A 71,796-nucleotide genomic window follows, 5' to 3' on the forward strand; every position below is an offset into this window, starting at 1 on the left:
CAGGATGATGACCAGTACTATCTTTCCAACGTTTACCTCACTGAGAATGTACAACACACCTAAAAGCCTAGCACACCAATACAGGATCAAACAGTCCAGGTGCCACAGGACTTGATTTTTAACTTGCAAGCAATGCTGCAGGATTACTATAAACGCTTTCCCGAACCTGCACAATCTGCACCTCCATCGCAGCTTCAAACACCAGCAAGATCACCTCTACAAATGCCGCCTACTCACCCTTCTTCGCTGTCCTTTTCAGGGATTCCGCTGTCTACAATGCCATTAGCGGATCCACTGTCAGACAATCAACATACATTGCAGGACAAATGGGAAGAAGAAGGGGAAATAAGGGATCAAGCCTCCATGTCTTCAGAATGGGACAACTACGTCATACAACCACCATCACCACCACAGCTGCCTCCAGTTGACTCTCCACCGGACGACATTGGTGGTTTTCATAGTATAATGGAGCGTGCAGTAAATAGGTTTCAGTTACCTCTAAACAGATTGTTTTTTGTACGATTTTAAGGAACCCAGAGAGAAGTCAATGTAAGCAATAACCATAAAAGATTTAGGGGGTCATTCTGACCCCGGCGGTCCGAGACCGCCGGGGCCAGGGTCGGCGGGAGCACCGCCGACAGACCGGCGGTGCCCCGCAGGGCATTCTGACCGCGGCGGTTCAGCCGCGGTCAGATGCGGGAAACCGGCGGTCTCCCGCCGGTTTCCCGCTGCCCTGCAGAATCCTCCATGGCGGCGGAACGCGCTCCGCCGCCATGGGGATTCTGACACCCCCTACCGCCATCCAGTTCCTGGCGGGTCTCCCGCCAGGAACAGGATGGCGGTAGGGGGTGCCGCGGGGCCCCTGGGGGCCCCTGCAGTGCCCATGCCTATGGCATGGGCACTGCAGGGGCCCCCGTAAGTGGGCCCCACAAAGTATTTCAGTGTCTGCTATGCAGACACTGAAATACGCGACGGGTGCCACTGCACCCGTCGCACCTTCCCACTACGCCGGCTCAATTCTGAGCCGGCGTCCTCGTGGGAAGGTAGATTTGCCCTGGGCTGGCGGGCGGCCTTTTGGCGGCCGCCCGCCAGCCCAGGGCAAATCCCAAAATACCCTCAGTGGTCTTTCGACCGCAGAGCGGTATTTTGGTGGGGGAACTTCGGCGGGCGGCCTCCGCCGCCCGCCGAAGTTAGAATGACCCCCTTAATCTGGCAAGAGGGTATTCATACTATAAAGAATCCAGCCACTATTGCAGCAGTCATGCCAAGACTGGTTAAAAAATAGAAATTTCCAAACAATGCACTAGCATGTTTATTAGGACATCCGAAACCAGACTCTGCGATAAGTCAAGCTGCCCAGTGGTGTTCCAAAACCCATCAGCACCCATTACAACACCACCTGATAGAGATGGGCGCCGGTTCGATTCTATCGGAAAACAATTCTCGAGTATGGCAGGGCTGACACAGTTCGTGCAGCTAATTCTCTTGTGATTCTGGCAAGGTTCGACAGGCAAATGTGGTTGGATATGTCGCAATACATAGATCTCCTTCCAGAGGATCCTAGAGAAGAAGCCAGAAAAATTCTTCTTGAGGATGAGAAGGCGTCTTCAGAAATCATAGACTGCGCTATTGATATCTCTGCAACAGGTTTTCGGCAACTAGCAGGAGCAGCTGTGCTCAGAAGACAAGCATGGTTAGAGGCCACATTCTTTAAAATGTTGGACATGCCTTATGATGGCGAATCACTATTCGGAAAACACATAGACGAAGCATTACAGACTATTAAGACTGATACTGACACTGCCAGATTATTGGGTACGTTGAGGTCGAAAAGGCAACCCTTTTGGGGAGCCAGAGGCAGGAGTACTTTTACCTTTCGTGGAGGTTTTCAACCTTATAGACAGCAATATCAACCCTTCCAAGGACAGTACCATTCTCAATACACTCAGCAGTATAGACAACTGCCTACGGCAGCCTACAAGCAGCCAGCTAGGGGAAAACAACCCACCAGAGGTAGAGACTCATCAAGGAAGCAATGACCTAACATCTGCGCAGGCTGCCCTACATTCCCAGTTAGTACACAAATTAGGAGGTTGTTTCTCCCAATTTTTCCACCAATGGGCTACTATAACAACAGACAAATGGGTCATAGATGTCATATCTAGAAGACACACCCGCAAATTTATCAACAAACCTCCAAATTGCCCTCCCAAGGGTCCACCTCCTCCACGTCTAAAGCAGCTACTAAAGGAAATTTCCCTCATGATATCAAAAGTAGCATTAGAAAGAGTACCATTTACTCAAAAGGGAATGGGTTTTATTCCTGTTTCTTTCTCATCAAGAAATAAATCAGGAGATTGGCGTCCGATATAAGATCTTCGTAAACTAAACAAATATCTGAAAAAACTATCTTTTCGGATGGTCACCTTACAGGACATTCTACAACTTCTAAACCACGGCAACTATATGACATCTATAGACCTCAAAGATCCGTATTTCCACACACCCATTCATCTAAATCATCAAAAATACCTATGATTCCAGGTAGCCGGCGCTCATTTTCAGTTCAAAGAGCTCCCCTTCGGTTTAAAATCAGCCCCTCGAATATTTACAACGATGCTAGCCCCAGTAGCATCACTTCTGAGGCAAAAAAGAGTTCAAGTAGTCCCATACATGGACGATTGGTTGATCAAATCTCCTTCACTGCAAGCAAACACAGCCCACACAAACATGTGTCTACAACTGTTCAAAACCTTGGGTCTCACAGCAGATCTTCAGAAGTCTTCTCTCACTCCAAAACCAAAAATTGCATTCCTCTGTGCATTTATCAACACCATCACTGACAAAGCTATGGCATCTTTGGACAGACAGATAAGAATACAACAATTAGCTCGCAATCTAATCAAAAGAAGGTCTGTTTCAGTTTGGATTTACAAATCATTCCTAGGAATGCTTTCTTCTTGCATTTCTTTAATTCCGAACTGCAGACTTCACATGAGGCCACTGCAAGAGGAGCTAGACAAGTAGTGGAAACAATCTCAAGGCTCTTTCGACAACACCTTACAAATAACCCACGTAATGAGATCCTCCGTGCAGTGGTGGATGCAGAAAAATAATTTGGCAGAGGGATTAACTTTTCTGTCCCCAGTGACAGATTCTGTAATAACGACAGATGCGTCACTACAATGTTGGGGCGCGAACTTGCAAGATCTTTCCATCAGTGGGAAATGGACCAATCTCGACAAGAAAATGCACATCAACTATCTCAAACTCAAAGCCATAGCTCTTGCGCTCCAATTGATCCTTCCCAAAATCAAAAAATGATCCACACTCATCATGCATACAGTACCCAAACAAGCAGGGGGGAACAAGGTCTGAAGCCTTGTCGCATGAAGCGCAGGAAAACTGGAACTGGACAATACAGAACAAAATATCTCTGAGAGCGGAACATTTGCCAGGAGCATCAAATGTGCTGACAGACACTCTGAGCAGATCGACTTCAACCTGCCATGAATGGGAGTTAGACCAGCAGAACATATTCATCGGATGGGGCATGCCAAAACTAGACCTCTGTGCCACCAGGAACAACAGGAAATGCCAGTACAACAGAAGTTGGCATCACCAAAAAGTGTCATTGGAAAATGCATTTTTCGATAAGATGGTCGAAAATATTTGCCTAAGCTTTTCCCCTGATTCCTCTAATCCCACGGATACTTCGCAAAATGAAGACAGAACCATGCAGGATCATTCTCATAGCTCCCAAATGGCCCAGGAAGTTCTGGTACACAGACCTTCTGCTGCTATCGGAAAAGCTGCATGTACAGTTACTGCCCAGTCAGGCAATGCTAACAATGAACAAAGGCCAGATCTTGCATCCCAATCCGAAGCATGGCTCCTGAACACCATGAATTTAAAGACCTAGACATTCCACCTGATTGTACAGAGATTCTAGCCAAGGCTAGAGCAGAGTCCACCAATAAATCATATTAGCTAAAATGGAAACGTTTTTGTATCTGATGCTATCAATGAAACTTGCACCCATTTTCTTCGAATCCTGAACACATTTTACCATATTGTTTGCAACTAGGAAAATCCGGGCTCGCACACTCATCCATAAGAGTTCACTTGGTAGCAATATCTCGATATAGACGAGAGGACAAAACACCCTCCCTATGGTCGTCAAGAGTTATCAAGCAATTTATGAAAGGCCTCTTCAGAGTTTTTCCCCCAGTAACAAAACCACTTCCTACATGGCTTCCTAATATTGTCTTAAGCCAGCTAATGAGGGCCCCATTTGAGCCTATACACAAAGCAGACCTCAAATATCTTACAGGGAAAACTGCCTGTTTGTAGCACTAACATCTGCTAGAAGACTGGGTGAGATACACGCCTTTACCATTAAAGAGCCCTTCATGCAGTTCAAGAAGGACTGTATCCTCCTTAGAACGAACCCTAAGATTCCATCGGATTTCCATCTAAAAGAACCCATCATTCTAAAAACATTTTTTCCAAATCCCCAGTCGACTGCTGAACATACGCTTCACACTTTAGATGTTAGAAGGTGCATTAGATTCTATTTGCATAGAACACAACAATTTCACACATCAAGTCAGTTATTTGTCTCATATGGAAACTTCAGGAAAGGCTTTCCAGCAACCAAAGCCACAGTGGGAGGATGGATTACTGAAACCATTCAACTCTGCCATGCAAAGACAGGTAAACCATTGACTCGTATGTTTAACAGGGCCCCGGCCGGCTTTTCACTGTCTGCCTAGCAGACAGTGAAAAGCGTGACGGGTGCAACTGCACCCGTCGCACGGCCGCAACACCGCCGGCTCCATTCGGAGCCGGCTTCTGTGTTGCAGCCCTCCTTCCGGCTGGGCCGGCGGGGGCTAATATTATTTAAAGGCAGCCCCCATGTTAACCTAAGAGAGAGATAGGCCTTGCAACAGCGATAACCGAATTTGGCAGTATTTCACTGTTAGGACATGTAAAACACATCAGTACATGTCCGACCTTCTAAATACACTGTACCCTGCCCATGGTGCTACTTATGGCCTACCTTAGGGGTGCCTTCATGTATTAAAAGGGAAGGTTTGGCCTGGCAAGTGGGTACACTTGCCCGGTCGAATTGGCAGTTTAAAACTGCACACACAGACACTGCAGTGGCAGGTCTGAGACATGTTTACAGGGCTACTCATATGGGTGGTACAACCAATGCTGTAGGCCCACTAGTAGCATTTGACTTACAGGCCCTGGGCACCTCTGGTGCACATTACTAGGGACTTATCAGTAAATCACATATGCCAATCATGGGTAACCAATCACCAGTACAATTTACATAGGGAGCACTTTCACTTTAGCACTGATCAGCATTGGTAAAGTGCGCAGACAATAAACCAGCCAAAACAGAGTCCAGCATACCAAACAAAACAGGAGGTCAGAAGGCAAAAAGACAGGGGAAACACGCCAAAAGATGGCAGGTCTAACATGCACCAAGCACACTGTCATATTGACAGCAACTATAGTCCTTGTCGCATTTTTTGCATACCGTATTAAAGAATTATAGTGATAGGTTTTTTTACACAGGAGACATGAATGCGGGCCAACTGGCACATTCATCTAAAACATTTTGCTTCTCATGATGAAACTAGAGCATGGAATGTGACACCCACATGCTGTATGTGTGCTAGGGTTAATAATATGATGTGCCCAAAAGACACAGGCTTGTGTGTTCTATTTTGGAAGCCCACAGCCTGGACCAGAGAACAAGAGGGAGCAGAGGAGGCATCTCCTACATGGAAGGGGGAGCACCAGATGCTATGGTAAGGAAAAAGAAGACAGGTTTTCCTTAGTTGTGCCAGGACCCTTCCTACTACATGAAGCTGTTAATGGCTGATTGCAGCTGTGATTAGGTAGACGGCAGGGGGTACAAGCTTAGGCCAGCAGAATCTGTTGTTATGGAAAGGAGACCACTGAAAGGGCACAGATTCTTGTCTATTTTCCTGATCTCTGTAAGGAGGCATCATAAAAATCTGGGTGCAGCCTGCTCTCATCTTCTTGTACTTCTGTAGTGGGCATTCAACCTAGAGACCATCCAACTGGACAGAACACACTTGCAGACAAGGGAGAGGCCTGGAAGGTGGACTGGTCAAGTCAGATGAAAGGTGAACTGACCCAGACTGGCTCCAAGGAAGCAGTCATGGAATACATATCCACTGTCTTTGAAATTTGTATAAAGATGGTGGCTGAAGACCCATTGTTGTTCATTGCAGTGGTCTATTCCACGGAAGAGGGGGTACTCTGGAAAGTATTCAGGGAATGCTACGCAGCCAAGGGTTTGTGCTTCACTGACAGTCACTGCCCCAAGAAGCGAAGGAACATTACCTGGAGTACAAGCTGAATGAGGAATTACAGGAATGTCCTGGGTGCCAAGATATCCTGCTTTGGAGCAAAGGAAGGAAGTGCCAATGTTGCAGGAGAAGCAGATCATGGGAGAGACTGCTGTAATTGACCTTGGTGTATGGTCTGTCTGACAGAGACTCTGTAAGTGCACCAAATGAATCATTGTACTGCCAAGTCAGGCATTGTGGCATTCCTGGAAGAGCCCCATTAATGCTGCTAAGCCCTTGGAGTGGTATGCCCATGCGGGCGATGTAGGAAAGTAGCCTCTTTTTAGTATGGTTAACCCCACTTTTTGCCTTTTTGCCAGTGTATTTGACTGTGTTCACTGGGATCCTGCTAACCAGGACCTCATTGGCTATGCTCTCTCCCTTTAAACTTGGTTACTTGAACCACATACACCCCACATTTGGCATATTGGTGCCCCCATATACATCCCTAGTATATGGTACCCAGGGCATTGGGGTACCAGGGGATCCCTATGGGCTGCAGCATGTATTATGTCACCCATGGGGAGCCTATGCAAAGTGTATCTGCAGGCCTGCCATTGCAGCCTGCGTGGAAGGGTGCATGCACCCTTTTCACTTCAGGTCAATACACCAGGTCACTAAGTCACCCATATGACAGGCCCTCAAGTACCTGTGTGTGAGGGCACCCCTGCACTAGCAGAGGTGCCCCCACGAACTCCAGTTCCATTTTTCTGGACTTTGTGAGTGCGGGGACGCCATTTTATGCGTGTACTGGACATAGGTCACTACCTCTGTCCAGCTACATAATGTTAACTCCGTACCTGGGCATGTTTGGTATCAAAGTTGTCTGAATCATACCCCAATACTGTTGCCAGTACTGGAAGTAGATTACGTGCACTCAGTGGGCTCCTTACGGGACCGCCAGCATTGCTCCTACCAGCCTTCTGGGGTTTTCTAGGCAGCCCAAGCTGCTGCCACCCCTCAGACATATTTCTGTCCTCCTGCTGCTTGAACAGCTCAAGCCCAGACAGACAGAATAAATGATTTCCTGTGGGAGAGGGGGGTAACACTCTCTTCCTTTGGAAATAGGTTTTCCATGGCTTGGGAAGGGTAGCCACCCCAAGACAGTGGTATGCTTTGCAGGGCACATTTGGTGCCCTCCGTGCATAAACCAGTCTACATTAGTTCAGGGACCCCCAGTCCCTACTCTGGCGTGAAACTGCACAATGGAAAGAAAGTGATCACTCCCCCGTCCACCACCGCCCCAGGGGTGGTGCCCAGAACTCCTCCAGAGGGTCCCTGGGACCTGCCATCTTGAATCCAAGGTGGGCAGGGACCTCTGGGAGCATCAGAGTGCAGAGTGGCCAGGTCAGGCAGGTGACGTCAGAGCCCCCTCCTGATAGGTGGTCACCTGGCTAGGTGACCAATCCCCCTTTCAGGGCTATTTAGGGTCTCCCTCTTGGGTGGGTCCTCAGATTCGGCTAGCAAGATTCCAGCAGGACTCTTCTGCAACCTCTACGTGGACTTCTAGCCACTGGAACCGCGACTGGACCCCCCAGGAACCGACAATCTGCATCCACGACGAAGACTCTGCTTGCAACTTTGTTTCAACAGTTTCTTCCAGCTTCTGTAACTTTTCCCCAGCTGTGCATCCTCTGAGGACAGCAAGTCTTCAGTCTGCACGAGAAGGAAGAAGGAATCTCCCTTGGAGTGAAGGAGTCACTCCCCTGCATCCGCAGGAACCAACTGCAAAGACGATGGGCTGCGTGGATCTCTTCTCATCCTGAGCTGTGTGGATCCTGCATCATGGGTGGTGGTCCTGAGTAGTACTCTTGCTCCTCTCTGCCAGCTGTCCAACTTTGGTTGAGCCCTTGCAGGACAGTACCCCCATGCACCATGTCTCTTGCAGCTACAAAGGCGTGTTGGCATCTACCCCAAGGGATCTTCAGGTTCTGTGTAGCCCTAGACCCCAGAACTCTTTCCTGCGACACAAAGCCCTCTGCGTGCTTCTCCTGCGGCGTGGGACCCTTCTCCAGTTGTGCTGCGTGGGCTCCTCTGCGACTCCTGGTTCCTCTTCCAGCGGGTCTCTTTCTTTTGGGGGCTGCCTCTTCTTCTGTGGATTCTCTGCCTTGCTGAGGGTCCCTCTAGGACTCCCCCCTTGGGTTGAGTCCTCCTGTACCTTGCTGGTCCCCGGCAGCTCCACTTTTGCTTCATCGCGACTTCTGCCTTTGCCAAGGCTTGTTGGTGGTTTTTGCACGCCACTGACCACCTGCAATCATCCATCTTGCGTGGGACCCTGACTGCATCCTCCAGGAACTCTTCACCTGCTCCAGGGCTCGGTTCTTGACTCTCTTGGTCCTACCGCCGACCAACTCCTGCAACCACAGTTGGGTGGGTAGTGGCTCCTGCCCCCACTGGACTCTTCTGTGACTTCTGGACTTGGTCCCCTTGTTCCACAGGTCTTCCTCTTCAGGAATCCACCGCTGGTTTCTTGCAGTCTTGTCTGGGTGTTGCATTTTCTTTCCTTTTGGGTGGTTTGGGGAAAATCCAGTTACTTACTCCTTTCTTCCTGGTTGCTGGGGCCACTGTGGTACTTACCTTTGGGTTTCGTAGTTTCCCCCAGCTCCCCTCTACACATTCCACTTACCTAGGTGGGAGTCCTTCATTCGCATTCCATTTTATTTTAGTATATGTTTGGGCTCCCCCTAGGGTCACTATTGACCATTTACATTTGCACTGTTTTCTATTACTTTGTATGCCTATTGCTGATTACTAGTGTACATACCTGGTGTATTACTTACCTCCTATTGGAGGGTTGCCTCTCTAGTACTTTATGGTAATTGTGTCACTAAAATAAAGTACCTTTATTTTTGGAACACTGAGTGTTTTCTTTCATGTGCGTTAGTGCTGTGTGACTACAGTGGTATGCATGAGCTTTGCATTTCTCCTAGGTAAGCCTTGGCTGCTCATCCACAGCTACCTCTAGAGAGCCTGGCTTCCAAACTGCCTACAATACACTAATAGGGGATTCCTGGACCTGCTATAAGGTGTAAGTACCACACACCAGGCCAGCTTCCTACAGTGGACATGACTGAAGCTCGTATAAGCACCTGCTGGTTCCCCATGTGTCCTGTAAGTGCACTTGTGACCGCAGCACTGCCAATTGCGCCATTGTATCGGCACTGTTCAAACACGTTTTTTACCAGGGCTTCACAGAACATCAGAATCATAGCTTCAATGTCCAGAGCTCTTCATTCCCGGGGAAAGGCACGAAGCTCCACGATATATAGAAAAGCTATGATAAATGACAGCATCTGCAAAGGGCTTGAGTAGGACAACCGCATCTTGATAATGAACCCCAAGCATGTGAGAAGGTTTGCAGTCATCTGGCGGTGTTTGATGACTGTCTGGGGCCATCTTGCCTTAACCAGCTAGTCATTGAGGCTGGGAAGACTGGTACCCTTAACCTCTGAAGGTGTGCTGAAACCACAGCCATCACTATAGGGCACTGGTGAGGCCTAAGGGGAACACTGCACACTGAAAATGCTCCTGGCCTACCATGAACCGCAGGTGGTGTCTGTGGGCCCGCAGAACGAGGATGTGAAAATTAAAGTCCTGCAGGTCCAAGAGCCACCATCCAGCCTCCAGGGTATAGGGTAGACAGGACCTGGGCTAGGGTAAGCATCTTGATTTGTTCTTCCACAGGGATGAATTGTGAGGGTGAAGATCTAAAACAGGACAATGGACTCTGTCTTTCTTTGGCACAATTAATTAGCAAAAGTAACTTTCTACTTCTGAGGCTGGAACCCTCTCTATGGTCACTTTGGCCAAAAGGGCCTGCTTTCCTGTCATAAGATGGACATATATTCCTCAGTCAGCCGCTTTGAAGATGGTAGAAGGCATGGCTGGGAAGAAAAGAATAGCACCAACGGACAGTTGGAGAAACCACTTGCCTGCCGTATGGCCTGCATATCGGGTCCTCCCTCCAACATGGTTGCTTTGTGCTGGCAAGAACATACTAAAGAGGTTTTGGGGTTGGGGCTTCTGGGTGCGTGATTAACGCATTGTCCTTGCTGTACCTGTTGTCCTTGAGAGCGTCTTCCATGGAAGAATTGAAAAGACTGTTGGTCTGGAGGAGGAGTCAAGCGTTAACAGATGAAGAATAGTTTACTGTAGCCACGGAATTAACTAGTGGGAGAAGAAAGGCCCACACAACTTGCCATGGCTCTACTCTCCATGAAACGCTGCAAGACCAAGTCTGCTCTGTCACCAAAAAGGTTAGCGGCCTCAAAGGGCATACCCATTAGAGTTGCCTGGACGCCCCCGCAGAAGTCCACAGACCTCATTCAGGGATGGTACTGAATGGGCCTCACTGGCACCCATGACACATTACAATCAGTCACATCCACTCCTCAGCATATCACAGATTTTGCCATATCGCAACTGCCTCAATCACATGTGTAAGAGACACCCGAAGATCATATGGAACAGCTGGTAAAACTTGAGCCACTGTATCCCAAAGGGCATCAGCGTAATGGCCAAGGAGACAGTTGCCATATATGGATCTCAGCACGAATTTCGTGGAGAAAAAAAATTCTCATGTAAATGTCTCTATTCGTTGGTACTAATAATTGGGAGGAGCGGTAGGGAGGGCATTAGTGTTGACCCTGCTGGTGGACGCTTGTATCACCAGACTTTCTGGAGTTGGAGGCCTTCTTAGGAAAGCAGGATCACCAGGTGCAGGGCGATGGCGACATGCATTCTGTTCATTTAACCAGTGGCCCTGAACAGGGCTTAGCGTATGGGCCCAAAAGGATGTCAGTAATTGCCTTATTAAATGTTAACAATGGCTCAGTGAGAACCTGCCCAAGTTGAAATACTTCAGTCAATACACTAGTTTTCACTTCCATGGTTGGCAATTGTAGGTCAGCCTGAGAGCGATGTTGGTTGAGGTCATGGCCAATTCATTTCAGCTAGCACAAGAGGGTGTATATCCTCATCCGGTGTCAGTAGTGTTGATGCGAGTAGGACTGGAGCAGCAGATGGCACCTGAGCCAAAGCAGGCACCAGAGCCAGTGCTGATTTGGAAACTGGTCCAAAGGGCACAGATGGCACCGAGGGCAGGTCCTCCAGTGCAAGTCCGACTGAAGGTCCATGTGGATCCTTGAAACCTGAAGGTATGCCAGAAGGAGCGAATAAAGTCTTGAGAAAACACAGTTTAGCCTCCCTGAAAACTACTTGTTGCGATGTCCCCGACAGACCTAGAAACACATGATGACCATCCTAGGAATCGCTCCAATGTAGATCAGGAGCAAGACCTGGAGGCATAGTGACACCCTTGCACCCTCTCTGGAGTTTGAGAGTGGCAGAAAGAGGCCGATTCTGGGATTTTTTTGTTTTACTTACCTGAAGCCTTCGACCAAGACAACAATCTGCCACAGGAATGACTTACGGAGCTAGAATAGGATCTTCCTTTTGAATTCAACAGGGCACTGTGCAGATCCTTATTGTGTTTGACATTATAGAGTTTGGCTGCACATTTTTGTATGGCTTTCCGGTTCATCTGGAAGCATTAGCTATAGACTTTGGAGTCGTGGTCCGACCCCAGACACTACAAACACACACACTTCATGGGGGTCTGCCAGATACATCTGACAGTCTCTGCACGGTTTAAACCCTGTGGTTTTAGGTTGTGACATTTTTCTTGCCCACTGGATGAAATTTCTTTGATTAATCTGTTCAAATACCAGGGAGAAACTCCAGATCAGTGTCTGACCATGCAGAAAGGCACAGAAAGTAAGGAACAGACATGAGTGTGCATGGGTGGTTCTTATATGCAGCTCAGCTCACTTCTGGAGTGGAATGACATTGGTGTGAAGCCAGACACCTCCGTCTAACGATGTGCAGGGGAACTGCTCTACAAGTTTCAAATACAGTGTGATGCATGGGGATTATTCACAAGGTGAGAAATCTACGATGAGAAGTATACATCAGAACTGAAGACTTAGGGGGTCATTACGACCCTGGCGGAAGCCGGAGAACCGGCAGTAAGACCGCCAACAGGCTGGCGGTCTTTTTTTCCGTATTATGACAATGGCGGTTACCGCCATGGTCATCCGCCAGTTTTCCGTTTCGCCCGCCGGGCTGGAGACCTGGGTCTCCAGCCCGGCGTCCGTCACTATACCGCCGGCGGTATTTGGACCCGGCTTACCGCTGCTGTTTTCCAGTGGTCTGAACCGCCATGAAAACCATGGCGGTAAGCACTATCAGTGTCAGGGAATTCCTTCCCTGGCACTGATAGGGGTCTCCCCCACCCCAACCCCGACTCCTTCCCCTACACCCCCACCACCCCTGCCACCCCCCAGAGGTGGCAGGGCCCCCCTCCCCACTCTGACCCCCAACATCACTGCACCCATACCCACACGACACGCACGCAGGCACCACCTACATACTTACACGCCGACATCCACACACACAGTGATACACGCACACCCACATTCACACATACACGCATACATCCATACAGACATACCCGCAGGCATACATGCACTCACACACCCCCTCTACATACACAGACGCACACCCCCATGCACCCACACAACACCCCCCGCCCCCCTCCCCTCACTGACGATCGTCTTACCTGGTCCGACGATCCTCCGGGTGGGGACGGGAGCCATGGGGGCAGCTCCGCCGACACCACACCGCCAACAGAACACCGCCACGGTGACTCACAGGTCGTGATTCGCTGGGCGGTGTTCTGTTGGCGTGGCGGTGGAGGTGGAGCAACCTCCACTTCCCCGCCTCCCGCCAGTATGGCTGTTGGCAGCTCTCTGTCGGAACAAGGACGGAGAGTAGCCAACGGTCATAATACGCCGAGCGGAAGACCGCCACCACTGGCGGTCTTCAGCACGGCGGTACCTCGGCGGTCTTGCAAAAAGACCGCCGAGGTCGTAATGACCCCCTTAGTATTCAGCGAGGTATCCTGAGAGTGCAGCCGCCCAGAAGAGGGCCACCAACAGATGCCTCAGCACCTGCCTCTACCCTCTGTGACCGATGTGCTGAGCTGTAGCTGACACGTACTCCTGGGATGATTGTTGTGTACTGTGTGGAGGCTCCTGCTTGCCTGCTGAAGATCCTGCTGCCGCAGGTGGGCTGAGCTTCGCCAACACTGCTGCTGGACTACCATGTGCTGCTTGAAGTCTCACACCTGCTGCTAGTGAGATTCTGCTGCTGCAGGACACCTGAAAGCAGGTCCACCATGCAACCACAAATTAGTTGAGAAATGAAAGGGGCCTAGACCTGAGGGAATACTACTGGAGTGCTGCTAATAACAAAGAGGACATGGGCTGTGCCCATATAGCTGACCGTTAGATTCCAAACCTACAACAGGGAGGATCCCAGTGTGAGGGGAGGGTCCCAATAGAGCCAGATAAAGGCCTACTCAGCAGACAGAGAGCACAAAGACTTGTATCCGTGAATCGGGTATTCATGCATGATTAAACGTGTAGAGGAATTCTGTTTTTTTTAAATAATAAAGTACTTTCAACAAAGAGAAGCCCTGGGCTGCGCATTGACTTCACTGCGCTGCTGGGTGGGTAATATTGATGTCTGAGTCTGAGTACTCCCACACTAACATCCCTGAGAAGTCTGCGACTGCTCGCCTACGCTACTACAGAGTCAGTTGCTGAAACCGTTGTGCTGCGCCCAGTTTGCAGAGCCACAGTAGGGCTCACCAGAGGACAGCAGTGGTAAAAGGCCTAAACTCCCCTGGCTGTGGCTCAGAAGCCCCTGCTAGCCCTGAAGCCTTCTGAATGGGACCTGACACTGCTTTGAAAGCTTTGGGAGGCAAAATAGCTGGTTGTCCTTCCGACCTTTGAAAAAGTATAATCCTTAGTTTGTTGCTGTAGAAAACATTTAGTACACACTCAAATAAGGATGAACAAATTATTCCTGGCCAGAATCAAGGCAGGTGACTTATTTTGTTTCATTAATTGAGCTATTAGCACTCACTGTAGCGGTTCGTAATATTCACTGAGAAAACGAAACCACTTTAAACTTTCCTGATATGTTGTCAGGGTACAAATGCAAACCCTATGTTCAGTATGCTTGTTTTAATTTTGCTAGAAGCTGTCAATACGAAAGAACTAGTGAGGACGCTGCAAACCTTTTTTTCAGGCATTTCTTTTTGTTGTCATAAACATAAAATAGGGGGACTGGAAGTAATTAAAGTCCAGCACACACTCTCCAAACATATAATATAAAAAAACAGTGTGCTGTTCCTAAAAATGATTCAGGTTAACACCATTTCTGGAGGAAAAGCCCTCACCCACGCCAAGCGGTGGCATGCTTTATCACTGGGCTAGCTCCACGTTGGGCCGGCACTGCAAGGCCCCGCAGGGCCCTCTACAGGGGCTTTTTGCCTTAAAGCTTTTCTTTCTGTGTGTGCCATCAAGAGTCTGAGGTATCCATCAGAAAGTCAATATTGACTGAATCCATTGATTGGTAAACAAGAGGATAAAATTACCTGGGGTATCCCTCTGAGGATACTTTACTGGGAGGGTCCCTGTTAAAAATAAAAGACAAAGCGAGAATATGTTGGGAAATATTGTCCCCCTATGTTCACCTAAAAGGTCGACATGTTTCTTGTCTGATTAGCCTTAAAAGATCTATGACAATTCTTCAGGGATTGATCAACCTAATCTACAAGTAGTGGGGTGCTATGCTAAATCCATAAAGTGTCCCCACACAGAGAGCACTCAGTTATAAAATTATACCTCTTACATGTTGTAGGAAGATTTCTCACCCTAAACCCGGCCTAAAATATAAATATTTAGACAAAATGTCTGTAGAAATATCCTTGATACATCTCAAGGTCATAATTCTGTCATTCCAAATAAAGACCCTGATCCAAAGATCAGTGTCAACACCAATGTAAAAACCAGTAAACAGGTAGGACATACTTACATAGACAAAACACTTTGGGCCTGATTACAAAGGTTTGCGGTGGTGGTGGGATTGCTGCCAATGCGACGGTCCACCGCCACATTACGACCACGGCAGTTGTACCACGGTCGGACTGCCAGGATTTGTCATCCCGGCAGTCTGGTGGTCCAAGCAGTCTTAATCTGCCAGGGCAGCGCTGCCCAGGGGATTACGACTTTGTTCTCCACCAGCGATTTCTTGGGGGTAGCACCGCCATGAAAAGGCTGGCGGAGAATGGGTGCAGGGAGCCCCTCTGGCCAGCAACATCACAGTGTTCACTGTCCGCTTTGCAGACAGTGAACATTGCAAGGATGCTGGTGCACACTGCACACTGCAGCATTTTTCCAATCTGCTCCATTTCTTTTTGATGGATGGGGAGGTCATGAAGTGGATGTTTATCTCAAAGGATGGATACAATTGTACATAGTTTGTAGATTGATTGGCTCTTTTCTTGTGACCTTTTGAAGTAAAGCTCACCCTTCTGCTGGTTCGGTTGTATAAGTGTTTAGACTCTCTACCAGTGAAAAATCCTGTATTCTAGATATTTAAGAAACAAAGGGCCTGATTTAGACATTGGCGGATAAGTTACTCTGTCACAACGGTGACTCATATCCAGTCCACCCAAATCTAAACCCCTTTAAATCCTATGGGATTTAGATTTAGGCGGAGGGATATCCATCACCGTTGTGAAGGAGCAACTCGTCCACCAATATCTCAATAAGGCCCACAGTTTTTCACTTTTCTTTGAGTTGCTCCACCCCACACACTTGTGTTATTTATTACTATTGTGGGTGGAAATGTCCAAGTAAATGGCATAAAGAGGTATAACCATTAATTAGGAAGTAGCAACCTTGCCTTCAAAGGGAACAGCGACAGAGGGGGGTGTCTGAGTCCTTAGTGTGCTCGTTACCTTAGGCATTGACAAAGGAGACAGATCTATGGTACCGCAACAGAGATAATAATCTCTCTACTGCGGGGTCATTAGTATTTTGCAATACAAAGAGCTTTCTTAGAAGGGTAGCTTACTGCTCCTTAGGGCATGTTTGGTGGGAAGGGTGTAGGATATTGTGTGGACTATAAAAGGAGAGTTTTGGTGTCATGAGTAATGACCCGAGGGATGCTGTTACCTTCATAGATGTAAAGTATGGATTGAGTGTAGTGATCAGGAGAGAGATATGGCTATCTTCACATAGCATCTTTGCGTGTTGTATGAGAAATGTGAGTTTAAGGTGTTATTTATGTCGATTACGAGTCTGAGACAATGCTGTAGGCCCTTTCCTGCTGACCCAGTTGGAAACTCGTAATGGGCCCGGCGGGAGGCAGCCACAATGGTGGCAACCTCCCGGTCAGGATTTAGGCGGACAGGTTTTTCCATCTGCCAAAATCGTAATAAGGCCCTTTGTGAGCCAGAAAAACTACAGGAACACTCTGTGGATTTTCGAGTGAAAAACAAGTGATTGGATGAGCGCGTCACCGCTGCCTACCCAATCCTTACTGGGATCAGCTCCCTTGGGAATCATGGGATCGTCAGCCATTTGTAGATATTTCTAAATACATATTGGTGGTCATTCCGACCCTGGCGGTTTGAAACCGCCAGGGCCGGGGACCACGGAAGCACTGCCAACAGGCTGGCGGTGCTTCCAGGGCCATTCTGACAGCGGCGGTAAAGCCGCGGTCAGAAAAGGGGATCCGGCAGTTTCCCGCCGGATTTCCCCTGGCCCAGAGAATCCTCCATGGCGGCGCTGCTTGCAGCACCGCCATGGGGATTCCGACCCCCTTCCCGCCAGCCTGTTCCTCGCGGTAAAACCTGCCAGGGAAAGGGTGTTGTGGGGCCCCTGGGGGCCCCTGCACTGCCCATGCCACTGGCATGGGCAGTGCAGGGGCCCCCTAACAGGGCCCCACCATGATTTTCACTGTCTGCTATGCAGACAGTGAAAATCGCGACGGGTGCTACTGCACCCGTCGCACCCCTGCAACTCCGCCGGCTCCATTCGGAGCCGGCTTCCTCGTTGCAGGGGCTTTCCCGCTGGGCCGGCGGGCGATCTTCTGGCGATCGGCCGCCTTCCCAGCGGGAAAGTCAAAATGACCCCCGCGGTCTATTGACCGCGGTGCGGTCTTTCGGCGGTTTCCGCCCGGCGGGAGGCACCCGCCGCCCGCCGGGCTCAGAATGAGCCTCATAGACTATCTGTGCCATATCCACCATTTCCACCAGTGGAAATTCAATAACTGTTTCCACTTACATCAACTCTTTGTGGGATTTGCCCAAGATCCACCCCAGTACAAGGCAATATGTGACCATTTGTTGATGCCCTGCATCACTAATGCAAAGTAAATTTGACAAATTGCAGGTTTTCTGGATGTCGAGTTGACACACCTAAAAATGCTTCTGTAGAGCTTGTGGCATTTACAGAAAAAAATCAACTATCATTGTTCTTTCCAAAAATGCCATTCTCTGCAGCGCCCAAAATTAATTTTTCTTGGTGTGATCTCCGTCCTTTTAAGTGTTTCTCCCTGCGACAAGTATTTGGAATTGTATTTACTAAACTGCATTAGATGGCTCCTGTGTCATCACGCAATGCATTGTAGATCCATCTTCTAGTTCCTCCAATAATTGCTACTACCTAATCATTGCCCAATGAAGTACTTGGTCATATACACAGGTTGGTCTTCCATTTGTGTGCACTTGCCACAGTCTTCTCTGCTGACCCATTTAGATGTTTTTCCACCATACTTAGAGACACTCTTCACCAAATTGTAGGGATGAGGTAAGGCGGTGAGTAGACAAGGAACACACAGTGATGCTACCCAAGCTTTATTAATGCCAAACAAGGAATATTATTAGCTAGTGGCGGTGAGAAGGCAACTGACCAAATGCTTTTAGGCAACCATAGTTGCACCCTCAACATCCTGAAATATAAAGATCCCATTCTAATCTAGGCAGTGCTGGAACAATCCAACAGAGGATATCACTATAGAAATCAAGGCCCATAAAGATGCATAGAAACCTGTACGGAACACCTAGAAACTTAAAAAACAAAAGGTGATCAGAAAATTCTGAGACAGAAACAAAACTCCTCTCACAACTGAGGGGCCCAGCTCATAGGTAATATGTTATAGGTGGAAACAGGGTCTCTAGGCTTAACTTACAAAAGTATTTTGTAGTCAAGAAGTCTGAGATCTGCAAAAACACAGTATTTGTGAATACAAAACACCTTAATATAATGCACTAAAGCCTGTTTGCAAATCGAATTATGACTCACAAAAGTGTTTTTATGACCCTTTCCAATTGCAAATGGGAGAGGGCATTTAAGCATTTAAGAGACGTTGCCCTTCTCTTTATGAGTCAACTGTGGTCACAAACCATTCTGTTACCTGCCTCTGAGTTGGGGTGATAACTGGTTAGCAAAGGGAAAGCCATCCCCTTGGGATCCCTGCACCTCTAGAAACCATGACTAGAACCGCTTGAAATACAGAACTGCTGCTGCTTGCAGACCTTCATTCCAGCATTCACAAGCATTCATCCGGTGCCACAAGTGCCTGCTGTCTCCAACTTATTAAGTAGGAGGCTTTTCGACCTCTGGGATTCCATATTTTGAGATGATGCTGATCAGGACATGATATGCATTGCAAATGAAGGCCATATTGCAGTTCAGTCAGAGCGCAGAAACGCCAACTCCATTGCGCCCTGACCAGTAATGCACAAGTCCCTCAGTTCTGTGTCATTAATGTATTCCTAAGATCACATCATATACTTGGGCTTAATGATTTCTAGTTTCTTTTATTGTTACAATTTGAATATTTCTTTCAAGCCTTTTAGTCTATTGCCTTTTTTGTATTACATCCAGCTGGGTTATACATTGTGCCTTGCAGATACGGCCTTCTTGGCCCTAGATGTGTCTCAGCTACTGATAGGTCTAGAGTTATGTTGGAAATTATTCCTGCAAAGGACACTTGAGGCAAAGGAGAAGCAATTGACGCTAGAAATATATTTACAGTTACGTTCTTGTATAACTGGGATGGCCAGATTGAGGTATCACGCTAAGGGATTACTTCTCTGCATTTTGCATAAATGACTGTGGCCGTGTCCGACAGCTCAGCTTGTAGGGATGGGGGGCACACACAAGGCCGCTTGTGTAAGAGAAATCAGGACGGTGCTCTTTGTCATCAAGAAAGATGTCCAGATTCTGGAGTAGGCTGGTGAAGAACATGAAGAGTTCCATCCGGACGAGCTCCTCCCCTGGGCACACCCGCTGACCTACAACAAGAAACTGGGCATGAGAAGAATTCCAGATACAAAATCTCATCACACAACAGAACCCAAGAAACAAGGACACCAGGAGCAGGGCATGAGTAGGGAAAACAGAACAAGATGTCTATAAGGAATAACACTGAGCAAAAAGAAACAAGAAATAGCATATTATTTGTTTCTTTGTGTTTCTTTTTACAGAGCTAGGTGGCTGTGGTCTGCACTTGAATTCTAAGCACATGCATCACTGGCAGAGACAAAATTTTGAATTTGTGAGGAAGAGAGTAATTGCATAGCAGGCAGCCATGTACTGACGTGTAGGCAAATTTGCTGGACCCCTCTCCAGATAACACAGGTCCCAATGAGCGGTGATGCAGGAACTTGCCAAACATCTCGCAGAAGATTATAGGAGAAGGGGGAAGAAACAGTGCCGAGGGCAAGGACATCTCGGACACTGCGAGCACAGCTTCTTGAGGCATTAATACCAGTGACATACTCAGGTGATACACCTGGTTCCTGAATCTCTGGGTTCAAACCTGAAATCCAGCACCATCTCCTCAACATCTCATATGACAGCGAGCATCCCTTTGGTCCCAACGTTGATGAGAAGCTTGGAAAGATAAATAAGGACAGACACATTTCAAAATCGATGGATGTCCCAAAAAATCCTCCGCTTAAGGGCTCCCTTTGGAAGCAACAGCTCAGGGGCAGAGCTAAATCCACCTGACCTAACAAGCAGTAATCCTATCAAAGACAGCAAGAGGCTTTCTACCTGCAGGCTGGTATGGGCTACACCAGGGTTGTCTATAGGATCAACATCAAAGGTGAGGGCAGAGGTGGCTCCAGTAAATATCTTCCACTGCAGTGAGTTGCCTTATTTCCTCTTCCTGATCACACATCATGTGTTGGAGGCATAAAAGTTTTCCTCCCAAGTTGGGAGGAGATCAGATCACATAGAGGGTTCCAGCTACAGCCTAGTAGCTGTCACTACCCCTCCCAAAATAATAGCCCCACACGTCTTCAGCATGTCCTCCCAGAGGAAGAGCTACGAGCGCTGCAGAGACCGTGCCCCCACCTATACTTCCTTATTCCCAAAAAGGAGTGCTCCTTTGGGCTTATTCTAGACCTCAGGCCTCTAAACAAACACATCCTTTGGCAACACTTGCGTATGACAACTCCCTAGGATGTCTCTCCATTGATCCAACTGGATAACTATATGACAGTGCTTGACCACAAAGATGCCTACTTTCACATAGCCATTCACACTGTCATCGGTGATATCTTCACTTTCAGTTAAGTAGACATCATTTCCAATTCAAAGTGCTCCATTTTGGGGTCACTGCAGTGCTATGGGTATTTCAAAGTGCCTGGCAGTGGTGGCTGCACATCTACAAAATGGGGCCACTCACATCCTCCCATATCTAAATGACTGGCTGATCAAGAGCGGCAGCACTGCCAAGGCTGCCCTCCGGCAGCAATTTCCCTGCTTGCAGTTTATCATAAATGCCACCAAGTTCCACCTACAACCTCAACAGATTCAACACTTCTAGGGATCTGTTAACCACAGTTACAGGGGAAAGTCCACCCCAACCAACAAAGATTCTTGGCATTTCAGAAGCTGCTGACTCTTCTGCAGCTCAATCATCAATGCGCAGTCTGAACTATGATGTACCTCCGAGGGATGATGGCCTTATGTATTGTTATTGTACCCCATATTCAAGGCTCTCTCAGTGCCTCCTACAAGACTGCTTTGCGGCTCAGTGGTCACAAGCAGAGGGTCACTGGGGAAATCTGGTGCTAATAAAGGCCAACACTCACAATGTGCTGCAATGGGGAACAATAACAAATTGTTGCTGGGCAGACCTTGGCTCATACATCATTTCACCTGTGACCATCACCACAGACACATCTCTCAAAACCTTGGGAACACATCTTGAGGACATGACTACAGGGAATGTGGCTTCCTCGACAATACAGCTACCACATCAATTAGCTATAAGTGCTAACCATACAAATAGCCCTCAATGACTTCTTCTATGTCATTAGATGGAAGGTAGTCCTCATCAAGGCGAACAACATGACAGACATGTTCTACCAACAGAAGAAGGGTGGCACACACCCTTCCCCGTTCTCATCACTAGCACAGAGGATGTGGCTTTGTGCGATCTGCCAAGACATATTCCTAGAAGAGGACAACAACTTTTGCAGACCCGCTCAGCAGGATGTATCAACATGTCCACTAGAGAGAACTCTGCCCTCAAGTTCTGCAAAGGTATACTTCCAGTGGTGGGGAAACCCGTAAACAGACACCCCCAAAAACACAAAATGATCAAACTTTGCCTCTGGGTGCTCACACCAAGAGTCCATGTGCAATGTACAATGAATAAATTGGTCAGAGATCTTTGCCTGCAGTTTTCAGCCTCTCCCACTCCTCTCATATGTGGTCAAAAAATGCTACAAACATCTCTGACACTCATCCTAGTGGCCTCAGGAGGGCCTGACAATCCTGGTACTCCATGTTTCTGGAGATGTTCATCATCCCCCACAAGCACATTTATTCTCAGAACGGATCTTCTCACACAGATTCAAGGCCACACGAGATACCCAGACCCAAGGCAGTTCAACCTATCACTCTGGCACACAATGTCTTAGAATATGGCTATATGTGGACTTCAAAACCTTGTTCAGTTGTGAAGCAAAGGTGGCATCTTTCATCTGCCTGGGTGCCTAAATCAGGCAATATTTTGTGGAGCAAAATGTACTATATTCTTTGTCACTGAAGATATTTCTGAGATCTTAAAAACCTTACAGACAAATGTGGGCAGCAGGCTACAGGATGCAGATCCCCAGAGAAAGAGATGCAGACAGGTAAAAATAATTCAGAACTTCAGACATTACACAAGGGAAAGCAAATACAGAGGCAGTGGATGAGCATAACAATAAATTCAATCACAGAAATAAAAAGGGCACAGGTGAAACGTAGAAAATCTCAGCTGCTTTAACAAAGAGAAACGCCAAAAATCCTAAGATGATCTGCTGCAAGTGTGTAGCACTTGAAGCAGGTAAAGTTATCAATGTGGACGTATGAGGATCTTGTTACCTCGTAAGGCACCTCTAAATTTGTACAGAATGCCCCACATCTTATAGGTAGACTGTCCATGCTCCCATTCAACATCAACCAGTTAGGTTCCCTAGTCACCTAAAGCACATAGGGGGTCATTCTGACCCCGGCGGGCGGCGTTTGCCGCCTGCCTGGCTGGAACCGCCATTTGGCCGCCCCGCGGTCAAAAGACCGCTGGGGCCATTCCGACTTTCCCGCTGGGCCGGCCCAGCGGGAAAGGGGCCTGCAACACTGAAGCCGGCTCCGAATGGAGCCGGCGGTGTTCCAGGTGTGCGACGGGTGCAGTTGCACCCGTCGCGAAAAGCAGGCTGGGGCCCTGTTAGGGGGCCCCTGCACTGCCCATGCCAGTGGCATGGGCAGTGCAGGGGCCCCAGGACACCCATTCCCGCCAGCCTGTTCCTGGCGATGAAAACCGCCAGAAACAGGCTGGCGGGAAGGGGGTCAGAATCCCCATGGTGGCGCTGCTTGCAGCGCCGCCATGGAGGATTCGCCCAGCCGGGGGAAATCTGGCGGGAAACCGCCGGACCCGGTTTTCCGACTGCGGCTTTACCGCCGCGGTCGGAATGGGCTTTGAAGCACCGCCAGCCTGTTGGCGGTGCTTCAGTCATTCTGCGCCCTGGCGGTCAGAGACCGCCAGGGTCAGAGTGACCCCCATAATGTCTGAGGCTGGAAGCCTACAAAATAAAATTCCCACCCAAAAACTTCCAGAGTTGACTCACCTGCAGAAAAAGGGATCATAGATTCTGGATTCTCAGATTGTCCTTGCTCGTTTAGGAAGTTCTGGGGGTTGAAGTGATTGGGGTCTTTCCACACCAAAGGGTCGAAGAAAAGGGAGGTCATGTTAGAGATCACAGAGGTGCCCTGAACGAAGATGAAATGAAAGGCATTAAACAAAATCTCAGGTGTAGAGGATGCAACCTTAAGAAAACTGTGGAACAAACCTGGGATGACATACAAAAAGAACCAGGGGATTGGAGAGAATCAGTGCAACTGAAGAACATCCAAGAGACAGCATGCACACTTGTGGGATTAAATCATTACCTGTGGAGCATTATGTGAAATACCTCATCTTTACAGCATCACCCAATTTTTTATTTTACATTATGACTCTAGTGACAATGTCACTTTCAACCTATTACACTTTCTCTATCACTTTGACTCAGATGATAAAACAATTGCAAGGAAGCATTGTTGGCCTAAGCTATAACTAATGTGCCAATACTCACTTCATAGTTTAAGGCACGTCTACAGGTATGTTTACAGAGCACAAGTGGGAAAACAGGTGTTGTTGATTTGGTTACAATGGCATGCAGGGACCCAGAGGTTTGCTTAAATGTAAATGATCTAGCTTGTAAATCTTCATGTAGTGGCACGTATTTGGGAATTCAGTGTATCTTTCTTAGGGTACCAAATCTAATTCACTTCCTTTTTAGCTTTACCTACTTAGTTCTCTTGAACTGGAGATTGGCTTCAGTCATTTTCTGGGTACTCACTTTGGTCAGGTGGTACCCTCGGAGAGTGGTGTCCTTGGTGACTTCTCTGAAAACTCCAGCAGGGCTGATGTTCCCAAAGCGCAGAATTTCATTGATAGTAGCCTCCACGTAGGGCATCTGGAGCCGATCATCCCAGGCAGGCAGGCGGTCCCAGCCCACCACTTGCTCAATCTCCTGCTGGCACCGGACTAGCATCAGAGATGTGAGGTAGAGAAGAGAAGGCAAGCTCAGTGATAGTGGTGTTATCATCAACACCCCTTGATTGCCTCCCACGTCTGTGAATATGGTGGGATATGGTGAGGAGTCCTACGACCAAACAAACTGAGACATGCTACCAATATTCCAAACTGTAACTTCGGCACTGCATTGCTAATTCAGAATAAACACAGCTCTGACAATGAATCCGACTCCTCCCACGCAAATCACCTGCCTTTCCAAAACTATGGGACAACAAAGATCCTCCAATGTGTATCTCAACCTCATGCCTCAGATCCTACTTAACTACCCTCAGCACTATATTTAGTACATTGGACCAACATAATTCTCCAAGTTATGGTCAGTTTGTTACAGGATGAAGGATACCATGGATGCACTCAATCCAAAGAAAGGGCTCAAAAGGATCTTCCTTCCTGTCATAACCTTGCGGCTTAGCATTACTTTTCAGACCAGTGAACTCTCATTTCATGTCAGGTAAGAAGAGGAATGGTAATATACAACAGCATGTCATGTCATTTGCTTGGAGCACTACACACCCCTAGAATCTCCCAATGCAGTCATCATTATGCAAGAACAAATCTGTCTCCTTTTCATTTTCCTCTTCTGGTCCTTGGCTGTCCATTTCCCGACTGCTACTACCTTTTGAATTTATCCTGTACTTAGAGTTTTAAAACCCTGGCTTGTGCAGATTTCTGTTAAAGTCAGAAACCAGCCTTGCTTTTTTCCCCATTATCCCTGTTAAGCTTCTTCTAAATTCTCTGCTGCTATTCACTGTAGAAGTCAGATTATCATCAGAAGGCAGTCACCCTTAACGTTGCATAAAATATATTGTGCCAACTTCACACACAGACTGTTATTGTGTATCTAGTACTTTAGGTATCAATTTGTATATATTAGCCTTAGGTCATCATTTTGCATATCTTACCTTGGATGTCTGGGTAGGTGATCATGTACAGAAACCCCCATCTGAGAGTGGTGGAAGTTGTGTCTGTCCCAGCTACAAAGAGGTCAGCAATGCAAGCTTGTAGATTTTCAGACGAGAATGTGGAGTCTGGATTTGAGTTTTGCTACAGTCAAACATACAGGAAAAGGGAAGTACAAACAAGTATGTTCAAATGTGACACCGACTCTAGACAGCATTTTCTATAATTTGTACACAGGGCCACGTAACTTTCAAACACCAGTGATGTATATAGGAATGTACAATTTTTTTATCTTTTTAAATATACTTACATTAGGGTGGGGGAAACACTGCCTGGGGGAGCGCTGTTTTTATTTCTTTTAACTGGGGCTTTTTTTACCTTTCTTTGTCGTCTCTTCAGCCAGGCATCATTCTAGAGCCTTTATAAACAAAAGTGGGGACTGGGAGATTACTGGTCCAGTGCACAGTCTCCCGACCTGAACCTATAATATCAAAATAAGTGCACTGTTCCACGACAGAGAGAAAACAAGAAAGAGATCAGAGGTGGCGAATCTATACTGAGTATACTTAGGAGAGCCCTCAAGCACCCTTTTGGGTGACAGGTATCATCATCGGGCTTACTCCTCGCCAGACTGGTGCTGCAATGCCTGGCGGGCCGCCCAGCATTCTGGGTGGCACTCAACCATAATAAAATTGCTAACAACGGTGGTCTGGGAAAAGAATTGAATCAAAGATGGAGAGTGTAGAACAGAAGACAAGACTCTAAAATTAGCTCTGAACCTAAGCCACTGTTTTAATGCGATAGAAATTGGGTTCAGGCCAATATTAAAAACAAAAATATCAGAGTGTTACTAGGAATAATGTACCGTTACACTCTATAATCAGGGAAGGTAGTTCACCTAATCCTGCATGGTCAACATGTTTCGCGTCTATGTTTGGTCACAAAGTGATCCAGTGACGCTTCTTCAGGACCCACAAAAAAAGCCTGTGATTATAAAACTACTTCTCCTATATATCAGTAATATTATCAAGTGCACGTACAGTCACTTACAGAGTGGAAGACAGAATATGCCTAAGTCAATCGGTCAGTATAGTCGCCCATCCCATATTAGAGATTGGGCTCCCTAGGTCTGCGCTAGCATCAACCAAGGAAAACGAATGTATCACGTCCTTGGTGTGTCCGGGAACCTGCCCTCTGCTGCGCGCCTGTATCAGTATTATGATATCATTCTAGAGCCAGCATCGGAAGTGAGGGTCAGTTAGAGCCCTCCTTCCGGCCATCAGAGACTCTGTACCGCGAGTAAGTGGTCCAGCTGTCGGGCTCTTGGCCCGGCGCCATAAATGAATCCAGCTGAGCGGCCGCGCATTGAAGGAGAGCGCGTCACTCGGCAGCTTTGCGCGGCATGAGGGAAGTTTATTTTCAACTTTTTAAATATACTTACATTAGGGTGGGGGAAACACTGCCTGGGGGAGCGCTGTTTTTATTTCTTTTAACTGGGGCTTTTTTACCTTTCTTTGTCGTCTCTTCAGCCAGGCATCATTCTAGAGCCTGCACCGGACGTGAGGGTCAGTTAGAGCCCTCCTTCCAGCCATCAGAAACTCTGTACTGCGAGTTAGCGGTCCAGCTGACATCGGGCTCTTGGCCCGGCGCTATAAATTAATCCAGCTGAGCGGCCGCTCACCGGGCACGCCAAAGGCGCGCCTAAGGCAAGCCCGCCTGCGCCCGAACGGGCCCAGGGGCCAGAGATTCTGCCCATTTTTTAAAATGTGCGGCCCCTCAGGGGTATAGCAGCAAAATCAAGATTAAGAATATGCCCTGTAAGCAGAAGGCGCCATCCGATTACAGGGCGCTTGGACCTGTGAGGAATGTAATTGGACACTACAAGCTCCATTAACCTTGAAGAAGGCCAGAGCTCAGCATAGGAGGCCTCTGATGTCTGGAATGGCAGCTCAGGAAAACACGGTAGCTCACGGTCCACCGTTCCAGTACGCCTTGTTAAATTTCTGCTCACTCCCCAACCACAAACTGGAAATCTGAGAAATGATTGATACTTGGCATATTGATTGTTTTTAACAGAAACCTGGGGTAAAACAGAACCAGACCCGGATTTTGTAGCAGCATCTCCCCCAGAGTATACCTACTACAGATTATATAGACCCCACAATAGGGGTGGGGGCTTGGCTATTATCTGCAGGGCTACTCTTGTGTGCGCTTGGTCTGGCCCCGCCGCTGAAACATGCGAGACAATGGCTTTTAAGATCTCTCAGAACAGTGGAGTACTGTAGGAGGGCCTACTGATTTATCGACTGCTGGGCCCTCCTACAAACCTTGTCCAATCTTGGATTAAGCTGATAGAACCTATGGTTTTGTCCCCAAAGGCAATTATAATAGGCGATTTTAATATTCATTTTGACGAGATCTGCACTCCAGTGGTTAGGGAGTTCTTAGATCTTATGGAGGCCTTGGATTGGTCCCTCAGAGTCTCGGCAGCTACCCATAGTGCATGACATATATTAGATGGGGTCTTTGTTCGTACTTCTCTACAGCTGGTGTTAACCAATACCCAGTTAAGTTGGACGGATCATCATCTGCTAAACTTTAAATTTGACATAACGCACTTTCCTGCTCTGTATGAGGTGAAGAGAAAAGTATTTAGGCCATGGAAGCAGATTAAAGTGGAAGAGTTAGTTCCCGGCCTTAGAAGAGGCCTGGGACAGAGCCAAGAATCTAGCTCGGCCCCTGCTTGACAGTTTTCAGCAAGGGGTTGAAATGTCCATGACTCAACTGGCTCCCCGAAAGATCTGGGGGCCTTGCAGCCGGAAGAAGCTTGGTCAACCTTGGTTTACGAGCAAACTTAAATCTTTCCAGAAAAAGTACCGACAACAGGAGCACCAGTGGAAATAAAACCAGTCCCAGAGGAAAGAGCTGCATTAAAGTCCACCCTCAAGGCTTACAAAGCGGCGCGTTTTAAGGCCAAATCTAATTTCTATATTGCCAAAGTGAAGGAGGCATTAAATGCCCCTAGAGAACTATTTAAGGAGATAAAGGCATTATCCACTCCCCTTAGGCCATTCGATCTGGAAAATTCTCAGGAGTTCTGTGATAAGGTTGCTAGGCACTTTGAGAACAAAATTCTCCAAATACACACAAATTTTGCTCCTCATGAGATCTCTACGGAACTCCCCTATAGGGTACCTACCGACTCCAAAGCTAGCTGTAAAGTTCTATCTGATTTCCATATCCCATCTCATGACAGTATTAGAAAGAGGATCCTAGAAATTAAGTCTGGTTCCCCTTTGGATCCGTGCCCCCATTCTATTTTTCAACTGGCCCCGACCTGATGGCTCGGGCGTTAGCTCCTATCTTTCAAGAGGTTCTGATATCTGGCGTGTATCCCTCCCTATGGAAAGAAACCATAGTGGTTCCCCTTAAGAAGAAGCCAGATGGCGACAGCCAGGACCTAAACAATTTATGGCCAATAGCACTTCTTCCCTATCTGGCAAAGATTTTAGAGAAAATCTTGAATTTGGAACTGGCTGAATTCTTAGTGGAAGTGGGAGCCCTTGACGCCTCTCAACATGGTTTCAGAAAGGTGCATAGTACGGAGACGGCCTTGATTTCAAGGAGGTCAAGGGGTCATCCTAGTACTATTAGATTTATTGTCGGCGTTTGATACCATCTCCCCCCACCTATTGACGTCCTGCCTTTGTCAAGTAGGGATTAGAGAGCGAGCCCTTAAGCTTCTGGAATCTTTTCTTACTAACAGATGGACCACTGCAAGTTGTGGTGACTTTAGATCCACGCCTTATCTATTCTTTTTGATGGTCGCTTATCCTTTAAAAATCAGGTAAACCACACCTTAAAGACATGCCTCTGGTTCATTAAAATGCTCAGGAAATCTTTTCCTTATCTCCAGCATGAATGGAGTCTCTGCCATTTTAGCATTGGTGATGTTTAAGGTAGATTATTTTAATGCCTTATTCCTTAATCTGGACAAGGCCTTGATCAACAAATTGCAATTGGTCCAGAACGCAGCCGCTAGAGCGGTTCTCAACCTCTCACGGCAGGTATCAGTCAGAGAGAGCCTCAAACAATTACTCTGGCTTCCGGTGGCTCAGCGCATCATCTTTAAATCGCTCTGTCTAGGTATAAAGCTACTCATGGGATCGGTCCTCGCTACCTCACCACCACGCTCTGTTGGCATGCTCCTAAGAGAAACCTGAGGTCCTCCAAAGCCTATCAAATTCAGGTTCCCCGTACTTATAAAGCTAAATGGGGGGATAAAGCTTTCACCGTGGCTGCTGCCAAAGGTTGGAACTCGCTTCCCTTGAATATCAGGCAAGAACCCTCTTACCTAAGGTTCAGGAAACTAGGTAAAACTTGGCTCTTCCCCAGATAGCATCCATTTCGTACCCCGGTTTGTACTTTTAAGTAATTTTTTCTCTTACTATTATCTGTTTTTTGGGTGGGTTCCTTGGATTCTTGCTATTTCCCTCTTTTCTCACCTTCTACATTAGCGCTTCGATGCTCTTCGTGAGTCGGAATGCGCTTTACAAATATGACATACACACATACATACATACCATTTACCTGCATCCATTTATTCACATTCTTAAAAAACACATCCAAACCGATTACCATCCTAAACAGCTCTACCCCATGACACCTTCACCATCACAGCACACATGAAGAGTGGGTCAAAGTGACTGAAAGGCATTCTACTACCAGACTTTCCCTATTTGCAAAGTACTAACACCAGAATACCCCAGTGCATCTGAGTTTTGAACTTTGTTAGCTCACACCGCCTGTAGTGCTTTCCTCTTAGCTAGTTTCTAAGCACTAACATAACACACCAGAAATACACTTCTGAGTTCAAAGAAGACTTTTATTGTTGTTAATTCTTCCCCAACCACAATTTTTATGTATGACGAATTAGTAGCTTTCAAGTCCGCGTTAATCAAACAAAATATATCAGTTTGCAATATACACAGCAGGTTATATTTATAAGATATTGAATGCAAAGCAAAACAAATACTTCACCGTGTGGGAATTATTTACAGCTTCATCTTTCTAAGGTCTGCAAGCTGATGACCCCTGTCAGCCGCGAGAAAGAGATTCATCTACCCACACGGGATTGCTGGCAGCTGGCGCCTAGCTCCAGCACGAGGTCCGGCAGATTCGAATCTGACTCTCTGCAGCCTGTTACATTCGTTACAAAGGTGTGCCCCCTCCTCTCAGACCTGGGAAACTGAGCAAGCCATTTGGAGACTGGCCAGGTCTCCAAGACTACTCCTGTTCCCAAGCTCAAGCGAAGAGAAAAACACCCATGTACTCTCTCTTATCAGGTCTAGTCTACTGTGAGAAAAACATCTTGGTTCTCTGGTGCAAAAACACAGCTTGGAAAAATACAGCTTGGATTCTCAACTGCAATGTCTAACTCCACGTTAAAGGCAATAGGCAGCTAACCTAGATATCAAATGCAATGTCATGTTAAAGGCAATAGGCAGCTAACCTAAATATCAAATGCAATGTCTAGTGTCATGTCAAAGCCAATAGGCATCTAAGCTGAATACAAAATGCAATGTCTTATATCATGTCAAAGCCCATAGGCAGCTGAGCTGAATACAAAATGTAATGTATAATATCATGTCAAAGCCAATAGGCAGCCAAGCTGAATACAAAATGCAATATACAATATCATGTCAAAGCCAATAGGCAGAATATCTAATAGCATGTCAAAGTCAATAGGCAGCTAAATTGAATACATCATGTCAAAGCCAATAGGAATGCAATGTCAAAGCCAATAGGCGGCTAGACTGGATACAGCATGTCAAAGCCAATAGGCAGAATACAGAATGTAATGACTAATGCAATGTCAAAGCCCATAGGCGGCTCAACTGAATACAGAAAGTAATGGCTAATGCCATGTCAAAGCCAATAGGCAGAATACAGAATGTAATGCAATGTCAAAGCCCATAGGCGGCTAAACTGAACAAAACATACCATGTGCTACTGCAACTAATATGCGCAGTGGTGAAACACAAAGTCATTGGTCAAAACAAAACTTATCAAATGGCAGTACATTCCGCCCTTTGACCAATGAATTTTTGTTTCACATATCTCTTGTTTCAAACAAACACAAAAAACAAAAAAAACATCAGCACAAAAAAAAACATTATCAGCAAGTCATATTTGAATGATCAAAGCAATCCCTGTAAAGCAATAGAAGTGAATTAACACATTCATTTCATAACCTTTCACATCAGATACATCTATACAGAAAAGACTGGGCATTTTTTTATACTCTGAGTGAGTCTCTAATTCAACAGTGTTAGCAATTTGATGTGGCATGAGTTCTACTCATGTAAAAGATGCACGGTCCACCTGAAAGGTTTGCTGGAAGATAAGCAAAAGTCAGAGTTCCATACGAGAAGGGAAAAAAAAAAAAATCACAGCTTAGATCCAGTGGAAGAATGCAATCAAACAAGTTGAACTTGAACTGAAGGCGCAGTTTGCGCAAAATGGATCCATGGTGCTGGCACTTTACTCAGCCAGGTTCAGGTTGGGGGTTCGGTCCCTTCCCCGACCCCACACGCACACACCGGAAGGGGGACCACACAGCACACTCAGGGACAGTGGCGAAACGTGGTAGGATCTGCAAAAGAAACAAGTATGACTTTTCTTGCAAATAACATTTTTCATTTAAACTGCACCCTTCCTCTTTCTTTCCCTGTTTTATAATCAGCAGGACGTTTTTGAGGCCCTTTGTTATATTTTCTGCAGGTTCTGGAGGATCACTTGGGGCTTCAGCCCACACATCAGTACTGAGGTTTTTATCTGCTGCGCCACAGCTTCCCTTTTCTTGCACTGTCAGAAGGGCTGGGGCAGACTCATTCTTTACCAAACCTCCATTCACTGCACTTTTGTCAATTTGGGCCATTCTGTCTCCAATTTGTATGAATGAATCAGATTCTTTTCTAGGTATCAGCATAATTTCGATTTTTCCTTGGTAATTTGCAGCAATCACTCTCCCTAAAACCTGATCAATTTGCCATTTCTGTTCTGGTAACTTTCCTCTCCCCAACTGCTCTGTGACTGCTTGCATGACAGATTGCTTTTGTGCGTGCTGCACAGTTTTTATCCAATCTAGGGGAATGTGCATCTCTCTCATCTCTGCCCACCTGTAAGTGGCTTTTTCTCTCAGCTGTTCACATTTCTGGGGCACCCACTTAGCCATCCCCACTAAGGCAGAATTCTGGGTGAACACTTCTCTCTCTGAATTTTTCTCATTAACATCTGCAAGGTAATTGAACCAGTTAGGTGCTAAAACATTAGCAATGAACCAAAAATCAGCGTAAAAATGACACATCTCACGTAGCTCTTGCTTTAAAATCTGACACACATTATACAACGCTGTTCCTTCTACTGTGCCAGAAAACAACATTTCAGTCAATGAATCATTAGTAAAACAAACATGCTTTTTATCTTCAGTGGACACGAATTCAAATAGTGCACACAACTTCATTGATAACTCTTTTACCTGTGGTACTCTAGCCCTGTCTTGCAAGTACCAGATCCATTGTATGATTCTAGCTAGGGGCACTATTTTCTTTCCTTGTTCTTGAGTTACATGTACATAAGTATTTCCTTCTTGCACTGCGCAGAAACCTAAAGTCTGCATTATTTCATTTGCCAAATCACAAGCGCGCAGCTGCATATAATTTTTCACAGTGACCATATACAAAAGTGTTAGGATTTCACTCAAATGTGGGCTATTCTTTTTCCAAAAATCAAACAAGCTAATGAAACTCGGGGTGTCTTGCTCTAAAATCCTTTGTGCATTTTGCAACGGTAACTCGTAAATCACATTCTGGTCTCTCTCGTCCGTGTTATCAGTTAAGGAATGCATTTTGTCTGCCAAAAACCCTGGCTCACACGAAAACTCAGTGCAGCTCGGAGCTGTCGGTATGGGACAAGAAAGATTCTTCAAAAACAGCCTTTTTATAACTTTCAGTCGGGCTAATTTGCTCACGTAAATTCCTATTTTCATGTTCCAACTTCCTACATTTCTCCTGCATTTCTCTGTAAGCAGATAAAGGTATCCAGACCTTTCTGTCATCATTACTTCCAAAAGACACTTTTTCTACATATGTACAACAGAAATTATTTCTCAAAGCATTATCAGGCATTTTAGCTACACATGCATTTTCTTCTGTAATTCCCCAAACAGAAAACAATTCACAGTTTTTCTTAGCACCATCAGGCAGTTTATCAACACATGCATTCTCAGACATGGTCTGCCGTGCTACTGTGATTCTCCAAACAAAAAACAACTCACAGTTTTTCTTAGCACCATCAGGCAGTTTATCAACACATGCATTCCCAGACATGGTCTGCCGTGCTACTGTGATTCTCCCAAAAAAAACAATTTCTGTAATTCTCCAAACAACAAAAAAAACAATTACACTTTTAAAGTGTGCACTTAGAAATCTACTAACTCGTCAAACCCCTTCTTAATCACCTCTTAATGACCGACCCCACTCCTGGTACCAATTGTAGTGCTTTCCTCTTAGCTAGTTTCTAAGCACTAACATAACACACCAGAAATACACTTTTGAGTTCAAAGAAGACTTTTATTGTTGTTAATTCTTCCCCAACCACAATTTTTATGTATGACGAATTAGTAGCTTTCAAGTCAGCGTTAATCAAACAAAATATATCAGTTTGCAATATACACAGCAGGTTATATTTATAAGATATTGAATGCAAAGCAAAACAAATACTTCACCGTGTGGGAATTATTTACAGCTTCATCTTTCTAAGGTCTGCAAGCTGATGACCCCTGTCAGCCGCGAGAAAGAGATTCATCTACCCACACGGGATTGCTGGCAGCTGGCGCCTAGCTCCAGCACGAGGTCCGGCAGATTCGAATCTGACTCTCTGCAGCCTGTTACATTCGTTACAAAGGTGTGCCCCCTCCTCTCAGACCTGGGAAACTGAGCAAGCCTTTTGGAGACTGGCCAGGTCTCCAAGACTACTCCTGTTCCCAAGCTCAAGCGAAGAGAAAAACACCCATGTACTCTCTCTTATCAGGTCTAGTCTACTGTGAGAAAAACATCTTGGTTCTCTGGTGCAAAAACACAGCTTGGAAAAATACAGCTTGGATTCTCAACTGCAATGTCTAACTCCACGTTAAAGGCAATAGGCAGCTAACCTAGATATCAAATGCAATGTCATGTTAAAGGCAATAGGCAGCTAACCTAAATATCAAATGCAATGTCTAGTGTCATGTCAAAGCCAAATAGGCATCTAAGCTGAATACAAAATGCAATGTCTTATATCATGTCAAAGCCCATAGGCAGCTGAGCTGAATACAAAATGTAATGTATAATATCATGTCAAAGCCAATAGGCAGCCAAGCTGAATACAAAATGCAATATACAATATCATGTCAAAGCCAATAGGCAGAATATCTAATAGCATGTCAAAGTCAATAGGCAGCTAAATTGAATACATCATGTCAAAGCCAATAGGAATGCAATGTCAAAGCCAATAGGCGGCTAGACTGGATACAGCATGTCAAAGCCAATAGGCAGAATACAGAATGTAATGACTAATGCAATGTCAAAGCCCATAGGCGGCTCAACTGAATACAGAAAGTAATGGCTAATGCCATGTCAAAGCCAATAGGCAGAATACAGAATGTAATGCAATGTCAAAGCCCATAGGCGGCTAAACTGAACAAAACATACCATGTGCTACTGCAACTAATATGCGCAGTGGTGAAACACAAAGTCATTGGTCAAAACAAAACTTATCAAATGGCAGTACACCGCCCCAACTTGCAAGTCCCCCGACCACTGACCAGAATATGAGCTGAGAGACAGTTAGTACCCTTCTCCACATCCCCACCCAGTAAACCCACATACTTGGAGCCATCAGCTGGTACCCCTTCAAGGTCTAAGCAACAATAACTCAGTTTCATCCTCACCAATTGTCTCCCCTAGATCAGCAACTATTAAACCTTCAGAAATTTGGCATGCGGCCTGGAACTGCATCTCATCCTAAAGACTAACAGCATCCAATGACCATCACTGGTTTCACAAAAAATAATGAAAGCCAAGACAAAAACAATCCTCACAAGAATCAGAAGCATCATGAACACTATATTGCTGAGACTAACACACACCCACATAAATTGGTGAAGAACACAAAATGCCTAGGTCTTTCACAGCAACCACTCAAAACTCATTATAGAAAATTGCTGGCATGGTGAAGGGCCACAATAACCATATTCCCCCTCCACCTTAGAAAACACCTGGTACAGCTAACTCATGTCCACTTAACGCTTTCAAAGATTACACTGATAAACGCAAGATTTCCATTCCTCTATTTTAAGAGGTCCAGTCCATAGGTACAGTGAATGGATGCTTAATAGGACTAAAGCTAATCTTCAACTCTGGGAAAGCACATGCATTTAGAGCTTGAATCCATTGTCTTATTGCTTTCCACAATACATATATTGGCACATACAGAGATGTATGATAGGGCTGCACCCCGTCACATTTCTTGGTTTATATCTATGTAGCACATCTGGGAGATTCTTTGGTGATTCTTGATCCTTCATGTCGGTCAGAAACAAGTGTTGTCACTGCCATTCATAGCAAACAATATACTACTAAGGACATACCAACCCGTAGATGCTGTTAGATTATTCATCAAAACCAAGGTGATGAATAACAATACTTCAAAGTAATAGTAATAACTTTTAGCTTAAAGGAGAACCATGTCTGGTCCATAGTTAAATGGTGCATAAGGACATCAGTCCAGCACAAACTCATTAGAGTTTATCTTAAAATCATTCTGCTGGGACGAAGGGGCTTTAAACAGAATAACTGGAAGCTCAGTGCCAACTACTGGAGGAAGAACCAGGTGAGGAAGTACATTTAGCTAAATAATGATGGGGAAATGGATGAGCTCATGTTAGATATGGTGAAATCTGCTGTCTAGAGAAGTACATTTCTCTGGTAGCTGACATAAGAATTAAGCAGAATATACAACATGACTTTGAAAAGACTTGACAATTCTAAAAGGTAAACACAAAAAAATGGTTCTATACAGAATCAGAAAAAGTAGCAGCAATTACGTTTAGGGGCAGTTAAATATTCACATTAACAATGCTATGGCCCACACACTCCTAAAATGCAAACTGTTTTTTCTTTTTAACAAAATGACTAGTCCAGTACATTGGTACCATATAGGCTTTCAGCAAGTGGAGTCCAAACTGCAATTAATTAGCACAATTAAAGGTAGGGGTCAACTGGATACTCCCACTTCACACATTACACCAACTGCTATGACCATTTGTTCACTGTGTATTTGAGAAAATGCACAAATAAAAGTATTAAACAAATTAGCACAATTAATAACAGGAATGAAGTATAATTTAGTACTGAAAAACGGAGACTGGAACAGTTTAGGAGATTCCACCAGCAGCTTTATATATCTGCTCACTCTGTTGGAGTGAAACAATTGGGTTTCCTTGACAGGTTCAGTTTGCCAAGTACTTCTGAGATAGTTGGTGAGGTGAAAAGTTTGAGACCCTTGAAAATCAGAATGCAGTGTGGAAGGTGATTAAAACTCTGAATATGAAATGTGTGGGGGCAGTGATTACTGCAAAGATCAGTTCTAAGGTACAGTGGAATCAAAGTAATGAAAACTTTTTGCCAGTCTCTGTCATATAACAACATGCATAGTTTGTCTCACAATAGGAGCGGCAATGGTTACTATGTTCCAAAAACCAGAAAAAGGACCCTGTGTTATGTTTGTTGTATTGGCTTATAGCTTTCTCCAGTATTGGATCTTTCATAGATTCATATGCTTGAATCTTCCCCGTCGTCGAAGTGGGAGTCCCACTGTATCACCAGAACAGCAGTGCAATATACACTAATATAGTACACTGTAATGGATAGCCACTGCAATAGCCTATGCATATCCTTTTGTAAAAAATAACTTAACCTAGGTCACAACCAATCAGACGACAGCACCCTGTAGAACCTTTGCAAGAGAGACTGAGTTGCTCACATTTTCTACTGCACGTCATGTGAAACGGAGTCTCCCTGAGCTCTGCACAGTATTTCTTCACATTTCTGATATCTTCATCCATTTCTCACCATATCAACTCGTCTAAGAAAGGACTCTTCACGTCATGTGGCTCTTGTGGTGAGAAGAGACTTCACCAGGAGGATCCCTAGAGGGATTTTATATATAGCTTCTACCCACAGCATAAGGTCAAAGACTGCAAAATGTGTAGGACCTTTTCAAACAAAACCCTAAAAGACAGAGCGTAGGTTGTTGATTTGGTTACAGAGACTCAAAACTAAATCTGATGTCATCTCTGAAGATGAAGACACTGCTAGCTCTGAACACCTCTTCTGAAAAGCACAAAAAGAGGGAGAGTTCACAAGAGTCTCAAGAGGGTCATAAAAAGGCTGCTAAGAAAACGCACCAGGACCCTCCCAAATCTCCTCACAAAAAAGAAAACCTTTATCTAGTTCTTCATCTGTTATCAAAATCTCCATCAAAGAAGAAACTTGCACTATCGACGGTAGCAAAAACCTCCACTCCCTAGATGGAGATTCCTCAGACACCAGCGAAAGCCTCCTTGGCGAAGCCTTTATTGTGGAAATATCCACCGTTGGTGACGCCTCCACTGTCGACGACACCTCCACCGTCGACGGCATCTCCACCGTCGACGGCATCTCCACCGTCGAAGACTACATCGTCGACATTCACTACATCGACGACGACAAAACCATCAGCGATGACAACACAGACAACCTCATCACATCATATCATATAATTCCATCGTCAACAGCATGCTTCTTGTCGACGCCTCCATCATTTAGAATGAAATGACTCTCAAGCTTGGAAGTTATCCCTCTTTTTCAGGCACCATCATCCAGATATTTTTACCAAGATCTTTTGCAGGTATCACCATTACCGCCTGACAATTTTCTGGAAGAATCTGATGATGGTTTATTTAGCCCAGCACACAGTCCATCACAGCTGAATAACAAATATCAAGAGGATGATGATGACGAATATGACCAATATTACATCCAGGAATTCCGCCCACAATGTGTGGCTGACAAGACCCAGCAATATATAGAACCCATTCAGGTATCCATGGTTCAGCTTCGTGTGGCATTAGTAGAATACTTGCACGCCATGTTAATAGAGTACTGTACACGTTTTCCAACACCTGTGGGATCACAACCACCTCCTCCTCAAAGAACGCCATCGCCTATACCTGCTTCAACACCAAAGGTTGTTCCACCCTCACACATTGCCATTCCTTCAATGCAAGATCTGCCTTCAACTGATGATGATGCGGAGGAGGGTGAAATTCAAGACACCAGACCTTCTAGCAATGAATGGGATGAATCACACACCTTCTCCTCCACCTGCCCAACCAGCAGACTCACTACCAGAGGACATGGGTGGTTTTCACGCCCTGATGGAAAGTGACGCAACTAGGTTTCACCTTCCTATAACGGTCAAGCAGTCTGACTGTTTTCTTTACCATTTTAAGGGCCAGTCAAGAAGAACTGTGAGAGGGATTCCAAGAATCTACTATGTATGGGAAGAAGGCGCAAAGGTCATGTAGGCACCAACTACAGTACCGCATCCCTCCCCAAAATAGATAAAAAATTCAAGGCCATAAACAATGCACCTGCATGTTTGGTGGGAGATACAAAGTCAGACTCAGTGATCACCCAGGCTGCACAGAAGAGATCAAAGAATCCTTCTGCGCCTATCACTCCCACTCCTGACAAGGAGAGTAGAAGACTCAATAACATAGGCAAGAGATTTATGACCATCTCCGGAACTACAGTGCAGGCAGCCAATGCCTTAGCAATACTGGGGAGGTATGATCGCCAGATGTAGTAAGATATCACACCATATCTAGACTTTCTGCCAGATGATAAAAAACAGGAGGCACGCAAAATCTTACTAGAAGGAGAAAGAGCAGCTTCCGAAATAATTGATTAATCAATGGACTTTACTTCCCTTGCTGTTTGTCAGCTGGCTGGAGCAGCCGTCCTTAGATGCCAAGTTGGCTTAAGGCGACCACATTCCGGCCAGAGGTACAAAGTAAGATTCTGAACATGCATTTCGACGGCCATATGCTTTTTGGCAAGCATATAGATGACTCCTTACAGGCCATTGAGGCGGATACCGATACGGCTAGGTCCTTGGTAACACTTCAGTACAGGAAAACACCTTTTCATCGAGCACTAGATCAAGAAACCTACGCCTTCTGTGGGAGCAATCAATAGTACCAACCACAAAACTATCAATCATTTTGTTCCACCTACCAGCAGCACCGATATCCTGCACCACGGCAAGCTGCATTTTCCAGACAGCAGCCCAAACGTAAGCATCCAGCACAATCTAAAGACACATCAAGGAATAAGTGACAGTTCAGTGGAGCCCCCTACAGTTTCTCCTATCCTGCCACCCAAGGAAGCACACACATCTTGTTACTACAACCAATGGAAACAAATTACCACAGACAAGTGGGTTCTAGATATAATAAGATATGGCCATACTTTGGAGTTTGTCCAACTTCCACCTCCTCATCTGCCATAAACATCACCTCTACCCTAAATCCACTTACTCAAAAAGGAAGCAGCCATCATGCTACAAAAGGGTGCATTAGAGAATGTTCCTCGTTCTCAGAGAGGAAAGGAGTTTTATTCTTGTTTCTTTCTAATAAAGAAATGTCGGGAGAATGGCACCGCATTCTACACCTCAGGAAGCTGAACAAAAATCTACAGAAAAAGGCCTCCCGTATGGTAACTCTCCAAGAGAAATTGCAACTTCTCGACCATGCAGATGTTATAGCCACTCGATTTGCAAGAACTCTACTTTCACCTCACTATCCACCCAAATATCTCTGCTTTACTGTGGCAGGAGCTCGCTTTCAATTCAAAGTCCTACCCTTTGGTCTCCGTTTAGCTTCCCAAGTGTTTACCAAATGTCTTGCCACGGTAGCAGCACATCTGTGGCTCAAAGGACTACAACCTTTTCAGTATCTTGAGGATTGGCTTGTAAAAGCGCTGTCTCTTCAGAAGGTGTCAGAAGCCACGTCAATGTGCCTCCAACTGTTTTCTCTAGGACTTACAGTCCATTTCCAAAAATCGGTATTCTCACCCTCTCACAGGATAACTTTTCTCAGGGCAACTCTGGACACCATACAAAACAAGCCATTCTTGTCCGCAGAGAGACAAAGAAGCATAATATCCCAGGCTCACGATCTGTCCAGAAAAGAGTTCATTTCTGTGTGTATCCTCAAGTCATTTCTCGGCATGATGTCCTCAGCCATCCTCATGCTGCGTCATGCACGTCTCAGAATGAGATCCTTCCAAGAACAGTTGGACAAGCAGTGGCTCCAAGTAACTGGATCATTCAACGCTCTAATTCGAACTACTCAGACTATGAAAAAGGCACTTCTATGGTGCCAATCCGCCAGCAACCTTTCAGCACGGCTAACATTTCTCTCTCCACTTCCAGATTTCATTATTATAGGAAAGTCACTCTTTTTGGCATGGTTTTTGCCTGTTTTGAGTGTGCTTAGACTGTTTTTACTGAGATCCATCTAACCAGGACCCCAGTGATTGTGCTCTCTCCTCTAAACGTGGTTGCTTTGGTACCCTTTACACCCCACAGTTGGCATACTGGTGCACCCCTGTAGGTGTCTAGAATATGGTGCCTAGGTACCCAGGGCATGCGTACACCAGGGGTCCCTGATGACCTGCAGCATGCATTATGGCACCCATGGGAGCCCATTCAAACTGTGTCTGCAGGCCTCCCATTTGCAGCCTGCGTAAAAAGGTGCATGCACCCTTTCACTAATGTTCACTACACCAGGTCACTGTAAGTCACCCCTGTGGTAGGCCTTTCAGCCCAAAGGGCAGGGTGCAGGTTCTTGTGTGTGAGGGCACCCCGCATAAGCAGAGGAGCCCCTATGGGCTCCAGTTCCAATGCATTGGACTTCGTAAGGGCGGGGAGGCCATTTTACCGGTGTACTGGCCACAGGTCACACTACCTGTGGTCCAGCTACATAATGGTAACTCCAAACCTAGGCATGTTTGGAATCAAACATGTTGGAATCATACCCCAATACTAGTGCCAGAGAACCCCCCCCCCCCCAGTATTGCTCCTACCAGTCTTCCAGGATTTTGCGAGCATCCCCAGAGACATGTTTCTGCCCTCCTGCTGCTTGACCAGCTCAAGCAGGGGAAGAAAGAACAAAGGATTTCCTGCGGGAGAGGGGATGCAACACCCTCTCCCTTGGAAATAAGTGATACAAGCCAGGGGAGAGGTAGCCTACCCACGCCACCGGCTTGCTTTGAAGGGCACATTTGGTGCTCTCCTTGCATAATATGGTTTGTATTAGTCCAGCGACCCCTGATCCCTGCTCTGGCACTAAAGCACAGAAAGGAAAGAGGAGTGACCACTCCCCTGTCCATCACTATCCCAGGGGTGGTGCTCAGAGCTCTCCCTGGTGGCCACTTGATTCTGCCATCATCGAAATAAGATGTGCAGAGGCCCCTGAGAGGATCTGGTTGGTCAAGACAGGTAACTGACGTCAGTGACTCCCTCTGATAGGTGGTCAACCTGCAGGGTGACCAAGCCCCATGTTAGGGCTATTTAGGGACTTCCTTGTGGGTGGGTCCCCTGATTCCGCGTGCAAGACACCACCAGGACTCCTTCTGCTCCCGGCCACCGGAACCTCTGCTGAACTTTACTGGAACCAAACAAGTCTGCAAATCCCGAGACTACCTCGCCCTGCAACATTGTTTCTCAGCTCCTTCCAGCAATTGCAACATTTCCACGGCCGTGCATCCTCTGGGGTCGGCAAGACTTCAGCTACACCAAAGAAGCAAGAAGGAGTCTCCCTTGGAGTGAAGGAATCACCTCCCCTGCATCTGCAAGTACCTAATGCAATGACATCTGGCTGCTGGGATCTGCTCATCACTGGAACTGCATGGATCCCTCAATACAGGTGGTGGTTCTGAGTTGTCCTCTTTGTCCTCTCAGCCCTCTGCCCAACTTGGGAGACGGTGAGCCCTTGCCTTTCCTGGCAGGACAGAATCCCTGTGCACTGCGACTCTTGCAGCAATCAAGGCTTATTGACTCCAGCTATGAGTGATCTTCAGGCTCCAAGGAGCCCCGGCCCCAGCACTGCATCCTTGCAAGGACAGTCTCCCCTCTGCTGCTCCAGCAATGTGGGACTCCTCTCCAGGTGCGCTGACTGGGCCTCAGTGCAACTTACTGTGCCTACTGCCAGTAAGTTGCCTGTGGGGATTACAACTACTTCTGCTGGCTCTCCTGACTGCTGAGGGTCAGCCTGGACTCCCCTCTAAGGGTTGGGTCCCCTGGACTTTACTGGTCCTCTTCAGCTATGCAAATCCTCTTCTGTCCAGATTTCCATTTGCTAAGGTTTGTTGGTGGTCCTCCTACCATTGACCTGACTGCGACCCGGTGAATGGTGTGGGACAGCTTCTACACGACTTCAGGGACTCTTCTGCAGCTCCTGGACTCTACAGCTGGCCTTCATCTTTTATCATCGATCTGGATCTTCATCCACAGAAGGGTGGGTAGTGGGTCCTGCCCCACCTGGACACTCCTGTATGGACTGGACTCTGTCCCCTTCTTTTGCAGTTCCTCTTCTTCCGGAATCCACCATTGGGTTCCACTAGACTGGTCCTGTTCTTGCAAAGTTCCTTTTCCGAGTCCCCTTGTTAGTCTATGAGAAGACCAAGTAACTTACCTCTGCTCTCCTGGTCGCAGGGGGGTCATCTAGGTACTCACCTTTGGAGATGAGTTCTCCCAGCTCCCTCATAACTATACTACATCTTTGGGTGGGGGACCTCACTTCGCATTCCACTATTTTAGTATATGGTTTGGCCCCCTGGAGGAAGCTGGCTCTGTATATACTATTTCTAAGTGAGAGATAGTGTGTGCACAGAGTCCAGGGGTTCCCCAAGAGGCTTGACATAGGCAAAAATAGATAATACTAATGCTCTATTCGTGTAGTGTGGTTGAGCAGTTATGCTTATCAGAGGGTAGTGTTAAGCATTTGTTGTACCCACACAAGCAATAAAGGAAAACACACACTCAGTGACTTAACTCCAGACCAATAGGTTTTTATATAGAAAAATATTCTTTTGTTGATTTATTTCTAGAATTACAAGATTCGTTTAGCAGGTAAGTACACCAAATGAAAGGTACTTTGCATAGTAATACTTAGGACTTTGATTAGAATCAATATTGTACACAGTTTTCTTTAAAATGGCAAAAAGCTATTTTGAAAGTGGACACTGCAATTTTCAGTAGTTCTTGGGGGAGGTAAGTAAAGTACAGTTTCTGAGGTAAGTACCACACTTACGGGTTCAGTCTCACGGGCATAGGTAGCCCACCGTTGGGGGTTCAAGGCAACCCCAAACACCCAGCACCAGCAACACAGGGCCGGTCAGGTTCAGAGGTCAAACAGGTGCCAAAATAACGTGGGCGCCTATGGAGACGTGGGGTACTCTGATTCCCGTCTGCTTACAGGTAAGTACCCGTGTTGTTGGAGGGCAGACGAGAGGGGTTTGGAGGGGTACTTGAGGGGCCCCAAGTAGGCACAAAAACAACACCCTCAGCGGCACGGGGTGGCCGAGTGCAGTGTGCCAACAGGGTGTCGGGTTCTCAATAGAACTCTATGGAGGGCCCCGGGGGTCACTTAGGCGCTGCAGGCAGGGTACAAGGTGGCCTCTCGGGCAAGCCACCAACTGGGCAACGGTGAGGGCCGCCTGCTGGTCGTTGCTGCACCGGTGGGTCGGTTTCTCACGGGCTTGGTGGCTGCAGGTGCAGTGCTTCTCCAGGTGTCCGATATCTTCGTCCTGAGCAGTCGCGGTCAGGGGGGTCCTCGGGATTCCCTCTGCAGGTGTCGTCGTGGGGGTGCAGAGAGGTCAGCCCAGGGTGGACAACGTTGTCAGAGGTGCCTTGGGCTCCTATCTGGATAGTTGTTTTCTCTGGACATGGGTTGGGGGCGTCAGGTGCAGAGTAATTGAACTCACGCTTCTGAGGTGAGGTGAGAGTCCCTTTAAAGTTGGTTTCTTGGTCTTTTCTTTGGGCAGGTCCGCTGTCTACTGAGTTTCTTGGCCCTTGATGATGCAGGCAGTCCCTTGGATGCTTTTCAGGGGTCGTTGTTCCTGCAGAACGCGTTGCTTTCTTTCTTGCAACATTTTGAAGCAGGAGACAGGTCGATAGGGCAGGGCCGAGTCAGTGTCTCCTTCTCTTCTCTGCAGGGTTTTCAGCTCAGCAGTCCTTCTTTCTTGAGGTTGTCAGGAAATCTGAAGAGCTGGGTTCAGGGTTGCCCCTAAATACTAAGTTTAGAGTGTGTTAGGGTCAGAGGGCAGTAGCCAATGGCTACTGTCCCTGAGGGTGGCTACACCCTCCTTGTGCCCACTACCTCTAGGGAGGGGGTACATCTCTATCCCTATTGGTCCTAATCCTCCAAAGCAAGATGGAGGATTTCTCAAGGAGGGGGATCACTTCAGTTTCTGATCACCTTAGGGGTGGACCTGGCTGAGGGGATGACTCCTCCTTGTTTTTCTCATTATCCCTCCAGACATGCCGCCAAAAGTGGGGGCTGGTCCAGGGGGCGGGCATCTCCACTAGCTGGAGTGCCCTGGGGCACTGTCACACCAGGCTTGAGCCTTTGAGGCTCACCGCCAGGTGTTACAGTTCTTGCAGGGGGAGGTGTGAAGCACCTCCACCCAGCACAGGCTTTGTTTCTGACCACAGAGTGCACAAAGGCACTCACCCCATGTGGTCAGATACTCGTCTGAAATGGCAGGCTGGCACAGACCGGTCAGCCCTGCACTGCATCTCTAAGATGCCCTCTGTGTGCATTTTCAATAAATCCCACACTGTCATCAGTGTGGGTTTATTGTGCTGAGAAGTTTGATACCAAACTTCCCAGTATTCAGTGTAGCCATTATGGTGCTGTGGAGTTCGTAATGACAGACTCCCTGACCATATACTCAGTATGGCTACCCTGCACTTACAATGTCTAAGAATTGACTTAGACACTGTAGAGGTGCAGCGCTCATGCAGATATGCCCTCACCTGTGTTATAGTGCACCCTGCCTTAGGCCTGTAAGGCCTGCTAGAGGGGTGACTTACCTGGATCCCCTACCGGATCCGTACCAACACCGATCGTACCATCTCGACCTTCTCCATTCCTGTCCCAAATTTCATGCTTGAGAGCCTTGTTATCTAAGCATCCTCGTCATCTGGCGCATTCCCTTCCGCACCTTGGGAAGAAGATGTTTTCTTCCTCCAGTCTGGCGTTGCGGTCAGTGAACACTGCATGACTTTTGGGCCATTGTACTCACTCCCTGTGGGATACGATCGCGCACGTCTTGCCACAAATACAGGAGGAGGCCTGGACTATCACTTCCCAAGCAGTTGCTAATGCGAGAGACACTGCGAAGTTCACTATTCAATGTGTACTGTACACAACTGACTCTTCTGGGTAGATCGGTTGCGTTGACGGTGGCCTTGAGGCGCCACACCTGGTTGAGAACATCTGGTTTCTCAGGGGATGTCCAATAGACCCTTATGGTCATGCCCTTTGATGGCACCCGTCTTTTTGGCGACAAGGCGGACTCAGCGCTTGAGAGGTTCAAGGACACCGGGGCTACAGCTCAGTCCCCCGTCCATTCGACTCCCCCTCATCCCCAACAGTCCACCTTCCGCCCCTTTTGTGGCCAAGGAAGGGGCTCCCTGTCGCATCCCTTTCCCAGCCACCCTGCCACCCATGCTGTTTAGCCCCTGCATGGCAGGGGATGTAGAATCCCACTGGCTTGTGGGACAGGGAACCAGAGGTCTTCCCAGTCCACCCCCAAGCCTTCCTAGTCCGTTCCCCCAACCCAGTCCAGTTGCCAGGATTCGCCATCACCTGCCCCACTGGGAATCCATCACCACGGACAGGTGTGTTTTGCAGATTGTCCAATAGGGCTACTCCCTCCCCTTCGTGACTGCCCCTCTGTCCATATCTCCATCCTATGGCCACTTACTGGAGGATCATCTGGCACTTCTCTATGAGGATTTAGCTCATAGGGAGCCTTAGAGGGGGTCCCTGTGCCAGAAGTAGGTTGTAGTGGTTATTCCCAATACTTTCTAGTGCCCAAAAAGGACAGGGAATTACGTCCTATCCTAGACCTTTCGGCCCGCAAGCTCTCCCTCAGAAGGAGATGTTCAAAATGCTCATCCTGGCTCAGGTCCTGTCTGACTTGGACACAGGAGACTGGATGGTAGCGTTGGACTTGCAGGGCATTTATTTCCATATTACCGTCTTGCCTGCCCACAGACGTTACCTATGATTCATGGTAGGTCACGAGTACTTTCAATTTACCATGCTTCCCTTTGGCCTTACCAGCTCCCCTGGGTGTTCACGAAGTGATGGCAGTGGTTGCAGCTCACCTGCTCAGGTTGGGGGTTTCAGTATTTCCCTACCTTGACTGGCTGTTGAGGGCGGACACGCCCCAGAAAGTCATCTCCCACCTTTAGACTACGGCAAACCTCCTGCACACGATGGTGTTCACTATAAACATGCCAAAGTCACACCTGACTCCCTCACAGATGCTCCTTTTCATCGGAGCTGTTCTGGACAAAGTGCAGTTTTGGGCTTAACCTCCCGAAAAGCGAGTCCAGGATATTCAGGCGATGATTCCGGTATTTCAGCCTCTATCCTGGGTTTCGGTGAAAACGACTAGGAGGCTGCTGGGTCTCATGGCCTCCTGCATCCTGCTAGTGACACATGCCAGATGGCATATGCGGGCTCTGCAGTAGGACTGGAAGTCCTATTGGGTGCATCATCCGGGGAATCTCTCCTACATGGTCCATATCTCGGCGGGGACTGCAAAAGACCTGCAGTGGTGGCTTTCGTATCAGGATTGGACCAGCGCCGGATCCCTCTCCCTTCCCCAACCAGATCTGACAGTAGTGACAGACGCGTCACTCCTGGGCTGGGGCGGCCACAAGGGAGAGGTGCCGATCAGAGGTCTCAGGTCTCCGGCAGAGTTTGGACTCCACATCAGTCATTTGGAGCTCCGGGTGATCGTTCTTGCATTTAAAGCATTCCTTCCCTCTCTCAAAGGGAAAGTGGTGCAGGTCTTCACGCACAACACTACTGCCATGCGGTACTGCAATCTACAGGGCAGAGTGGCATCCAGGACCTTATTTCAGGAGGCTCTGCGCCTCTGGATATGGATGGCACATCAGAGCATTATCCTGATGGGTCAACATCGTTTTCCAAGGCACCACTCGCTCGGCAACGCTTTTAGTCTCAAGTGGAACTCCGGCCTCCTTTATGCCTATACCACTTCTGTCGAGAGTTCTGAAGATAATCAAGAATGACCGGGCCAAAGTAAACCTGGTAGCTCCAGACTGGGCACGGAGAGTATGGGATCCAGAACTACTGAGTATGGCCACCGATCCTTCAGTCAGACTGCCCCTTCAGGAGGATCTTTTGTCACAGCAGCACCGGATGGTTCTCCACCCGAACCTGTCCAATCTTCGTCTTTATGTGTGGAGATTGAGCAGCGACAGTTGACGGCTTTTGACCTTCCACCCGAAGTCTGTGATGTTAGCTTGGAAGCCAGGAGTCCCTCCACCAAAACGGTATATGCCTGTTGGCATACATTTGTGGAATGGTGTACCAACAAGTCTGTTGATCCCCTTTCTGCTCCTCTCTCTGAGGTTCTTTTGTTCATTCTTTCTTTTGCCCAGCAGGGCTCTGCTTTGGGCACTCTTGAAGGTTACTTATCGGCTATCTCAGCTTTTCTTAGATTGCCTGATCAACCTTCCCTTTTTAAGTCTCAAGTCAACTTAAGCCTCTCACCCATTTATTTCTTCTCACTCCATTTATCATGCCTCAGTGGGACCTCAATCTTGTCCTTACTTACTTGATGTATGCTGCTTTTGAGCTGTTACACAATTGTCCCTTATGGCTCCTTACTTTCAAAACTGTTTTTCTTGTTGCGATTACCTGTGCTTGCCGAGTGAGTGAGCTCCCGGCACTTTCTTCAAAGCCCCCCATTTTTGTCTTTGCACCCTGACAAAGTGGTGTTATGCACTAGGGCCTTATTCCTTCCCAAAGTAGTTACACCTTTGAATCTGAGGAGCCACCCAAGAGGGAAACCCTAAATAGTCCTGGAATGGGGATTGGTCACCTAGCCAGGGGATCACCAATCAGGAGGGGGCTCTGACGACATCTGTCTGACCTGGCCACTCACATGCTCCCAGAGGCCTCTGCCCACCTTGGTTTCAAGATGGCAGAATCAAGGGACCCTCTGGAGGAGCCCTCCCTAGCCATGTACCACCTATTTCCAAAGGGAGACAGTGTTACCCCCCTCTCCCAAAGGAAATCCTTTGTTCTGCCCTCCTGGGCTTGAGCTGATAACACAGGAGGTCAGAAACCTGTCTGAGGGGTGGCAGCAGCTTCGGCTGCCCAGAAATTCCCAGAAAGCTGGTAGGAGCAATGCTGAGTGTTCTCTAAGAAGCCCCCAGAGTGCATGGAATCATACTTGGGTACGATTCCCACATGTTTGATACCAAACACGCCTAGGTTCGGAGTTACGCTTATGTAGCTAGACATAGGTAGTGACCTATGTCCAGTACACACGTAAAATGGTGTCCCCACACTCACGAAGTCCATGAAAATGGAGCTGGAGTTCGTGGGGTACCTCTGCTCATGCTGGGGTGCCCTCACACACAGGTACCTGCACCCTGCCCTCTGGGCTAGGGGGCCTACCATAGGGGTGAATTACAGTGACCTGGTGGAGTGACCTGTAGTGAAAAGGGTGCATGCACCCTTTCACGCAGGCTGCAGTGGCAGGGCTCCCCATAGGTGGCATAATACATGCTGAAGCCCATGGGGGACCCTACCCCATTCTAGCAAGAAAATGTCTTCAGTAGAGCACAACTCTCAGGCCCCAGACTGTCACTATGAGGGTCTTACCTTCCAAGAGCGTGCCACTAGAAAACTGAAGACAGGGAGAAATCCCAATAAAAGTCTACTTCTTGGCTTACTTCTCCAAGCTGACCAGGACAATGCTGGCAGCCAGGAGGAGGAAGAAGTAGAAACTGACCCTCCAGTCCTAGACAAGGTAGACTTAGGCTTCACTGGGGAGGGTCAGAGGGAACCTTGGGAACACCACAGCCCTGTTAGGAGCACTGCAGATAATGAGAGAGGGTTCAGGTCAGTAGGCCCACCTTCACTCCTAGGGGGTTGATTCAGAGAGTTCTCAGGAGGAGGGATAGATCATCCTCTGTCAACACCCATATCTCCTCAGTATCTGAGGGAACCCACTGCTCCACCTCAGGGGAAGATTTCTTGGACAGGGAGCCTAGGAAACTGAGGTTGGAGGAGGCCAAGCTGAGGCTGCAGCAGCAACAGCTGGCCCTAGATAGGGAGGTCTTGGCAGTGGAGATGAAAAGACATGGTCTGGGGTTAGCACCCTATGGTGGCAGCAATTCGAGCTTTAGGGACACCAGAATCAGGGAGGACTCATGATTCTAGGAACCTAAGCAAGATAGTCCCACCTTACACAGTAGGAGGTAACATTTACAAATGACTCAGTGCTTTGGAGAGGACCTGTAAAGTCCAAAAGGTCCCCCCAAAGGCAGTGGGCAGTACTCTTGTGGCTCCCCTTCTCTGACAAAGGCAGGGACAAATTCCTTACTGTCAAAGATAAAGATGCAGGCAATTATACAGCTCTAAAAAGTGCACTGTTAGATGGTTTTAGTTTGAGTACTGAACAATACAGGATCAAGTTCAGGGAAAACAAAAGGAGTCCTCCCAAGATAGGGTAGATTTTGCGGACTGTTTTGTGAAAGCTCTGGAAGGCTGGTTGCATGGGTGCGAAGTAAGTGACTACCTGGGCTTATACAATTTAATTCTGAGAGCACGTTTTGAATAACTGTATATCTGATCACCTGCATTAGTACCTGGTGGGCTCTGATCTGACCTCTCCCCAAGAACTGGGAAAAAAGGCAGACAAGCATGAAGACGGTGCAATGCTGTAGATGAATAGATGTATTCTTGTGCTCAAAGGGATACAGTCTCTTGCTTGGAAGGATGCACTCCCTTACTTTGGGTGCAGTCTCATGATTAAAGACGTGCACTCTTGTGTTTGGTGGGATACAATGTTGTGGCTGTTAGGATACAACCCCATCTTTGAAGTGGTGGGGGCAGTTTCAAGCATAAAGGGAAGTGATCTCTTGTTTCAAGACATGCAGTCTCGTGTTTGAAGTCATGCAGTCTCCTGTTTAAAGGTAAGGTGCCTCATGCTTGGAGGGAAGCAGTCTCTTGTTTGCCGGGAAGCAGTCTGTTGGCGGGGGTAGGGGGAGGGGAGCAGGCTCGAACTAAGTTGGAGATTGCAGCAAGGGACCAGCCATGTGCTTGTCTTAGGGATGGCCATGGGGCATGTGGACATTTCATTCTGATCCAAAATCAAGCTTTATCCTTGCAGGCAGCAAAGATTGTGTCCTTTCCTCCATTGTTCATTAATGGAGAATTATAATCACACAAAATTAGTTTGTAAACAAAAAAAAGTACCATACAAATAATCAATGTACGTAGTTTCATGCCGAGGTTCATAGTGCAGGAAACCAGGATGCAGTCTAGAACCCAACATTGCTTACACTGGGCCCGGCCTGCACGTGGGTGCTCCCCTCCACACACACACCTTCAAAGAAGGAGCACAAAGGGGCAGAGATACACCCAGCCATGCAGTCAAGCATATACACACATGCAAAAGAACAAACACATAAAAACGGACATACCCAAACACAGACATACAAACAAGCACATGCATAGACACGAACGACACACACAGACACTCCCAAGCACACATGTGCACCAAGAACACAGAAGACTCACATTCACTGTCTACCCACAGCGCCTTGAAGAACGTAGGCAACTCACAGTACCTCACCAGATAGCACTGCAGTGATGACTCAATGCTGACTTGCAGGCACTAGTTACTGTTGACCTAACCACTCCCCAACATGGCATGTACTAAAGAACTAAGGTCTTGCCCCTCAACGTGCACTTCATTACTTCAAACTAGATTAAATCATCCCTAACTCTTTAACACAGAGCTATAAGGATGGTTTCAAATATGAACATTGTTCACTTACTCCCATCTCTGAGCCTACTGCAAAACCACTAGTTCGAAACACAAATGTTATTCATATGTTTTTGTGCCCTGAGGAAGTGACAAGTTATGAAGTCTTATTTTGAAAAAAAAAAAATGTGACTGATGATGGACTCAAACTACTAATGTGGAATTAAGCATACAAACGTGAGATCAAATATATGAAATAAACAATTCTAGAGTTCAAAGTAGCCTCATGTCCTTGTACAATGCCAAAACACTGATTGATTCATTCGTTGGCTGCTCCTTCCTGCAGGTACGCATGAAGTAAATATTTGGGCTCAAGGTCTCGTGTTCGTTCATTACTGTGGGCATGCAGGTATCTGGCACAATTTCTTGGGTGCACTAAAGTATTTCAATAGGAGGGACAGATGGTGTGTCCGGGGTGTGCCTAGGCTGAGTGCAGCATGACTGACAGCACCAGCAGGTGTCTGATTGGTTGTATACTTGGAGTGTGGTGACAATATGTTTGGAGAGAATGTTGAATCTGTCAGTTCCATAAGAGCCAATGCACAAGGTAGACACGGTGAAGGGGACAGGGGTGCTGAGAAGGTGTGATTTCTCTTATTGTCTTAACCTGGGAGGGGGCTTTCCAGAGTTTGGGAATGAGGGCAGGTGGGACTCTGCTACTTTCTTTGGAGGGTTGAGGGCGCTCCACACCTTGCATACTTCTAAACACCAGGCAATAGCCCACACATTGAGAGCCGAGTCTCAGCACATTTTTCAGTGAGCGCCTGAAGGAGCGAGGAGGTTCATCCCTCAAACCAGCTCACCCACGCCTTTGTCTCATTACTTTCTGTCTACACTCCGGAGTAGTGAAGGGAACCCTTCAGTCTCACTAGGGTAGGTCGGTGAAAGACAACTTAAGAAGCACTGCCAAGTTTTGCCAATCCATCCATGATGTGCTGCTGCAGTCCATATTTTTTCTTCACATTCTGGGACTTGTAGTCGTGTTTATTCATTTGTGAATTCAAAAGGAAAAACCTTAACTGGAGCAGCACACCACGCAAGGACCTCGGAAAATTGGCAGCTATGCCTAAGACTCACATGGGAAAGTGAAAAGCACCAGGGACGACCCACAGAAAGATTTGTTCTGGAAACCACTAGAGTGCGCTAGAGAACAAGATCTATTGTGTCTGGTAATGAACCCTAGATACCCGAGCCAGTGATACATCCCCATGGAGACGAGCCCCACTATCAGCAGAGAAGCAGCCATTGCTCCTGTATGTGATTGGTTTGAAATGATCTCATTGTCACTGAAAAGCGGCCCTCTTTGGGCTCTCTTCTTATGATAAAGACTGGAGCATGACACCTCTATGCGAGTGTGCGCTCGTGTTTGAATGTGTCTGTATGTGTGTATCTGTGCCTGTTGTGCAAGCAAATTGTAACAATGCACCTAACGTTGAAAATATCATTTATTTAAACAAGGTATGAGAAAGCTCCACATTTTAAATGAATGTAAAAGGTCCGCGCCTTTCCAGAAGCAGAATCCTGCGAATGGAACACGTATGACATGCCAGGACCTCCAGTGTGACGTCACTAGGTGCAGGCTATGTGCAGGGGTGGGGGCTCCTCCGCAGAAAGAGAGGCAAGGAGAGGCAACTGAGGGGGGAGAATGCCGGGAAGAGTGGGATCTCTTTTTGGTTCATCGCAGGATCATTTTCGTGACTAAATGATTGTTTATTTTCAGGAAACGGAATTAAACCCGTGCAGTGCCTGCTCCCCCGTTAAACTGAAGCACGTGGCATCACCCATAAACCTGTGACGTGTGATGACAGGTTGAAAAGTCTACATTGTGACGTGTCCTTGGTATAAGAGGCCGGTATCCAGGCAGCTGCAGCACTGCGCGCGAGGACACCGGAGGAGGCGGACACTGCTGGCTCCGGAGCTGAGGCCAGTGAGAGCCCGAAGCCGCAGGGGCCTATCAGGCTCCAAAACGGACAGGCAGGGGTGGGTCCAAGGGCACGAGGTGAGTATATAAACCAAACGAAAAGCGAATTGAAACTGAACTTGAAACCAAACTGAAAACTAACTTGAAACTGGCTTGATACTGGCTTGCAACTGGCTTGCAACTGACTTGATACTGGCTTGCAACTGACTTGATACTGGCTTGAAACCCCAGTTTCCCTTCCCCTTCTTCCCTTCCACTCCCCGTTCCCTTTCTCCATCCCCTGCCCCTGCCCCTTCCCTTTCTCTTTCCCTCACCCTTTACCCACACCCGTCCCCTCATTCCCTTCTCTTTTCCCTTCTCCATCCCCTATCCTTAACCATCCCCTTAAACTTTCCTTCCCTGCCCTATCACCCTTGCCTTCCTCATCCCATTTCCTTCCCAGCCCCTTACCCTCCACTCCCCCTCTTCCTACCCTTCCCTTCATTTACCTTCCCCTTTCCTCCTTTCCCCTTCAATTCCCACCCCTTCCCTCCCACTCACCCTTCTTCTTTCACTCCCTTCCCTTCCCTCCTCTACCCTCTGCACCCCTAACATTCCTACCTTCCTTTCATTTCCCTTCCCCATCTTTCTTTCACCCTTGCCTTCCTTTAATTCTCTACACTTCCCTTTCCCATCCTCTGCTCTTACTCACCATACTCAAGCCCCTTCCTTTCCCCTCCCCTCCCCCTTCCTTTACCCTTCCCTTCTCTCACCTTCTCTACTTTTCCCCTTTTCCTCCCCTTCCCTCCTGTTCTCTCCCCCTATTCATCCTTTCTCTTCTCCCCCTCCCTCCCCTTTCCCTCCCTTCTTCCCTTTCCTTTCTACCTCCTCACTCTATCCCTTTTTTCCTTCACTTGCCTCATCTTTCCTCCCCCTCCCCCTTCCTCTTCCCCCCTTCCTTCCCCTTGCCCACCCCTTCCCCATCCTCTTACCTTTCGCTTAGCACTACCCCCTAACCCTCCACATCCCCTCATATGCCCCTTCCTCTTCCCCCTTCCTCCCATTTCCTTTCCCTTCCTTTTCCATTCTACCCCTTCCCTTCCCCTTTTCCTTCACTTACCTCCTTTCCCTTCCCCTCACCTCCTTTCCCTTCCCCTCCTCTTCTTCTTGCCCATCCACTTCCCTTTCCCATCCCCTTCCCTACCCCTTCCTTCCCTTCCCCTTTTCCTTCACTTACCTCCTTTCCCTTCCCCTCACCTCCTTTCCCTTCCCCTCCTCTTCTTCTTGCCCATCCACTTCCCTTTCCCATCCCCTTCCCTACCCCTTCTTTCACCCTTTTCCTTCTGCATCCCATAGCCTTTCCCTTCTTCTACCCCTCACCCTACCCCTTCCCTTTCCCCTACCTCCTCACCCTACCCCTTCCCTTTTCCTTCACTTACCTCCTGTTCCCTTTTCTGCCCTCTCTCCCTCTCCCTTCCCTTCCTGCCCCCTCCATTTCCTTCCCTTTCACTTCCCAACCTCTCCCTTTCTTTCCCGTCCAATCTGTCTCCTACCTTTCCTTCTTTCCTTTCCCTCCTTTTCTTTTCTTCCCTTCCCCATCCACTTCCTCTTCCCCTCCCTCTCCTGTCCCCTTCCCGTCTTCCCTCTACCTCTCCTTTCCCACCCTCCTTTCCTTTCCCTTCGCTTTTCTTCCTTTCCTTTCCTACCCTTCCGCATCTCCTCACCCTTTCCTTCTCTTCCCCATCCCCTCACCCCCCACTGCCCCTCTACCTCTCAATCCCCTTCTCTTCCATACCCCACCCCTTCCCCTTCTCCCTTCCCCATTCCCTCAACCTAACCTCCCCTTCTTTGCTCCTTCCCTTACCCCTCCCCGTCTCTTTCCACTGCTCTTCCCTTCCCCCACCTATCCAGTTTCTCTTTCCATTCCCCTTTCCATTCCTTTTCACATCCTTTCTCCCGCCCCACCCTCTTTCCTACCTCTCTCCCCATGTCCCTCCCCTTTCCCACCCCTTCCCTTACCCTTTCCTTGCATTTCCTCATCCTCCCTTCCCTTTTCTTCTTCGTCTCATACCCTTCCCCATTCCCTCACCCTTTCCTTCCCCATCTTTCTTTCACCCTTGCCTTCCTTTAATTCTCTACACTTCCCTTACCCATCCTCTTCTCTTCCTCACCATACTCAAGCCCCTTCCTTCCCCTCCCCTTCCCCCCTTCCCTTCTTTTACCCTTCCCTTCTCTCTCCTCTCCTTTTCCCCTTTTCCTTCTCCTGTTCTCTCCCCATTCATTCTTTCTCTTCCCCCCTCCCTCCCCTCTCCCTCCCTTATTCCCTTTCCCTTCTACCTCCTCACTCTACCCCTTCCTTTTTTCCTTCACTTGCCTCTTTCCTCCCCCCTTTCCTTCCTCTTGCCCATCCCCTTCCCCATCCTCTTACCTTTACCTTACCACTATCCCCTCACCCTCCACATCCCCTCCTACACCCCTTCCTCTTTCCTCTTCCCTCTTCCTTCCCTTTCCTTTCCTTTTCCATTCTACCTCCTCACTCTACCCCTTCCCTTCCCCCTTTCCTTCACTTACCTCCTTTCCCTTCCCCAGCCCCATCCCCTTCCTTCTCCCTTTTCCTTCTGCATCCCATAGCCTTTCCCTTTCCCTTCTCTTACCCCTCACTCTACCCCTTCCCTTTTCCCATTCCCTCACCCTTTCCTTCCCAACCAATCTGTCTCCTCCCCTTCTACACTTCCCTCTTTCCCTTCCCTACTTTCCTTCACTTTCTTCCCTTCCCCATCCACTTCCTCTTCCCCTCCCTCTCCTCCCCTTCCCATGTTCCCTCCACCTTTTCCCCACCCTCCTTTCCCTTCCCTTCACTTCTCTTCCTTTCCTTTCCTTCTCCATCCCCTACCCTTCCCCATCTCCTCACCCTTTCCTTCTCTTCCCCATCCCCTCACCCTCCACTTCCCCTCTACCTCCCAATCCCCTTCTCTTCCTTACCCCACCCATTCTGCCTTCTCTTCCCCACCCCTTCCATTCCCCACCCCTTCAACCTAACCTCCCCTTCTCTGCCCCTTCCTTTACCCCTCCCCGTCTCCATCCCTTGTCTTCGCCCACCCATCCCATTTCTCTTTCCACTCCCTTTTCACATCCTTTCTCCCGCCTCCATCCTCTTTCCTACCTATTCCTCCACATGTACCTCCCCTTTCCCCTCCCCTTCTCTACCCTTTCTTTGCATTTCCTCCTCCCCTCCCTTTTCTTCTGCTGCATCCCATACCCTTCCCCATTCCCTCACCCTTTCCTTCCCTTCTTCCCTTCTCCTACCTCCGGACCCTACCCCTTCCCTTCCACTTCCCTTACCTGCCTCTCCATTCCCCTCCCCTTTTTTGCCCCCTCTCTCCCTCCACACTCCTTTCCTGCCCCCTCCCTTTTCTTTCCTTTTACTTCACTTCCCAACCTTTCCCTTTCTTTTCCATCCCCTTCACTTTTCCTCCCCCTTCCTCTCTCTTCCTCCTTCCCCTCACCCCTTCCTTTCCTGCACTTTTCTTTATGCCTCCACCTCTCTTAACCCTTCCCCTCACCCTCCCACTCCCCTCCCTTTTGTCCCTTCTCGTCCCTTCTCTTCCCCATTCCCTCTTCTTCCCCATCCCCTTCACTTTCCCTCAACCCTTCCCCTCTCCCTCCTGCCTTGCCTTCCCTTCTCTCTTCCCTACCCCCTTACCTTCCAAATCCTCTTCCCCTTCTGTTCCCCTTCCCTTCTCTCCATCCCCTCCCTTTCCGCTGTCCTTCGCTTCCCCAAGTCCCTTCCCTTTCTCCTAACCTTCTCCTTTCCCACCTCCCTTCACTTTCCCTCTCCTTTCTTTCTTCCTCTCACTCCCTTCCTTTCCTCCTCTATCTCCAACACCTGCACTTCTCATCACCCTTCACTTCTCCCTATACCCGGGCCTTCCCCACCCCCTCACCTCCCACTTCCCCTCTAACTCCCAACCCCCTTCTCTTCCCCACCCCCCATCCCCTCAACCTAACCTCTTCTCTGCCCCTTCCCTTACCCCTCCGTTTCCTTCCCCTTCTCATCCCTTCCCCCACCCACCGCGTTTCTCCTTCCATTCCCCTTCCCATTCCTTTTCACATCCTTTCTCCCACCCCACCCTCTTTCCCACCTATCCCTCCCCATGCCCCTCCACTTTCCCACCCCTTCCCTACCCCTTGCATTTCCTCCTCCCCTCCCTTTTCTTCTACATCCCATACCCCTTCCCCATTCCCTCATCCTTTCCGTTCCCTTTCCTTCTTCCCTTTTCCTGCCTCCTCACCCTTCCCATTTTCCTTCATTTACCTCCTTTCCCTTCCCCTCACCACCTTTCCCTTCCCCTCCTCTTCTTCTTGCCCATCCACTTCCCTTTCCCTTTCCCATCCCCTTCCCTACCCCTTCTTTCACCCTTTTCCTTCTGCATCCCATAGCCTTTCCCTTCTTCTACCCCTCACCCTACCCCTTCCCTTTCCCCTACCTCCTCACCCTACCCCTTTCCTTTTCCCTCACTTACCTCCTGTTCCCTTTTCTGCCCTCTCTCCCTCTCCCTTCCTGCCCCCTCCATTTCCTTCCCTTTCACTTCCCAACCTCTCCCTTTCTTTCCCGTCCAATCTGTCTCCTACCCTTCCTTCTTTCCTTTCCCTCCTTTTCTTTTCTTCCCTTCCCCATCCACTTCCTCTTCCCCTCCCTCTCCTGTCCCCTTCCCGTCTTCCCTCTACCTCTCCTTCCCCACCCTCCTTTCCTTTCCCTTCGCTTTTCTTCCTTTCCTTTCCTACCCTTCCGCATCTCCTCACCCTTTCCTTCTCTTCCCCATCCCCTCACCCTCCACTTCCCCTCTACCTCTCAATCCCCTTCTCTTCCATACCCCACCCCTTCCCAATCCCCTCAACCTAACCTCCCCTTCTTTGCTCCTTCCCTTACCCCTCCCCGTCTCTTTCCACTGCTCTTCCCTTCCCCCACCCATCCTGTTTCTCTTTCCATTCCCCTTTCCATTCCTTTTCACATCCTTTGTCCCGCCCCCACCCTCTTACCTACCTCTCTCCCCTTGTCCCTCCCCTTTCCCACCCCTTCCCTTACCCTTTCCTTGCATTTCCTCATCCTCCCTTCCCTTTTCTTCTGCGTCTCATACCCTTCCCTATTCCCTCACCCTTTCCTTCCCCATCTTTCTTTCACCCTTGCCTTCCTTTAATTCTCTACACTTCCCTTACCCATCCTCTTCTCTTCCTCACCATACTCAAACCCCTTCCTTTCCCCTCCCACTTCTCCCCTTCTTTTACCCTTCCCTTCTCCTTCTCTCCTTTTCCCCTTTTCCTTCTCCTGTTCTCTCCCCCATTCATTCTTTCTCTTCTCCCTCTCCCTCCCTTATTCCCTTTCCCTTCTACCTCCTCACTCTACCCCTTCCTTTTTCCTTCACTTGCCTCTTTCCTCCCCCTTTCCTTCCTCTTTCCCATCCCCTTCCCCATCCTCTTACCTTTCCCTTACCACTATCCCCTCACCCTCCACATCCCCTCCTACACCCCTTCCTCTTCCCTCTTCCTTCCCTTTCCTTTCCTTTTCCATTCTACCTCCTCACTCTACTCCTTCCCTTCCCCTTTTCCTTCACTTACCTCCTTTCCCTTCCCCAGCCCCATCCCCTTCCTTCTCCCTTTTCCTTCTGCGTCCCATAGCCTTTCCCTTTCCCTTCTCCTACCCCTCACTCTACCGGTTCCCTTTTCCCATTCCCTCACCCTTTCCTTCCCCTCCCCCTTCTCCTTCCCTTTCACTTCCCAACCAGTCTGTCTCCTCCCCTTCTACCCTTCCCTCTTTCCCTTCCCTACTTTCCTTCACTTTCTTCCCTTCCCCATCCACTTCCTCTTCCCCTCCCTCTCCTCCCCTTGCCATGTTCCCTCCACCTTTCCTTCCCCACCCTCCTTTCCCTTCGCTTCTATTCCTTTCCTTCTCCATCCCCTACCCTTCCCCATCTCCTCACCCTTTCCTTTTCTTCCCCATCCCCTCACCCTCCACTTCCCCTCTACCTCCCAATCCCCTTCTCTTCCTTACACGCCCATTCTCCCTTCTCTTCCCCACCCCTTCCATTCCCCATCCCCTCAACCTAACCTCCCCTTCTCTGCCCCTTCCTTTACCCCTCCCCGTCTCCTTTCCTTGTCTTCCCCCACCCATCCCATTTCTGTTTCCACTCCCTTTTCACATCCTTTCTCCCGCCTCCATCCTCTTTCCCACCTATTCCTCCACATGTACCTCCCCTTTCCCCACCCCTTCCCTACCCATTCCTTGCATTTCCTCCTCCCCTCCCTTTTCTTCTGCTTCCCATACCCTTCCCCATTCCCTCACCCTTTCCTTTCCCTTCTTCCCTTCTACCTCCGAACCCTACCCCTTCCCTTTCCCTTACCTACCTCTGCATTCCCCTCCCCTTTTTTGCCCCCTCTCTCCCTCCACACTCCTTTCCTGTCCCCTCCCTTTTCTTTCCTTTTACTTCACTTCCCAAACTTTCCCTTTCTTTTCCATCCCCTTCACTTTCCCTCCCCCTTTTCTTTTTACCTTCTCCTTTCCCTCCCCTTCCTCCTTCCCCTCACCCCTTCCTTTCTTGCACTTTTCTTTATGCCTCCACCTCTCTTAACCCTTCCCCTCACCCTCCCACTCCCCTCCCTTTCGTCCCTTCTCTTCGCCATTCCTTTCTTTCCCTCAACCCTTCCCCTCTCCCTCCTGTCTTGCCTCTCCTTCTCTCTTCCCTACCCCCTTACCTTCCAAATCCTCTTCCCCTTCTGTTCCCCTTCTCTACATCCCCTCCATTTCCGCTGGCCTTCCTTTCCTTTTCTCCTAACCTTCTCCTTTCCCACCTCCCTTCACTTTCCCTCTCCTTTCTTTCTTCCTCTCACTCCCTTCCTTTCCTTCTCTATCTCCAACACCTGCACTTCTCATCACCCTTTCCTTCTCCCTATTCCCGGGCCTTCCCCACCCCCTCACCTCCCACTTTCCCTCTAACTCCCAACCCCCTTCTCTTCCCCACCCCTTCCACTCCCCATGCCCTCAACCTAACCTCTTCTCTGCCCCTTCCCTTACTCCTCCCTGTTTCCTTCCCCTTCTCATCCCTTCCCCCACCCATTCCCCCTTCCCATTCCTTTTCACATCCTTTCTCCCACCCCCACCCTCTTTCCCACCTATCCCTCCCCATGCCCCTCCCCTTTCCCCACCCCTTCCCTACCCCTTGCATTTCCTCCTCCCCTCCCTTTTCTTCTACATCCCATACCCCTTCCCCATTCCCTCACCCTTTCTGTTCCCTTTTTCCCTTCTCCTGCCTCCTGACCCTACCCCTTCCCTTCCGTTTCCTTCACTTACCTGCCCTTCTATTCCCCTCCCTTTTTTTGCCCCCCTCTCCCTCCACACTCCTTTCCTACCCCCTCCCTTTCCTTTCTCTTCACTTCCCAACCTTTCCCTTTCTTTTCCATCCCCTTCTCTTCCCCTTCACTTTCCCTCACCCCTTTCTACATCCTCCTCGACGACCTCAACTTCCATCTGTAACAGAACAACGACCCCAACACCACCGCCCTGATTGCCAACCTCGGTCTCAAGCAACTGGTGAACACCCCCACCCACATCGCCGGACACACGCTCGACCCCATCTTCTCCGCCAGCAACCACGTATCCTTCAGCCACTCCTCCGCTCTACACTGGACCGACCACAGATGTGTCCACTTCACCTTCCGACGCGAGACTCGCCACCTCCGCACACAACCCATCCCACGTCAAAAGTGGAACAAAATCCCCAAAGAACAGCTTCTCTCCACTCTCATCGACAACCAACCCACCTTCTCCTCCGACCCCAATGACGCAGCCCTCAGCCTCACGAACTGGATCACTAACTGCGTAGACAACCTCGCTCCTCTCAGACGCCTCCCTAGACAGACCAACACCAAAAAACCTCTCTGGTTCACTGACACCCTTAAGGAATCAAAGAAAACCTGCCGCACTCTCGAGAAAGCCTGGTGTAAGGACCACACCGCAGATAACATGACTGCCCTCAAGAACGCTACCCGCGAACACCACCACCTGATCCGCGCCGCCAAAAGGAATTTCTTCACAGACAGACTGGACAAAAACAGCCACAACAGCAGAGAACTCTTCAACATCGTAAAAGAGCTCTCCAACGCCAATGCCATCACACCCTCAAAAGACCTTTGCAACTCCCTCACCACCTTCTTCCATCGTAAGATCACCGACCTACACGACAGCTTCGGACACCAGACCCAGCCGACCACCACAGAACCCACAACCCCAGCCATCACCCTCAACGCCTGGACCCACATCAACACGGAAGAGACCAAAGCCACCATGAACTCCATCCACTCCGGTGCCCCCTCGGACCCCTGCCCACACTTTATCTTCAACAAAGCCGACGACATCATCACCCGCACCTCCAGACCATCATCAACAGCTCCTTTTCATCTGCTACCTTCCCTGAGAGCTGGAAACACGCTGAAGTCAACGCCCTACTGAAGAAACCTACGGCTGACTCAAGCAACCTGAAGAACTTCCGCCCCATCTAGCTCCTCCGCTTCCCTGCCAAAGTCATAGAGAAGACCGTCAACAAGCAGCTTACCAACTTCCTTGAAGACAACAACCTTCTCGACCCCTCTCAGTCTGGATTCCGAGCCAACCACAGCACAGAAACCGCCCTCATCTCAGTCACAGACGACATCAGAACCCTGATGGACAACGGAGAAACAGTCGCCCTCATCCTCCTCGACCTCTCGGCTGCCTTCAACACCGTCTGCCACCGCACCCTAATAACCCACCTCCGCTCCACCAGGATCCAAGGACAGGCCCTAGACTGGATCACCTCCTTCCTTTCCAACCGCTCCCAAAGAGTCTACCTCCCACCTTTCCGCTCAAACCCCACCGAGATCATCTGCGGCGTCCCACAAGGCTCCTCGCTCAGCCCGACTCTCTTCATTGTCTACATGAGCCCCCTCGCTGACATTGTACGCAAACACAGCATCATCATCACCTCCTACACCGACGACACCCAGCTGATACTTTCCCTCACCAAGGACCCCACCAGCGCCAAGACCAACCTGCAAGACGGAATGAAAGACGTCGCAGACTGGATGAAACTAAGCCGTCTGAAACTGAACTTAGACAAAACGGAAGTCCTCATCCTCGGAAACACCCCGACATCCTGGGACGACTCCTGGTGGCCCACGGCCCTTGGCACCGCACCGACCTCCTCAGACCACACACGCAACCTCGGTTTCATCCTGGACCCACTTCTCACCATGACCAAAAAGTCAACGCTGTATCATCCTCCTGCTTCCTCACCCTCCGCATGCTCTAGAAGATCTTCCGTTGGATCCCCGCCGACACCAGAAAGAGTGTGACCCACGCCCTCGTCATGAGCCGCCTGGACTACGGCAACACCCTATACGCAGGAACCACCGCTAAACTCCAAAAACGTCTACAACAAATTCAAAACGCCTCCGCCCGCCTCATCCTCAACATATCCCGCAACAGCCACATCTCCGCACACCTGAGACACCTGCACTGGCTTCCCGTCAGCAAAAGGATCACCTTCCGACTCCTCACCCACGCACACAAAGCCCTCCACAACAAGGGACCAGAATACCTCAACCGCCGCCTCAGCTTATACGCTCCCACCCGTCTTCTCCGCTCCACCAGCCTCGCTCTCCCCGCCGTCCCTCGCATCCGCCGCTCCACGGCGGGTGGGAGGTCCTTCTCCTACCTGGCGGCCAAGACTTGGAACACCCTCCCCACCATCCTCAGGACCACCCAGGACCACTCCACATTCCGGAGACTACTCAAGACCTGGCTTTTCGAGCAGCAGTAACCCCTTCCCCCTAGCGCCTTGAGACCCGCAGGGGTGAGTAGCGCGCTTTATAAATGTTTATGATTATGATTTGATTTCTCCTTCCCCACCTCCCTCCCCTTCCTCTCTCTTCCTCCTTCCCCTCACCCCTTCCTTTCCATGCCCTTTTCTTTACGCCTCCACATCTCCTAACCCTTCCCCTCAATCAATCAATCAATCAGTCCATTTATAGAGCGCACAACTCACCCGTGAGGGTCTCAAGGCGCTGGAGGGGGGGGGGGGGTTGTTACTGCTGCTCGAAGAGCCATGTCTTGAGGTGTTTCCTGAAGGTGAGATGGTCCTGGGTAGTTCTTAGGTGTGCGGGGAGTGAGTTCCATGGTTTGGCCGCCAGGTAGGAGAATGATCTTCCTCCGGCGGTGGTTCCGCGGATCCGTGGGACGGTGGCGAGGGCGGCTGAGCAGAGCTGACGGGTGGGCGTGTAGAACGAGAGGCGGCTGTTGAGGTATTCGGGCCCATGTCGTGGAGTGCTTTGTGTGCGTGGGTGAGGAGCCTGAAGGTGATCCTCTTGTTGATGGGGAGCCAGTGCAGGTGTTTCAGGTGGGCGGATATGTGGCGAGGAATGTCGAGGATGAGGCATGCAGAGGCGTTCTGTATGCGTTGTAGTCGTTTCTGAAGCTTGGCGGTGGTTCCTGCGTATAGGGTGTTTCCGTAGTCCAGTCAGCTTGTGACAAGGGCATGAGTAACCGTCTTTCTGGTTTCTGTGGGGATCCACCGGAAGATCTTCTGGAGCATGCGTAGGGTGTTGAAGCATGATGACGAGACGGCGTTGACTTGCTTGGTCATTGTGAGGAGGAAGTCCGGGATGAACCCGGGTTGCGTGCGTGATCCGAGGGGGTTGGTGCGGTGCCCAGCGCCGTGGGCCACCAGGAGTCGTTCCAGGCGGATGAGGATTGTCCGAGGATGAGGACCTCCGTCTTGTCTGAGTTCAGTTTTAGGCGGCTGAGCTTCATCCATTCCGCAACGTCTTTCATTCCTTCCTGTAGGTTGGTTTTGGCGGTGGCAGGGTCTTTGGTGAGGGAGCGTATGAGCTGGGTGTCGTCGGCGTAGGAGATGATGTTGATGTTGTGTTTGCGTGCGATGGCGGCGAGGGGGCTCATGCAAATATTGAAGAGGGTTGGGCTGAGCGAGGATCCTTGGGGTACTCCGCAGATGATCTCAGTGGGTTCTGAGCGAAAGGGAGGGAGGCGGACTCTCTTGGTTCTGTCGGAGAGGAACGAGATGACCCAGTCCAGGGCCTTTCCTAGGATTCCAGTGGTGCAGAGGCGGGTTACTAGGGTGCGATGGCACACGGTATTGAAGGCTGCCGAGAGGTCCAGGAGGATGAGGGCGGTTGTTTCTCCGTTGTCCATCAGGGTCCTGATGTCGTCGGTGACTGCGATGAGGGCGGTTTCTGTGCTGTGGTTGGCTCGAAATCCAGACTGGGATGGGTTGAGTGAGTTGTTAGCCTTGAAGAAAGTGGTCAGCTGCTTATTGACGGTCTTCTTGATGACCTTGGCCGGGAAGGGAAGAAGAGAGATGGGGCGGAAGTTCTTCAGGTCATTAGGGTCTGCCGTGGGTTTTTTAAGGAGGGTGTTGATTTCTGCGTGCTTCCAGCTCTCGGGGAAGGTGGCTGATGCGAACGAGCTGTTGATGATGTTCCGGAGATGGGGTGCGATGATGGTGTCAGCTTTGTTGAAGATGTGATGGGGGCAAGGGTCCTAGGGGGAGCCGGAGTGGTGTTCATGATGCTTATGGTCTCTTCTGAGCTGATAGGGGTCCAGGAGCTGAGGGTAGTGGTGGGTGCTGCTGGTTCGGTGGTAGGAGGTGGGGTCTGGGTCCCGAGGCTGTCGTGTAGATCTGTGATCTTTCGGTGGAAGAACGTGGCGAGGGAGTTGCAGAGTTCTTGTGACGATGCAATGTCGTTGGAGCTGGCGCTGGGTTTGGAGAGCTCTTTGACGATGTTGAAGAGTTCCTTGCTGTTGTGGGAGTTGTTGTCTAGTCGCACTTTGAATGATGTCCTTTTGGTGGAGCGGATCAGCTGGTGGTGTTCACGGGTGGCGATCTTGAGGGTTATGTTTTCTGTGGTTCGTTCGTTGCTCCAGGTTTTTTTTGAGGGTTCGGCAGGATTTCTTAGATTCTTTGAGGGCGTCCGTGAACCATGGGGTTTTCCTGTTGCTGGTCCCGCCTGGGGGGTTCTTAAGTGGTGCGAGGTTGTCGGCACAGTTGGTGATCTACTGTGTGAGGTTGTGGGCTGCGTTGTTGACGTCAGTGATGTTGGCTGGTGGGTTCTGGCTTAGTGTTGAGAGGAGCTGGTCTGTAGTGATTTTGCTCCAGCATCTGCGGGGGATTTGTTGTGTGCGATGGTGGTGAGTCTCCCGTTTGAAGGTGAAGTGGACGCATCTGTGGTCGGTCCAGTGTAGTCCGGAGGAGTGGCTGAAGGAGACGTGGTTGCTGGCGAAGATGGGGTCGAGTGTGTGGCCAGCGATGTGGGTGGGGGTGATCACCAGTTGCTCGAGTCAGAGGTTGGCGAGGTTGCCGAGCAGGGTGGTGGTGTTGTCGTTTTTCTCCAGATGGAAGTTCAGGTCCCCGAGGAGGATCTATTCTGGTGAGGCTAGGACGTGCGGGCTGATGAAGTCTGCGATGGTTTCGCTAAATTGCACGCGTGGACCCGGGGGTCTGTAGATGAGTGTTCCTCTGAGGGTGGTCTTGGGGTCGCTGTGAATCTGGAAGTGTACGTGTTCGACGGTGAGGGGTGTGTCTTCGGTGGGTGTCGTGATGTTGATGGTGTTCCTGTAGATGATGGCGATTCCTCCTCCGGTTTGGTAGACACGGTCCTTCCGGGCGATCTTGTAGCCGTCGGGGATGGCTATGGCGATGTCTGGGGCCGAGGAAGCGTTCATCCAGGTTTCCGTGATGAAGGCGACGTCTGGTGCTGTTGTGTCCAGGAGGTCCCATAGTTCGATGGCGTGCTTATGGACGGAGCGTGTGTTGAGGAGGATGCACTTGAGGTGGTTGTTGTTGCGAGGGCCGGTGGGTGGTCTGCAGGTTTGGAGGCATGTGTATTTGCAGGCTTGACAGGTGAAGGGTCCATGGGTTCGCTTTGGGGTGGCTTGGTAGCAGGTGGCTATTCGTCCGGTGTTGAGGGCGTTGAGGGAGGCGGAGTCGTATCTCAGTCGGGTGCTTTGTGTGCGGTGGGGGCCAGGGGTTCTGGTGCTGGGCGCGGTCCAGGTGCGGACAGGCGCAGACAGGATTGCCTTTGGCGCACCAGCAGCGCGCCAGCTGTGCGGCCACACAGCGACCGCCATAAGAGGGTAGGAGGGGAGGAGGGGTCAGCTGGGAGGGTGAGGGTAGGACAGCGAATGGGAGCAGGGGGGCGGTGCCGCACGGGAGGCAGCGGCGGGAAAAAAACGGGGCTGAGGAGCCCGTTGGCGATCGCGACGATCGGAAAATGGAAGGCAAAAAATAGAATAAGAAAACCACTCACACTCACACGGGGTACATGAGAGAAGGGGGGCAGGCAAGCACACGGGGCATAGAAAGCAAGGGGCACAGGCAGTCAGTGGGGAACCAAGGCGGCGATCGTGCAGGCGTTCAGCGCCGATCAGGAAGATAGCAGGTCACAGCGGACAGAGCAGGCGGAGCTGCAGCGGTGGGGAAGCGACCTACCCAAGGGTCAAGGGTTGCTGTCTCTGCCGCGCAGCGGCTGCCATAAGAGGGTAGGAGGGGAAGAGGGGTCAGCTGGGAGGCAGGAGGGTAGGACAGCGAATGGGAGCAGGGGGGCGGGCCGCACAGGAGGCAGCGGCGGGAAAAAACGGGGCTGCGGAGCCCTTTGGCGATCGCGACGATCGAAAAATGGAAGGCAAAAAAAGAATAAGAAAACCACTCACACGGGGTACATAAGAGAAGGGGGGCAGGCAGGCACACGGCCTCACCTTCCATTCCCAGCCCCTCAACCTAAGTTCCCATTGCTCCTCTTCCACTCTCCTTTCCCCCTTTCTCCCTCCCCTTCTCTTCCCCTTTCCCTTCTCCTGTCCCTTCCCTCCCTTTACTTCCCCTTCCCCTCCACTGACCCTTTCCTTTCCTTTGCCTCCCCCTCACACTTCCCTTTCCCTCAACCGTCTGTTCTCTTCCCTTCCTGTACCCCACTCACCTGACCCTCCTTTCTCTCTCCCCTGCCCTCTCTCCCATTCCCCTCCCTCCCCTTCCCCTTTACATTCCCTTCCTCTCTTCCCTTCCCCACCCAGTCCCTTTCTCTTCCCTTCTCCTTTCCCTCCCCTCCTGTTCTCTCCTTTCTCCCCTCTCCATCCCCTTCCTTATCCCTTCCCTGTATTCCTTGCCTCCCACCTTCTTTCCATTTTTCCTCCTCCCTTCCCATCCCACCCCTCCCTTCCCCTCAACCATTCACGTCCCTCTCGGGGACGGTAAGAACGGGTCGGAAGTGTAAGGGAAAGGATGGGAGGTCAAAAGGGAAGGGAGAGGGGATGTGAACAGGAAGGGTGGGGGAGGGTTGAGCGGGGAAGTGGAAGGTGAGGGGATGGGAATGAGAAGGAAAGAGCAAGGAAGGGAAAGGGGTGCGGGGAAGAGAAGGAAAGGGGAGAGAAAGGAGGGAAGGCCCGGGAATATGGAGAAGGGAAGTGTGATGAGATGTGCAGGTGTTGCAGACAGAGAAGGAAAGGGCAAGGAAAGGGAGGAAGAGGAAGAAGGAAAGTGAAGGGAGGAAGAGGAGAAGGTGAGGAGAAAAGGAAGGGACTTGGGGAGGGTGGAAAAAAAGGGAAGGGTGAAGGATGGGGAAGTGAAGAGCAGGGGGAGAGGATGGGGAGAAGGGAAGCGGAACGGGAGGGGAAGAGAAGGGGTAGGTAAAAGAAGAGAAGGGGATTGTGAGGTAAAGGGGAAGTGAAGGGTGAGGGGTTTTGGAAGGCAAGGGGGTAGGGGAAGAGAGAAGGGGGGAGGGGAGGGTAGAGAGGAGGGAGAGGGGAAGGGGTGAGGGAAAGTGAAGTGGATGGGAAAGAGAAGGGAATGGGGAACAAAGGCAATGGGGAACAGAAGGGATGAAAGAGGGGGAATGGGAGGGGGGCACGAGGGAGAGGGAAAGAGGGAAGAGGTAATGGTCAGGTTGGATGGGATGGGATGGAAAAGAAAGAGAAAGGTTGGGAAGTGAAAGGGAAGGAAAGGAAAGGGAGGGGCAGGAAAGGAGAGCGGAGGCAAAAAATGTGAGGGGAATGGAGGAGGAGGTAAGTAAAGGGAAGGGGGTAGGGTGGGGAGGTAGAAGGGGGAGAGAAGGGGAAAAGGAAGGAAAGGTGAGGGAATGGGGAAGGGTAAAAGACGCAGAAGAAAAGGGAATGGAGGATGAGGAAATGCAAGGGAACCGTAGGGAAGAGGTGGGGGAAAAGGGAGGGACATGGGAGGGAGACGGGGGAAAAGGATTGGGCAGGAGGAAGGATGTGAAAAGGAATGGGAAGGGGAATGGAAAGAGAAACGGGAAGGGTGGGGGAAGGGAAGAGCAGGGGAAGGAGATTTGAAGGAGTAAGGGAAGGGGCAGAGAAGGGGAGGTTAGGTTGAGGGGATGGGGAATGGAGGGTGAGGGGAAGGGTTAGGAGATGTGGAAGTGTAAAGAAAAGGGCAAGGAAAGGAAGGGGTGAGGGGAAGGAGGAGAGACGAAGGGGAGGGAAAGGGGAGGGAGGTGGGGAAGGAGAAGGTAAGGAAAAAGGGGTGAGGGAAAGTGAAAGGGATGGGGAAGAGAAGGGGATGGAAAAGAAAGGGAAAGGTTGGGAAGTGAAGAGAAAGGAAAGGGAGGGAGGGGGCAGGAAAAGAGTGTGTAGGGATAGAGAGGGCAAAAAAAGGGAGAAGGGAAGAAGGAAAGGGAAGGAAAGGGTGAGGGAATGTGGAAGGGTATGAGACGCAGAAGAAAAGGGAAGGGAGGATGAGGAAATGCAAGGAAAGGATAGGGGAAGGGGTGGGAAAGGGGAAAGGGGAGGGACATGGGGAGAGAGAGGTAGGAAAGAGGGTGGGGGCGGGAGAAAGGAGGTGAAAAAGAATGGAAAGGGGAATGGAAAGGGAAACAGGATGGGTGGGGGAAGGGAAGAGCAGGGGAAGGAGACGGGGAGGGGGAAGGGAAGGAGCAAAGAAGGGGAGGTTAGGTTGAGAGGATGGGGAAGGGAGAAGGGGAAGGGGTGGGGTATGGAAGAGAAGGGGATTGAGAGGTAGAGGGGAAGTGGAGGGTGAGGGGATGGGGAAGAGAAGGAAAGGGTGAGGAGATGCGGAAGGGTAGGAAAGGAAAGGAAGAAAAGCTAAGGGAAAGGAAAGGAGGGTGGGGAAGGAGAGGTAGAGGGAAGACGGGAATGGGACAGGAGAGGGAGGGGAAGAGGAAGTGGATGGGGAAGGGAAGAAAAGAAAAGGAGGGAAAGGAAAGAAGGAAGGGTAGGAGACAGATTGGACGGGAAAGAAAGGGAGAGGTTGGGAAGTGAAAGGGAAGGAAATGGAGGGGGCAGGAAGGGAAGGGAGAGGGAGAGAGGGCAGAAAAGGGAACAGGAGGTAAGTGAAGGAAAAGGGAAGGAGTAGGGTGAGGAGGTAGGGGAAAGGGAAGGGGTACGGTGAGGGGTAGAAGAAGGGAAAGGCTATGGGATGCAGAAGGGAAAGGGTGAAAGAAGGGGTAGGGAAGGGGATGGGAAAGGGAAGTGGATGGGCAAGAAGAAGAGGGGAAGGGAAAGGTGGTGAGGGGAAGGGAAAGGAGGTAAGTGAAGGAAAAGGGGAAGGGTCAGGAGGCAGGAAAAGGGAATAAGGAAAGGGAACGGAAAGGATGAGGGAATGGGGAAGGGGTATGGGATGTAGAAGAAAAGGGAGGGGAGGAGGAAATGCAAGGGGTAGGGAAGGGGTGGGAAAGGGGAGGGGCATGGGGAGGGATAGGTGGGAAATAGGTTGGGGTAGGAGAAAGGATGTGAAAATGAATGGTAAGGGGAATGGAAGGAGAAACGGGTGGGTGGGGGAAGGGATGAGAAGGGGAAGGAAACGGAGGGGTAAGGGAAGGGGCAGAGAAGAGGTTAGGTTGAGGGGATGGGGGGTGGGGAAGAGAAGGGGGTTGGGAGTTAGAGGGGAAGTGGGAGGTGAGGGGGTGGGGAAGGCCCGGGTATAGGGAGAAGTGAAGGGTGATGAGAAGTGCAGATGTTGGAGATAGAGGAGGAAAGGAAGGGAGTGAGAGGAAGAAAGAAAGGAGAGGGAAAGTGAAGGGAGGTGGGAAAGGAGAAGGTTAGGAGAAAAGGAAGGGACTTGGGGAAGCGAAGGGCAGCGGAAAGGGAAGGGATGGAGAGAAGGGAAGGGGAACAGAAGGGGAAGAGGATTTGGAAGGTAAGGGGGTAGGGAAGAGAGAAGGGAAGGCAAGACAGGAGGGAGAGGGGAAGGGTTGAGGGAAAGTGAAGAGGATGGGGAAGAAGAGGGAATGGGGAAGTGAAGGGACGAGAAGGGACAAAAGGGAGGGGAGTGGGAGGGTGAGGGGAAGGGTTAAGAGAGGTGGAGGCATAAAGAAAAGTGCAAGAAAGGAAGGGGTGAGGGGAAGGAGGAAGAGAGAGGAAGGGGGAGGGAAAGTGAAGGGGATGGAAAAGAAAGGGAAGGGTTGGGAAGTGAAGTAAAAGAAAAGAAAAGGGAGGGGGCAGGAAAGGAGTGTGGAGGGAGAGAGGGGGCAAAAAAGGGGAGGGGCAGAGGCAGGTAAGGGAAGGGGAAGGGAAGGGGTAGGGTCCGGAGGTAGGAGAAGGGAAGAAGGGAAAGGAAAGGGTGAGGGAATGGGGAAGGGTATGGGATGCAGCAGAAGAAAAGGGAGGGGAGGAGGAAATGCAAAGAAAGGGTAGGGAAGGGGTGGGGAAAGGGGAGGAATAGGTAGGAAAGAGGATGGAGGCGGGGGAAAGGATGTAAAAAGGGAGTGGAAAGAGAAATGGGATGGGTGGTGGAAGACAAGGGATGGAGACGGGGAGGGGTAAAGGAAGGGGCAGAGAAGGGGAGGTTAGGTTGAAGGGGTGGGGAATGGAAGGGGTGGGGAAGAGAAGGGAGAATGGGTGGGGTAAGGAAGAGAAGGGGATTGGGAGGTAGAGGGGAAGTGGAGGAAAGGGTGAGGAGATGGGGAAGGGTAGGGGATGGAGAAGGAAAGGAAAGGAAGAGAAGGGAAAGGAAAGGTGGAGGGCACATGGGAAGGGGAGGAGAGGGAGGGGAAGAGGAAGTGGATGGGGAAGGGAAGAAAGTGAAGGAAAGTAGGGAAGGGAAAGAAGGAAGGGTAGAAGGGGAGGAGACAGATTGGTTGGGAAGTGAAAGGGAAGGAGAAGGGGGAAGGGGAAGGAAGGGGTGAGGGAATGGGAAAAGGGAAGGGGTAGAGTGAGGGGTAGGAGAAGGGAAAGGGAAAGGCTATGGGATGCAGAAGGAAAAGGGAGAAGGAAGGG

At 49.2% G+C, this 71,796-nt stretch overlaps 1 protein-coding gene across 1 annotated transcript; it reads right to left on the reverse strand.

Moving 5' to 3' along the window:
• Nucleotides 1-19,399: 19,399 nt before the first annotated feature.
• On the reverse strand, nt 19,400-29,993 carry LOC138267113 (cytochrome P450 2D6-like). The gene is made up of 5 exons (XM_069215963.1): nt 29,943-29,993; nt 25,355-25,496; nt 24,214-24,401; nt 23,440-23,581; nt 19,400-19,608 (listed from the first exon to the last, which is right to left on the reverse strand). Exons 1-5 carry the CDS (start codon nt 29,991-29,993, stop codon nt 19,400-19,402), a joined length of 732 nt encoding a protein of 243 aa, XP_069072064.1.
• Nucleotides 29,994-71,796: the final 41,803 nt, after the last annotated feature.

The sequence above is a fragment of the Pleurodeles waltl genome, chromosome 12 (genome assembly GCF_031143425.1).
Source record: "Pleurodeles waltl isolate 20211129_DDA chromosome 12, aPleWal1.hap1.20221129, whole genome shotgun sequence".
Lineage (NCBI taxonomy): Eukaryota > Metazoa > Chordata > Amphibia > Caudata > Salamandridae > Pleurodeles > Pleurodeles waltl.

Coding starts and splice junctions, on each gene's coding strand:
- LOC138267113 (XM_069215963.1), bottom strand. CDS start 29,993: ATGGTAATCGGTTTGGATGTGTTTTTTAAGAATGTGAATAAATGGATG. Junction 24,402..25,354: donor CACCTACCCAGACATCCAAG/GTAAGATATGCA, acceptor CTCTGATGCTAG/TCCGGTGCCAGCAGGAGATT. Junction 23,582..24,213: donor GAGGGTACCACCTGACCAAA/GTGAGTACCCAG, acceptor ATCTTCGTTCAG/GGCACCTCTGTGATCTCTAA.